Below are 67699 nucleotides of genomic sequence, written 5' to 3'. Positions count from 1 at the left end.
CCAAATTTACCGAGTGCACCTGCACAAGGCGCTAATATGCAGGAGGAGAGCCAAGTGTACAGGCTCAAAAAATCGATGATATTGAACAATATCTGCGAAATGATATAAAGGAGCGGGATAAGCTTGGAAAGAAATTTAAGATGCACGGCACGTAGGTATGCTTTTGTAACCACGGTCTGCTTGGTGTAAGCGTGATTACGTCGTGGTTTGGCATTGCAGCTACAGCCTCGGACCTAGGGGTTCCCCTGGCTATTGCCATGAGAGGGCTCACGATTGCAGCCGGGATAGGACAAACAGGGCTTATAAATGCCTCAAAAAGGCTCGGGGTTAAGAGTAAAAAGCATGAAGGCATAAGGCTGCTTGCGGAGGCTAAATAAAACTCTATTATTGATCTTATTTCAAAAGCTATGGAGAATGGTGTGATTAGTGACTACGAGTACAGTCTAATCGGTAGGGAGAAGGAGAGGTATATGCTGTTCAAGGAGCAAATGCGGCAACATTTTAACCGTGTCGTGAACATCATCAACGAACAGGAGAGAGCCCAGTTGGTTGCAAAGGGTAGGGAGAAAGGGAAACAGGACGTCTTAAAAAATTGCAATCTGTACAGTATGCAATCACTATGTAGAGTCTCCACCTGAGTATAGGCCTTAATTTTGTAATATATTTTATAATCCCAAAAGGCTCCTGAACAGCCTCATTACACATGTCCTGCATCTTGATCCGACCCGGTATATACATGAGCACGAAGGGCTCCTCCTCAACAGCCTTATTGCACAGCCTTATGTCCTGCGTTTTGAATTGATCCGGTACATGCTCTAACATATGAGGATTACTTTCAACGGACTTGATCCAATTTTATGGCTTGCAATATTGTGCTCCAATGAGGCAATTAATTCAGCTTTACGTAGTTTATAATACGCTGTTAATCCACAACCATTTGCAATATCACGTAATTGTTTAACCGTATGTGATTCCATTTTCTTTATTGTATAGAATTTTACATTGTCAGAGGATTTCATTTTGCTCAAAAGCAACGCAGTTAATTCCCTGATGGAAAATTCCCTCTTTATTGCGCATGCGTTGATTTTTGATGAATATTTAGTATCATTAGGGAAATTCCCCTGTATGCGCGTTGATTTTTAGGGAATTGCGCTAGAATCTTGATGATGTCATTGTGGTGAATAATAGGAACTAGGTCTTGGATGGTGATGATTAATAAGGTCTAGGTCTTTGATGGTGCGGTGACTATTAGACTGCGCTAGAACATACATTTCTCTATCTCTCCCTGGATGAAATAAATTGAAGTGTTTACATGCATTTTTTTCTTGATCTCATCATACCGGGATAAAATGAAATACCAGACACCTAATCAGATACTCAATATTTGTCATTCAACGAAAAGTGATTACGTCATGTCAAACAGAGTTCGCACAATGTGCTACCGTTTTTAAAATTGCTTAACCACCCTGTCTATAAACTGTTACTTATATCAATAGTAGCTGCAACTGAAAAGGTAATAAAATCTAGTAAAATTAGCTTCTTGAAAATGAAACAAAAAGAAAGAAAGATGTTTATTATCCACACACCCGGGTAACAAAATATGCGATTTACAATCCTGGAATTGACTTAATAGAAAAGTGCGCGGAATTTCAAGACCATACACGTTTTTATCTTCCACTTTAAAAAAATTTTAAAAAATTTTCAAAACCAAAGAAAATAAATTCTGCGAATAGACTCTTAAATTTTTTTGTCAGGAATAACTTCTTTCAATAACCATTTCATATTTTCTTTGCGTGCATTAACTTTTGCGATAGACATAGGTCTTGATTAATATATGTTCAAAGAGGTCTTGCGGTAGCGAATAAAGATAGGGACATTGTTACAGGAAACCTTAAACAACAAAATTTTATGTAAATTATCTTATTATCTAAACGAAATTTCCCGAAATAAATTTTGGTGCGATTTAACATTTTGGCTCAAATCACGAAAATTTCATTTACCGGCATTTGCCAGTGAAGCCAAGTTTAATTTTCTCAGATTGATTAGCATTTTTGAATTAACTTGTTAAATAAACTAAAATGACATAAAAGTAGTTATCGGCAATGGTTGTTAGAAGAACAAAGGGTCAGAAATGTGTCTATTTGCGAATAAATAAAAATCTCAAAGATGTTACAGCAATGAACTAAAGTATAGTGTACACTCTTATACAACACATTTTAATAGCTACTTTTAATAGCTTTAATAGCTATCTTTTGCATATCAACTAACTGATTAAAAAGACTGCAGATTCATATCGAAAATTAAATTATTTAATGACACTGACAATTATTAAAAAAAACTATTTAATATTTCACCACAATTTGTTAGGAAAGTCAGTCCGTCCATGAGAAGGAGTAATAACAGTTTCTTTGGGTGTTAAGGCTTCACAATACATGATTGAAGAAAGAATTAAACCTCTTATCAGTTAACAGAATAATCTCGGCACTGTCTTTCAACAGATCACTACTCACTTTAAAGAGATACAAACGTCTAACCTTCATTCTAATTGGTGTTGCGCACGATATAAACAACTACCAGGTATTTTTCGAAGGTGTCATTTAACGCTATCCCGCTGCTCTTTTTTGGGTTCCTCAATGTTGAGGGAGGGGGGGGGGAGAGGATGATTCACTCCACCTCTGTAATATGTTGTGCAATAGAAATGAAACTTCTTATTAGTGTTGCCCAGAACTTGACTCTATTTCGTAGAACATATTACCACCAAAAGAGGGAGATTCAGAAATATTATGAAATAGTATAAAATAAATATTAAAAAAGCATGTCAAAATTTTTCTGCTAACTTGTAAAATTCGTACGTTCGTACAAAGCATTTTTTGAAAATTATAGCTAAATGAACGTCAGACAGAGTAACAAACTAATAAAGTGTAACAATAAGAATTTAAAAAGTGACGGAAAGAAGTTGAACCACGAATTGGATCAACACTTATGTTAGGGAACCTACGAAAAATGATTGACGATGAATATCAACAAGACAAAGGATACATAACTTAAAGGACACTTAGGAAATACTAGTGCGCGGTATGTTTTCCGCAGCTCATGAATAGCTTTTTGCGATATTATTTTTTAACTTATTCTTATAAGTCTTAACACGCATGCCTCCGTATAGGGGTTTATTTACATTGTTAAAGATGGTAAACCTAAAAAAAATGGATAAAATACTGTCACAGCATAATGCTAAACTGTCTGCAATGTTAGATACCTAGACATTTGAGAAGTAGGTGATGCGTGTACAATTCATTTCATGAAAATTACTTCAAAATAAAACTTTTATTGCATATTTTGTACTGTTAGAGAAGACATTTGGATCACTGGGAAATGCAATGTGTGTGCAATAAAAATAAAGAGAGTCATTCTAATGAGTAATAGAATGTAAGAAGCAGTCACAAAGAAAGAGTTTCAGATAAGTGTTTTTACTAATTGCTCCGTTACTGATCGATCTCTTAGAAAATTTAACATTATAAAAAAATAGATAGCTAAACACTGTCTCTTAAAAGTTTCTTTTTATCCGCCCAACTCACAACAGTTTCCAATGCAGTAACCATGGTTGAAGAAACACCATAAACAACCGTCTGTTATAATTCCATGTGTGCTAGGATCATATACGAAGTTTGCAAGGCATGTACAACATGTCTCACATGGTACAGTACTCGCACAACCAGATGATCTGTGGTTTTGGATGATAGGAGAATCGAGTTTCCAATCTCCCAACAGTGCAGTTTCTGGACGATTAGTCGCATGTATCCCGTTACCGGAATCTGTTTGAAGCCGGTCCATTTTCTTCTTGTTGCTTTTTGGAAGAAAATTTTCTTGTTCTAAATCTGCAATATAGTGTCGCAATTTTCTCGCTTTGGTCGAAATATTAAGAGAATATTTTATTAGAGGTATGACGACTTCTTCACGAGATCTGACACCGAGGAGTTTCAATACTTGGTCCATTGTCTGATCTGCTGTCACATTGTTTGGGACATTGGGGGGTCCATCGTTGGACAAGCCGTGCACAGTTACAACAAATAGAAGGATGACCTAAAATATTAAAAATACATTGTTAAATACTTACAAATTTTATTGCAGTAGGACAATGTCGTTTACCTTAAGCATTAGTTGAGCGGAAGTAAAAAAACACGGTGCAGTGCTGTAAAAAGCAATTTTTTGATTCTATTTGTCAGGGAAGGGGGAGTGAATTAAGTGTCTCCGCGAGAGCAAACCATGTTTTTGCCTGAGTGAAGGTTATGATTATTAAGCACCTCTATGCCAAGTTAAAAATAGCTGAATAGTTGCGTCGGAATTCGCATCTTGAGGATTGCATTTATTCTGCTTGTAAGATGTTCCAAACATCACAAACTTCTCTTTCCTGTCATTACTTTTCCTTTAAAAATACCACCAATGTAAATCATACCTAAATAATTTGTAGTTAGGACACTCTTTTTACTGCTGTCATTTAGTTAAAAGATCCAAAGATTTGCAGGAAACCGAACTTAAAAGTGAATTCCTTTAAGGACAGTTTGTATCTGGAGGTATTGGGTTCAAACTCTAAAACAAACTTTAAATGCACTAGGACCTCCTTCGCAGGAACCACACTGATAGCAGTACCAATAGGAATTGAAGAAGCTGTCCTAGTTAAATAACTCCGATAATAATAATATAACAGTTTTAGATAATTAATAGATCGCTAGTATAAAAATAAAAAATTAAGTTACTGCATCTTACCTGTATCTAGTAGTGTAACATGCAGAGGAATTGAAAGAGCGAAGAGAAAAGTAATGTTTAGTTAACGAAAGTATTGCTAACTTACCGCATTGAAACTAGCAAAAAATTTCATCTTGCTTGATTCAAATCAACAAATGATTGACTACACTACAAGCTGGAATCCCTTTTTATACCTTTTAGGCGTACCAAGCTATCAATAGGAGTGTTGTTAGTCAGCATAAAATATTTAATACGTGATTTCAAATACACCTCTAAAATGACCCATGATGATTTATTTTGACAAATGTTGCTTTCAGAACAAAAGATTCATAATTCTGGAACGCTAAAGAAATTTTAAACTTTTCAGGATCATTGACATTAACACAAACAGCAGCCAAATCGGTAACAGCTAGCATTATTTGACGTATTATTTAAGCGAAAGGTCAGATAATACGAAATTTATTTTGCATAACACTTTACTTCCTCTGATATGCTAAATTGATCGTTATTTTGATGCGCTGATTAAAGCGAGACTGCAAATTGTAAGTTTTACTTGCAATAAATGAAAATATTAAAAGTCCATTTGTTCATACAATAATAATATTCTTTATTATTATTAAAAATTTTCTATTAGTTTTGGTCTATTGTTGATAGGACTCGTTGCTCACTGTTTGTTGCGTTAACTGAAGGAAAGGTTTTGATCATTCGTTCTATTAATAAACTCATAAGGTAACTTGAATTACGTTGTACACAAAGATTGGATAATGAATGGGTTTTAATGTATAATTTATAAAATATATAACACGCATGCTTGAAATGCAGAAGTTTCTGCCATATAATCAATGTTTTTTTTCATGTTAAGTCATCAGATCAGGTAAAGCAATTTCTAGCAACAGCTAAAAAATGATATTAAGTATCCCCTAACAAGAACTAATAAACTAAAGTTATCTATCGTAAAATATGTTGATATAATTTCCACAAAACATGCTTTATATGAATGCTTGTCTGATCTGGAACTACTGCCTTTACCTTTAACAATTAGGATAATAATATAAGCGTGCCTGCCTTACTTTTTGATTTTAATTATTCTCATCACTACCTATTATTCCGTTACAGCCATCTGCAAAAATAGATTTAATCCGGTCAGATTTATATGCCTTAGTTTGAGTTTTTCACCTCAATTCAGCTTGAGTTTAACGAGTTAATATTTCGTAGTTTATAGCCAGTAATTCTGTGCATTAAGACATTGTCCTATCGAGCTGGAGAGGTTTACAAGTTATTTCGTCTGAGCTGGTTTTTTTTACGTTCCAGAATCATTCAAGAAACTCGATTTTTTGCTGTATACCTACCCTAAAGTTAAATTTTAATCTTTGTCATTTATAGCATTTAAGCCATAATTATGTGCACATTACCCATGACTCACTGAAAGTTGTTTGATAAGTAACACAAAGGTTTATGAAAAAATATTTCAGTAAAATTTTAAAGAAATTAAATTTGTACTGTTCGACTTTGTGACTTGAATTTTCTGCAAGGCAACGTTTAATGAAAAACACATGTAATGAAAAACCTGTTCCGTCAGTTGTCAAGGCAAAGGAGTGGTAGGATGTGGTTAGCAAGGAAGAAAAAAAATAACGTGACACATAATTGGAAGCCAACAAAATGATTGTAAAAATCAACCACAATGACTTTTGTTAACCTACAGTGATGTATGTGTTTTTTGAACAAATAACAAATAACGTCGCAGGTAAGAAAATATTGAGGTCAGTCAAAAAAACTATTTTTATACCATATACATAATTTTTTATCAAGTTTTATTAGCACACTTTGACATTTTGAAAATGACTTGATGTGGTTCTTAACAGCCCGCTTCGTCTTCAAATATTTCATATCAAAAATTTAGCATGATCTAGGCAATAACTTTATTTTATATTGAAGAACAACTACTTTGTTCATCACTAACATACTGCCTGGCAGTGAACCGCAGTCCCCAGAACTGGGAGCTGCAGACTAACCCACTACACTACGTGCAGCAATTTGTTAGTGATGAACTCAGATAGTTTTCAACTTTTGATATTTTTTTCTTTTTTCATTAAAAGGATTTGGTTCAAAATTAGTCAATAGCCCGTGGAAAAATTGACGCAAATCTGCATGCCGTTATTAACGTGGCATCTTTGGCTCACAAAAGAACAGTGGCATAATACAATACAGACCATTTGCTAGCCCCATTGATTTGCCCGTCTATGAAATTCCTCTAAAATTCTCCTGTCGAACCAAAGTGGACTAAACATATTGCATTTGCTATCTCGCGTGCCTGTAGCACGACTTTTTACTCGAGCACAAAGTGGAAATGGCTGCATTGTGCATGGAAAGGTTATGTAATAATAGTGGCTAAAACTCAATATGAAAGGTATATTTTTTTTGGTAACCCTTACTATACTGTTCTTAAAAGAAAAAGAAGATTTTTGCTTGGAACTTATGACTAAATCCTGCTGAAAATAGTTTCATGACAGGTTGTTTATTTATTGAAATATTTGTCGTTATTCTGAATACCATAATTTAGCCAGCAATGTAAATTGTTAAAATGAACTTAGTGTAGTCGAACACAGAAATAAATTAATAAAAAAGGTCATGTCCTTTGTTACCGAATAATTAAAAAATGTGAAATATATATAGGCAATTCATTGGGTTTTATAAAATGGATTTTCCAATGTTTATATTTCCTAGAAAGTTGGACTATTAGGAACGTGGGATTGAAAACAACACACTATGTATATAAGTTATGCGATAACTTTAGCATGTTTAAATTTAGAAAGACACTTGTTCTAGAAACACAATTATGAACTTAGTAGTGCAGTCATTTTAAATGATTCGTCAAAAAATCTAGCATTGTTGACGACCTGCCCAAACCTAGCTAAGAAATTTATCTCTCAAGATTTTCTTATTGTCGTTTAGAATCGGATTTTTTGATAATGCATGATAATGCATGATGTAATTTTCGGGCTACTTTGACTAAATCAACGAAGGCTGGTTAAGTCAAGTTTCTTATTAGATGGAAACTCAATTCTGGATTATCGTTTGATCGATTTGAACATCCAACATCTGCACAGCTTACCATTTTAATTCTCAAGAGTAATGCTATTTCGTAGACGATCGCTTGAGAAATGAACTTTCTGAACATTGTGACGTCATATATTTTACCACCCGGGGCTTTAGATAAAAAACTTGGCCGTCTTGTATTAGAGAATGTTCTTCGAGTATTGGAGAGAACGTTTTATAGATATCTGACACAGAAGAAGATTAAATATTGATTTTTTTCTTGTATAGTTAACTTTGTAGTATCTAAAGAACTAATTTTTACAGTTTTCATTTTCAACTTAAGTTCAATATTTCCAAATGTTCTCAGTAGGATTAAGTTGATTAATAACTTAAAAAAAGTGAAAACACTTTTAAGTTTTATAATGAATTTTATCGACTAGTTTCGACATATTACAAATGTCATAATCATGATGCAGTAAAATTTCCTATGTGAACATGTACTATATAAAATAATACAAAAATACCCAAAAATACACGATAATTACAACTTTTATATTAGTAAAAATGCGTGAAAATCTAATATGTTTAAAATTAGCTAAATAGTCATACGATACAGTAGAAACTACCAGGATTGCGGAGGCTTTTTAGGTCTGCTGTAGCAAGGGAGGGGTGGGTTAAAGTTTCGCGGACACATTTCTAATAATTATAAAAAAAAGTCTAATTATTAGATATATCCTAGGAGAAATTTTTTTTTTTTTTTCAAAAGTAGGTATATTTCCCCAAATTAAGAATTAACCACAATCATTACCATCTGTAGTGACGTCATCAAAGACAAAGAGTAATTTAATTTTTTTGGTATTATTTTGGTCCGTAAATTATATGTTCTGGTCTGTAAATTACACATCTGGTCATCAAATTATCTTATACGTGTGATTACTTTCAAATGTTTAGAAACTAAAAAAATTTTGACTAAAGATTTAGCATAGAAAGAGATAACAAAAAAATATTTACTTTATATTTTATATTCTAAATATTTTACCCCTTGTTTTCAAATGGCTTACCCCTGAAAATGTACAAAAAAAATACAAAATTTTTTCATAAGAATCAAAAAGACAATAAAAGTTACAAAAAGTCACAAAATTTCAAGGTCTAATAATGAGTACAAAAAAGATAAAAAAAACCCCAGGGGCAATATCAAAACGAGACGTCAGTCAAAATGTTTATGAATTTTAGATTAATATCATATATGTCGTTAGATTGCTAATCATTGGAGATTACAATTACAATTATAACATTTATTAAAAATCGAAATTACTTAATGCAAAAATTGTAGGCAAATAAAGGAATAAAGAATTAGCAAGTCTCAAGGCCAATTTGGGTTAAAAGTAACAAGGGAAAAAGGCATAGAAGGTACCCAAGAAAACCTACAACAAATACGGTTTAACTGTTATCATTTATAGCATTATAAAAAAGACAGTGTAACGATGGCAACTAGATAACCAGCAATCATTATTGATATTGGTGCAGAAATTCGTTGACTCGCCGACGGTACACCTACACAAAACTTACCTTTGCATTTCAATGGTAATTTCTGCTCTAACACAGTCGTTGAGATTGACTCAAACACCCATTTCACAGCAAGCTTTATCTAAAAACAGTGGACAAGTGGAATTGAAATCATCGAAAGTTTAAGGAACAGGTTTTGTCACAACTATCCCTTTCATTAGAAATTCGAGCCCTAAACATTTTTGCACCATAGAAAACGCATAATTGATTTACCGATGTGGCATTTAAGTCTTTGCGTAGTTTTTGTGTTAAAATCCTATGTGCGTTACGTTCAGCTTACTCACACACATTTATCTAAACAAGTCCAGGCGATTGGAATCAAAAACATACTCGCTATTTCAACTTAATTTAAAAAAGGACCAAATAATGTACTGGCAAAGTCACGGGCAATTAAACACTGTTATTGTTGTTGTCTATTTCGTTTCATTTGTTGTACTTGTAGTGTTTTAATAAAATCCACAACAAACTGTTTTCTGGTAGGTAGCACAGTAAATTTTGTAGTTTTTTTTTTAAGTGGATGCTTTCACGGGTGTAAACAACTGGTCAATAACGTGAAATTGTTTCAAATTTTTGTTTTGTGAAACTCAAAGTTTTATCAGCTCCCAGAGTACCATTGAAAAAGAAAGATGGTAGATTAAATTCAGTTAGTGCAAATTACATGTCACGCAACATTTCTTTGCTTTTGTACGCTTTAGAAATAATTATAAAAAAATTTGTATCTGTATCCAACTGCAGTTTTAAGGCAGACAACAGCCGAAGTCTATCCGACGTTTTTTTAGGTTATCCTTAATTTTTCACCCATTTTTAACTCATTCTTGATATAACTGTATTTTTATAAAAGAAAAGGGTGTAATAGATGGAAGGTGCATTCATAATAGAGGGTTTAATATATAGAAGGGAAATCATCTTGAACTATTTAAAAGCCTTTTTGCAAAGCGAAATTGTGGAGCACGTTTGCCACGCGAAGTATACCAAGAGAATTATTGAGATTCTTAAAATTTCAATAAAAAATATCATATAAAATCAGCGTAAGGAAATATGACTGATATTTTTCCACGAAAAGGTAGATTATTTTTTTGTCTAATAGAACAAATAAATTTGGACCGAGCAGCTGTTATAAATGTTAGCTGAAAATGCCAATAAATAGGCTTTGTACCCCCTTACCCCCGTCTTTCCTACCTCCCCCCACCGTTATTTCCCGATTTCCGGTTTACCAAAAGCGAAAGACTGGCAAGTACACTCAAGCAATCAGCAAACGGCTATCTAAATTTGAATTATCGTGTATTTTACAGACCTAACACAAATACACGTATACACCTTTTCTTTGAAGGCACGTTATATTAATTTGAACGTTTATAATGCGCAAAAACGTGTTATATTAATGACTTCATTAAGAATAAGATTTAAAGTACCAAATTATCAGCTTGAATTGGTTTCTGGTATCCTTTTCATACAGCAGAAGAAAAGTGAGTTGCGAAGGTATGGATGATTTGAAAGTTATATTAACATTTTTTTCTTGGTTTGATGTAGCTAGCTAACTAAATTACTTTTTGGTGCCTGTGCCCACCATGGGAAATATTTTTTGCTGTCATCCTTCAATCGAATCATTAGCTACATCTAGCTACAGTCAAAGAAGAAAATTCAATCCATAAAGTATTAACAAAACTCTTTCTTTTCAAACTTCATTACACAAGTTTTAAATATTTCCTACAACTCAAGTTGTTTCTTTTTTTTGTTGCATCATCAATCCAAAACTAACGGGACAATATACCTTTTCATTCTTTAAGGTATTAGCTCATTTGTGGTTAAAAACATTTGTACTGTTGCTACTAGGGTCTTTTTGCTGATATATGTTCTAAATCTGAACTATTTCATCAAATGGCGCCTTTACCTGAAAGTTCTCCTTTGTTTACCTACTTTCGCATGTTGTTAAACTCTTCAACACTCGAACCTCGCAATACATTTTTCAAGAAGTGAGCTTATGTACGACGTGTGAAGTCACGAATGACCAATTGGACTTTTGTTCGATAATGTTGGCGACCGTTAATGTGATTATTGTTTTGGGAGATAAGTTTGGACATATACAAAAATATTTAAAAAAGATAAAAAAATTTTAAGCCTTCATCATTTTCTTTACAACCTTATGTTTTTGCATTGTGCTTCATGAGCTTACAATAATGTGGTTTAGCTAAGTTATGATACGTAAAAACTACTCCTGAATGAACCTTTAAGACTGTGAAACCACATAATACACCTTAATCAAATTTCGTGTTTTTCGTAACTTTTGTGTTCATTATGGTAGATTAGTATGCGTGTCAACTTGCCAAAAGAAGCCATAAATATGCGGGCAAGCTTGGGCAAATTTTTAAAACAATTTGTGATTTCCAAATGAAAAATAGTGCTTTCAAGTCTGTTGTCTTGGCCACAACAAGTAGTGATCTATATTTTATGTGGTTAGCCTCATTAATTCCAATAAATTTACCCTGTCAATTTTTTTCCAGGAGGGACAACATAGACGGTTCTAGAGTGTTAAAAAGTTTCCATTTGAGCTACAGAAACCTTTTAAATTTCTGTACAATAAGGAACGACTGTTATGTGGGATTGAACCCTGTGTGAAGCTCTACCGACTGAACTACCAATCCCAAAAAAAGAAGACAGCCCTCAAATTAAACAGAGTTGCATGACTTTATTTAATTATATTAAGCATATTGTATCTAATAAACACTTTTTGAGCACTCTGTCCCAACAAATGATATGTATTTGTAGTTTGGAAATTAGGGTCTAAATATCGTCCCTCGAAGGCACTGGATTTTAATGTAATTAGAGACTTTACTACATATATAATATAATATACTATATAAATTTTTTTTCTTATTTTTTTTAGATTGCGTACAATGAGGGCGAGAGATGCTATCTTTCAATAAAGCGAAACCTCATACTGCGTTGTTATTGTTTGTCTGTCAAAAATTTAAAGCTGTTTTTTATAAATCTTGATAAGGTTAATAAATTGTTTTGGTTTCTGTAGATTGTTGGTTTTTGTTTATTGTTTCCTGTGAATTTTCAAAATTCATTGCAGCAGATTCATTGGCTTCAAGAAATCGGTTTTCATAACTAGTGCCATTATTTTTATGTGAAAAAAAACCCAAGGCTGCTTCGTTTGCCTTCTCATCTCCGAAAATGTTAACTCAAAAGTCTCTATTATTGTCTGCATTCCGAGTATTATTTTTAATACAGAAATACAATTCCGGGTATGTTAACACTAATTTTTCATATTGCGCCCGAGGAAGTACAAAGCGCCAGCATGTTTTCCGCTCTTCTATGAAACTCTTTTAATTTAGTAATGTTAAGCTCTCGGGGTGTATATTTACACTTTAGGCCGTACATTTATGCTTTAGGGCGTACATTTATACTTTAGGGCGTACACTTATACTTTGGGGCGTATATATACATTATTATTCTTTATTTGATTTTGATTTAACAGCAGAGGCATCCCAAAATGTGAGAAAATAGAGTTATTTACGTATCAATAAATGAAAAAAACAACTGAGATAAAGAAGACAAAGCAAAACAAAGTATGTTATGAGGTTTAAAAATATCATTAAAATTTGCTGGTTAAGGGAATCCGATTAACAATGGAAAATTTTTACTAGGTAATAGCGAACGCATCACGCTCCTTGGTTGTGTAAGAACTAACTTTTTATTGTTTTTTTATGTCTGAAAAAGTATGAATTAATATAGGTATATAGCTATGTGATTTAGCTAAAAAAATCGGCAAGAACATGATAGTTTAATAGGCGACGCTTCGGAAGATTCTTCTTCCATCGTCGAATGTGAAAGTTGTTATTCACCCTTTTTTCTCTCAAATTAAATACCTAATTTATTTACCGACCAAGTAAACGCGTATAGGGCATTCTCAGAACACTTTGAACAAGCTTTGTTCTCAGTCACAAAAGAATATAATACCTTAAGTACAAGATAACCATCGTCATCTGAGAAGTCAATGACAAGAAATACACCAGCTAGACCACGATAGGTGAAACCAGGGATAGGAAGAGATATGGATGAGTGTAAGTCTTTGTCGAATTTTATATGAAGTGCATCAATTTCAACTGCCACGCCAATGTCTGTACATGATCTTACTTGTAGTTTCAAGCTTATATCCTCACCGATAAATTTATCGTGACATTCAAAGGATAATTTACTCTGAACTGTTGAACACGATGCTGAAATATCTAAAAATTTAACAAGAGCAATGTAAGTAAAAGTATATCTTTATAGATGTCTTTCCAATGTTTACGAAAGTTAAAAAAGTTAGAGTTTTTTTGCACATGCACAGGCATTTAGGTAGGTGGGAAATATAAACAACCGACCAAAAAAGGAATATTTACTTAAAATAAGTAAAATATTTTAAGAAGAATTAAAATAATATAGTTAAAATTTAGTTTTAGTTCCTCTTTGATCTTAAGCTACCCCAAAAATCCTTAATCTTCATTAACAGCCATTTTACCCTATGCGAGTCCTGCGTTTTTACCTGAAAAAACGTGCGCGCATGCCCATTGTTCTTAAAGTAAAATAAAAACAACTACATCACGCAAAAAATGGTCTATAGTATTCGTTGCTAGCATGAAGCTCAACTAAAGGTTTTGATCGTGTCTTCTACTTGGTCCTAACATTAACATTTGATGTATATTCACAGAAATATTTAGTATATCAATCTTACCAAGAAGTGACTCAGCTAAGTTGCAAAAATTGTTCTGCGTGCTGCATTTTATTTACTATATATTTCTGAAAAATTAGTGCTATTAATGCTGACCCATACCTTTTTATAACTACAAATGCAGAAGAAATATGAATTACGTTAACAATAAAAGTTTAGATATCTTTACTTTTATAACTAATTTGTTTTCATTACGTAGCCAGGACAATGTTTCGTCTAGGAGAAGTCCAAAAACTGCAATATTTTAACAACAATACCATTGAATTTAGGACATGACCTAACAGACACCCACAGTGTCTATATTATATATATACATATATGTTTTATATCTAAATGTTACGTAAATTATGTTGTCTATGGAAACTTTTGTAACTATACGTTACAAATACAAAAAATACGTAAGGGTTTTAAGACTATGTAAAGAATGACAAAATACGATACCTGTCACATGAATTGTCAGAATCAGTAACAAGAGAATGTTTAATTTCCAAGAATTTACAATTCTGTACTGTGAACCTCTGTATACAACAACAACAAAACACTGAAATGAGAAAGTAAACAACGTGAAATAAAATGTAAACAAATATGGCTACTAACAAAATTGCAAAACAAAAAAAAAACAAAGAGAACAAAGAAACTATCAACGAGTAGTTAAATGCACAAAGTTTAGAAGGAAACTTATTTTTGCTTTTCTGCGTCCTTCTAAGTAGCATTTCTATATGACATATTTATTTCGCAAAACTATTGGACTTTCTACTCACACCCTCAAATTGGTTATTGTTAAATGGAAGGGAGAAAGGCAGCTTTGATTTGAGGGGTTAACTTTGATTGCTACATACGCATTAAAAAAATAATAATAATTTATCCGTTGAGTATGACGACGTCCTTTTTTAGGCATATTTGATATTATTTAACACTAGATGAAGTCCTCGCAATATACAGTACTAAGCAAAAATAGCAAAATTTTTATAGGACCGGGCGAAAAGTGTGTTACCGATCGACCGTTAATTTTAATTTTAACGGAATATTCACATTTTTGTTGTCAGTTTTAGTGTCAAAAGCCCTTAAATTTTCTCTAGAAAAGAATTAGAAAAATAAAAAATAAAACAGAAACATATATAAAAAAAATATACCTTAAGAATGTTTCCTCAAAATATTCCTCTAACGTTAACAAAGAGTTTGCAAATACTTTCCAATGTTTATATATGTCCGCGTCATTGTCAATGCATCGTAACTTAAGCTACATCACCCTCCTTCGCATTGCTAATATACACATGCTCTATCTTAGCAATTCGGAGGTTAAATCTCTTCAATTTCTTTAAAGGATAAGAATTTATTATGTCTATTTTGACGTGAGTTGGCTGGAGTTTACAATTTTGTCGCAACTATAACTTTGTCAGATTTTGTAGACAACGTCAACTTAAGCTCCCCCCTACTTTCAAGGGACAAACCAAATATTGCTCAATTCGCGCGAAATTTCTAAGAATTAAAGTATATTAATAAAGGTTATTTTAATTGGTTATTGTCTTAAATTTTCAATATCCTTCCAATTAGCTCCAAAAAAATATTTGTTTTTGCAACTTTGTTATGGTAATTACAACTAGTCGATAAGGCCCGTGGAAAGATTCATTTAGGCAAAAAAGAAATAAAAAGGATACGTCATTTTAATTTCGATGCAACAGACTATCTTCAAAATCTTCTTTCACTGTTACCTGTGTTGTTGTGCAGAACTTGAAACGGTGATCACGAAATGTATAAGATCGTGTACTTTTGACACACAGTTACAGAGGATAAAAACACTTCAACTATTAAAAGCTGTTATCAATGTGTGTCCAGCCTAAAAAGAACAAAAATAAATTCAGTTTGGTTAAAAATCTATATTAAAATATCAACATTCAAATGGACAGTTGTGAAGGCAAAAGAAAAAAGACGCTATAAAATTTATGACACAAAGTCAGGGCAAAAGTCTTAAGATGATGACCTATAGAAAGGCACTTACAAATGTAGGTCCAAGATGTATATCCCAAAATATCACGAAAATCCACTTTAAAAATGCTTAGTTATAAAACTTTTAAAATCATCTTCATTATAACTGCGATCTTCTAACGGAAGTGCGTTAAAAAGTGTTGCACCTAAGTGGTAAAAACCTTTTCTAGCGTATCCAGTGTTAATCCTAGGAACGTAAAACTTCGTTTTGTTGTTTCCAGTGTTGAATTCTCCATCGAGATACAACTTCACGAGCAGGCATGCACGTTTCTTGTTAACGTCCATAATCAACTGGACAGGTACCTTATGTTGTTTGTTTCTATTGCCAATGTGTTCGGCTCTATGATGAAGTGCGTCCATTTTTATCGACTGTGTATTGGTTAGGGCCGATAGGTGGAAACCACAATGTGTAAAGGTTGGTATTACCATACATTGGTATATCGATTTAGCTGCTTTAACATCAAGTCCATAACGCAGTTGACCAAGAAGGTAAGGATGCCTTCTTGTAACATTTTTTCAGAATGTTTTTATATCGCGCTATTTACGAGAACACTCAAGTACTTGTATTCTTCCATTAACGTCATTTAGTTATCTTTCTTTAGATTCATTATCAGTTTACTTTCTTTAAAACATGTTGAGAGAGAATTTAGATCATCGTTTAGGTTGTTGGAGATAATTTTGGTGTTTTGGGCGCTGAAATACAGTACAGTGTCGTCAGCATACTTGATTAATTTCGAGTGCCTGATGACATCCGTAAGATCAATGAATATTATAAGAAACAGTAGCGGTCCAAATATTGACCTTTGTGGGACACCTGAGAATAAACCAAAGTTATCGGATATTTTTTGACGAAATTGAATGTAAGCTATGCGTTGGAATAGATAGTCAATAAACCAATCCAGCTTACGGTCATGAATACAGTGTTTTCGAAGTTTTGCCAGCAATTTTGAATAACTAATATTATCGACCGCTTTAGATAAGTCAATAAAACAAGCATTAAAACATCACCTTTATCGACACGAGATCTTATATCATCTAGACAAAATGTGATAGCTTGTTCAGTTGACATACCGTTATAGAATCCAAACTGATAAGGATTGACAAGTTTACTTTTTTCCAGGAAGTCTAGCAATTGTGTGTGAACAATCTTTTTAATAATTTTTGATACAATCGGCAAGATGTGATCAAGTGTCGGATTTATAGACAAGCACTATGCGAGCTGCTTTCCACGCTAATGGTACAATTTCTCTGGCTATCCAAAGGTTTATTGACGAAACACGAGGGACCTTTGATTGAAAATTTCGCATCCTTTAACAAGAATGAAGGAAGGTCGTCACTTCCAGTTGCTTTCTTTCTTTTCCGTTTTCTCAGGTATCCACACACTTCATCTGGTGTCACCTTTACCAGTTGGAATGTTTTATACGTTTTAAAAATTATATCACGTGGTTTACTCAATACAAAGTCATTTAGTATAAAAGCGTTCGATTTAATCGATTTAACCACAGTAGAAAAAAAGTTTTAAAACCATTTGCAATTTCTTTTTCATCAACAGTTTTCTCTCCCCTGATAACAAAATGTTAGCAATGCGTTTTTTCATTGACTTTGCGGGATATATAGATTTCAATGTTCTCTCCAAAAACTATCGTTCTCCTGGAGTAAGTCCCTACTGTAACAGCTTTTTATTTTCCTGAGTAAAATGTTGACATAATTTCTTTCATTTTGATAAAGCCTTTTATCAAAGTCTGAGTTACTCTTGCGATATTTTCCAAATTGTCGTGATCATGGCTGCTTTCAGTCATGGCGCAGGTTAAGACTTCACACGTTTTGTGATGAAAGGAGCGTGATGGTTAAAGATCGTAGAGGAAATGTCGTAGAAAGCATTCCATGCAGTATTGACGTTGGTAGAACTATAAAAATTTTGCCAGTTCGCATTACGTAGGTCTTCGTTCATAGCATCATGGTTATATCGACTATAATCACGGCAACGAATTTCCTTCAGTTTTTCGGTTTCAGATGATTTAATTTACGCACACAACCGACCAAGTCGTGATCACTGAAAGATGACGGAAAACACTTTTGTACATCGAATATTTTCTGGTGATTTAGATGCAATTATGTCTAAAAACTTCAAAAATATCGGTTCGAGCAAATAACTTGATGGTAAATAATATAACCAGAAGCTTAAACATTATTAAAAAAGAAACAGAGTCGAAAAAGTTTCTTTTAAAAATTGATATTTCGACCTTACATTCCAAAGGCCATCATCAGAATTACATTCCAAAGGCCATCATTCTGATGATGGCCTTTGGAATGTAAGTTCGAAATATTAATTTTTAAAAGAAACCTTCTCGACTTTGTTTCTTTTTTAATAATGTTAAGCTTCTGGTTATATTATTTACCATGTCTAATAACGTTTTAGTGGTATCACATATTCTTGTCGACTCTTTCACTAACTATATAAAACCCAATAGAGTTAACACTTCCTCAAATTCAATATTATCATAAGATATAAAACTCCAACTTTTAACTCCAATAGAAACACAAAAAGTGAAAGCAATCAAAAACACGTCTGCATTCCGTGCCGCCATTATGGTCGACGTCATCAACTCGATCATTCCGAAACGAGATTTAAGATTTGGTGACGCCAGTTTTGACGTGGAAAAATCCACTTGCACTCTTAACGAAGCATGAGGCTGAGATGATTATTTTTTTCCACAGCTAACTCACAAAGTATTGAAAAAAAAATTGAATAAGTGAAGTGAACCGACAGCATTCTTACTGAAAAAGGTACAAAATCAGGGCTAAGGACCAATAATGTTTTTAAAAATTTCCTTTACAATTTAAAAAATCCAGGTCAAACATAAAAAGTAATTTTATTGATGACAGACAGCAACAAAAAACGAGTACAAAGTAAACTGTAAAGGCAAATTATAATAACTACAACCTGACTTTTAATCATACTTCAACTTTATTATAATAGCTTCTGCCAAAACAAGAAGAAAAGAACTCTTTAACCCTATTTTACCTCGGGTGTGTTTATAATGCAGACCAGAAATTTTTTATTATCAGGACCAGAAAATTACATTAGGAACGAAAATTTTCGGACAGAAAAACTTTCGAATTTTTTTCTCCGAAAATTTTGTTTTTTCTAATTTTGCTAAAAAATGACAAGTACATAGAAATTATATATAGGGTAATCAGAAAACCAATAAAAATTTTCGTTATTTTTGCATATGGCTGAGGCTCTATCTATAAAATTTGATCCTGAAAACCCTTTTCTAGATCTTGATTGAACATATGTAAACTATTCATGCTTCTATCCTTCCTTTTGTATCGTTTCCCGTAATCCTTACTTTTGAAATTTGGTTAAAATTCGTTCAAAAGACTTTCCATACATTTTTTGACTAATAAAAAAATGCTTCCGAAAATTTTTCCGGCGAAACATTATTCACCGAAAATTTTAGTTCTTAATGTAATCATGTATATGACGTCATTTTTGATCCCTATGATGTCATCATTTCTTATTTTTCACCTGAAGTGAGTTTCTACTAAGACATTCTACAACTATGGCAACTTTCATCACTAAAACATAACTTCATTAGTGCCATTAGATCAAAACTCATTGCTTTTATATGCGCATGCCCCGTATATTTTGGCCTATTACTTAAAAACGTCAGGGCAATCGTTGCCAACTATTTGCAAACATTGAAAACTAAAATGTGAATGAAGTGAATGATACATAAAAAGCGTAATAAAAAAAAACTTACTGCTCAATATATTCAAATGATTTTCCACTCTCTGTCGTTTCTTCTTTGTTGAGTAAAGTAGAATAACCAATACTGTCGTCGCAGTCAATAAAAATACATCGCATTTGGTATTTGTAGGTTGATGATTTTGTGCACAGTTTGGCGTGACCCCGTTCTGGCCGACAAGCAAACAAAATACGGCTGTCGTTACAAGGACTTCATGGAGAACAGATTTAAGCGCGAAAGAAATTAACACAAATTTAACGTTATTTCAACAAATAAATTTCAAAATGTACGATAATTAATTTTTTTGTGCAACTTTAACCTTCTTTAGTAAAGAGAAAAAAACGTTGCTTTTTTTGTGTTTTTAAAAAACCTTTAAGAAAAATTATTTATTGAAAGAGTTATCGAATCTCATGTGTGGAAGTGTAAATCAGACGTGCAAAAACTTAACATCGGTTCCACATCGGTAAATAGCTGCAATACAACGTTAGAAATCACGTCTTATAGGACTAGAAATTATTAAGGACCGTTTTTGCTCTAAGAGATATTTAGTTTGATGTTTTAAAGTGTGTAAAATATTAAAATATTTCGAAAAATATGATCTATTATTGCATTTAGTCTGATGAATCCCAATGTTTATTATTTATCATTACTACGACGATTGAAATAGACATATCTTGAATCGTCTATTGCAAATTAAAACAGAATCATTTCGGAAAATACGTACTGTAGAAAAATCGACACAATACAAAAAAATTAATATGGAAATCTCCTGTGTGTGGTACAATTTATAACTTTGACTTCGCTGTTTATTTTTTGTATGGTGTAAAGTTGTTCAATATATATCAATTCTTTAGGCAAATTCGATACAATTTGTATATGTATAAACTTTATATGAAATTTAGGAAGACTAAAGCACATTTTAAACTGGTGTTTAATTGATGGGTTGGTTTTAACCAAGGACTACTTGAGAATATTTGATTCTTCAAGATGAAAAAGAAAATAAAGTACAAGCTGCACGATGGTTGGTGTATTTAATGATCTACTGTATACTTAAACTCCGTGTAATTTGTCTCGAGAAAAGACAAATTATACGGACACTCAAACTCTGTGTAATTTGTCTTGAGGAAAGCATCTCCGGAATTCTCAGGCTCGACATTTTAACAAAAAATCGGTTTTAAACCTCAATAAAAAGTATTATTTAATTCAAAGTCATCAATTATTATATGTAATGTAAATTGACAAACTTGCTAAACTAAGAGAATTATCACAACAAAATACATTTGGTGAAGCTTTAGGTCTAAGTACAATTTTAAATCATTTTTTAGGATTTAGTAATCTCGAGCCTTATCATTTTCTCCACCACATGAAAGCATGTATGTTTAATATTAGTTCACTGTTTTTCTAAAGAAAATAGGTGTGTCAGTTGCCATAAAAAAACTCGTTATTTACAGTTGTCGTCAATATTGTCGAATATGTTTCGCAAGGATAATTTACTTTTCACGATTTTCATGAATTTCATTAATATTGTCTTTTTCGCACAAAATTTCCAGCAAGATCAATCCGCGAAAATAAATCTCCGCCAAATTTTGATTAACTAGTCGGTGGCCCATTGCGTGCCTCTCGCTACTTGAGGTACCATTTTGTGAGACAGACAGACAGACAGACAGACAGACAGACAGACAGACAGACAGACAGACAGACAGACAGACAGACAGACAGACAGACAGACAGACAGACAGACAGACAGACAGACAGACAGACAGACAGACAGACAGACAGACAGACAGACAGACAGACAGACAGACAGACAGACAGACAGACAGACAGACAGACAGACAGACAGACAGACAGACAGACAGACAGACAGACAGACAGACAGACAGACAGACAGACAGACAGACAGACAGACAGACAGACAGACAGACAGACAGACAGACAGACAGACAGACAGACAGACAGACAGACAGACAGACAGACAGACAGACAGACAGACAGACAGACAGACAGACAGACAGACAGACAGACAGACAGACAGACAGACAGACAGACAGACAGACAGACAGACAGACAGACAGACAGACAGACAGACAGACAGACAGACAGACAGACAGACAGACAGACAGACAGACAGACAGACAGACAGACAGACAGACAGACAGACAGACAGACAGACAGACAGACAGACAGACAGACAGACAGACAGACAGACAGACAGACAGACAGACAGACAGACAGACAGACAGACAGACAGACAGACAGACAGACAGACAGACAGACAGACAGACAGACAGACAGACAGACAGACAGACAGACAGACAGACAGACAGACAGACAGACAGACAGACAGACAGACAGACAGACAGACAGACAGACAGACAGACAGACAGACAGATAGACAGACAGACAGACAGACAGACAGACAGACAGACAGACAGACAGACAGACAGACAGACAGACAGACAGACAGACAGACAGACAGACAGACATTTTTGGACAATTTTTGGTAATTCTTAATAAGAAGTGTATGAAACCTGCAGTTTATGTTAATTAATTCTATCTGGCTATTGAGAATCTTTAAACAGAACTAAACTATTTATATTTTAAGCGACAGTAGCATTTTAGACATATTTTAAACTTTTTATGACGTCAGAAACCATTCTATTCTGTTTATAACTTAATAGGACTTTGGCAAATGTGAGTCCATTTGAAAATTCTATCCTCCATATATGATATGTTTCAAAAAACCTGGACCGAATCTGGTTAAGGTATTTAGGGTTCTGCAATTCATGCGATATAGTGAACGAAAACAGATGCCATCAAGACATTGCATTTAAGTAAATTGAGAAACATAATTTTAATATGAATTAATTTCCCTCGTACGGCATGTTAGCAATGGCGAAAGAATGTTACTTCTTTAAGCCAGGCTTAATTTCTAATGATATAACTGTTATTGGGTGTGTATAAGGGCGTAAAATGCTAACGGCGTGGAGGCAACTCCCGGTACTGTCTATTGAGTTATTTAATGCGATTGATTTACATCCAACATAGATAACTTATTTATGCGTCATATTATATGCAATAATCTATATTATAATACCCGTATACGTCTGTCTGTCTGTCACGCAAAATGATACCGAAGTAGCGAGACGCACGCTATGCGGTTTAAAAAGAATGGGCAATTCCGTGGATTTTCCACGGGCCACTGATTAGTTTGCTATAAAGATGGTGGGAATGTTACAATAACATTGAAACATGAGAGGATTCCTGACTAGACAATGTTCAAAAAATGACCAAAAAGTATTTACAACTGAAAGGAAATTATCCAAAAGACTTATTTTATTGAAGATCCTTCTGAAAAAGTATGAACCACGGAGAATATGTGTCAATAATATATGACACTAGAACAAACACATTAGATTAATATCTAAAATCTTGGGTCAGGCATTAGGTTGCTTTTTTTGCTCACAAGTTTCTCAGCTACACTCTTTTATAAACACAGTCTGGTGATGTAAGGCAGACATTGACCCTTCGGATCGTATTCATCTGTGGAGGTGAATTCAAATACAAAGTCGCACATCACACTGCTGTTTAAACGCAGTATAAGTTGCTTTCAGGAACGAATTCTGCCATAGTTCAAGTTGAAAGGTTGCTAGGCTAAGTGAAGGAAGGAAAGATATGTAAGCCTGAAGCCTACTCAGCATACTCAATTTTTGGCCCACTTCGAAAGTTAGTCTTAACAAGTGGGTTGGTTATAAAAAAATTATCTAGTTAACATTTGTAAGGCGTTTTGAAAAATTCTATTTTATATATAGCTCCATATCCCGCTGACTATTAGTAAAGTTATGGAATGTTTTTATCTATTTATTATCAGTATATCCTACCATTATAAAAATAGATTTACTATGGAAAAATAATTACTTGATTTGACATAAAACTTTGTAGAATCAAGCGCTGAAGAACATAAACCACAATGGTTTCATCGTCCTCGTAATGTGCAAGTGAAAAACGAGGACTCGATCAAGTTGCTTTTGCTAGCAGCAGTAACTGTAACAGCAAGGGAACCTCATTAATTATTCATAGAACCAATATTGGTTGTGAGAAACAGCCTGTACCAAGGTCTTGTGAGCCGTAAAGTAAGTGTGATCGCCTTCGACATCAGGCAGCAAACCCTGGGGACGAGGATGAAGTTGCAAAAAGTTTACTTTTTTATATTTAACGAAACAAAAGATGATACCAGGTGTTTCTCACAAAGATGTTTAACGAAATAGAAAAGCAGTCATACAGAAATAAAACGAAGAAAAGGATATTTAAAACTGCCCAACTGTCTTGTATTAATAAAACATTATTGTACAATAAAAGTCAGATTATTCCTGCTATGCTACAAGCCTATACAAATCATATTATTTTAGGCTCTTTTAGATATAAAAACAATTTTTATGTGTTGTTATTCAAATATGAACGTGTTTCTGGAATTATCATTTCAGAACACAAGGTTAAAGAAATTATAAAAAGATGATATTCTTTCCTTTTTATAATGGGCGGGCTTTGAAATAACAAAGCAACTCAAATTAAATTATTTTCTGACAAAAAAACGCAATAGAAACCGAAAAATAAATTTAACTATTCAAGCAAATGTTTATGTGAATCTATTTGTCTACTTTCAATTTTATTTGGCTGTCTAGCTGGATCACTCAGGCGTTTAATGATTTTATGATTTTGATTGTAATGTGGTGCTAAGATTATGGGTATCTTATATGTATTCTATTTGTATGTGAATATAATTACGACATTAGAATAATTCTGCTTAGAATATTTCTGCTTCCTATTTCTAAGTTCACACAGAGGAAAGAAACAAGTTATGTCGACAGATAAAATTCGCTTGATCCTCTTTTTCATTGTATTATTATAACCTATATAATAGTTCCATCAGTAATTTGGAGTGTTTTTCATTTTTTTAAAGTAATACTGATAACATGGTTTAACCTCGAAACAGTAGTCTACATTATTAAATAAAACTAGTCGTTAGCCTGTCAAAAAGTCACTGAGAATTCACCCAGTGAAAAGATTTAAAGAAATTCTCCATGGAAATAAATGCATGGGTTCCATCGTTCTTTATCCCCATACCCCCCTTTCCTCCTAGCTATGCCCATGTTTCGGCTGTCATACGTATTAAGTAATAAGTACCGCTATTATTGAAGGAGATAGTTTCTATATCTTTAGCGTGCTAACGCTAGCGCATGTTTTTGTTCTAAGAAAATTCGTGAGTATTAGCAAATTTTACTAACGCTTGCCAATTCTGCAATTTTGTGAACATCGTCAATGTGTTGTTTTTATCTGCTATTGGAAAGTAGAATATTTATATATGTTTATTTAAAGTATTCTTTGATTATGTTTGTGTCAGGCTTCGCTCAGTTCACCGCTTCTATATAGATATTTTAGTAACAAAAAAGATAGCACTAGCACGCAACAAATAATGTATCAAAACTACTGGTTGTGTATGATCATGCAACTTCATCTAGTTGTTACTTGCCAATCAAGTATTTTATCAGGAGCAGCTACAATTAATGAAGCAATACCAACATGTGACATGCACAACAAGTCCTTGTATGAAGTTAGACACTATATAAAGGGTTTGCATATAAATAATGCAACACATATGTTCCGTATAAATGGGTGTTATTCTGTAAAGCTCATTGGAAATGTCATAACATATTATTTAAAGTCGTTGGATTTTAATGTCCTAAGCAAGGTGAGAAGTTTATGCCTACGGACCAAAAAATCATTCGACAAAAGTTAAAAGTCTTTAGCATCGTTTAATGCTTGGGAAAATATTTCCATTGATTTAAAACTACCCCTCCTGTTATTTTGAAAAGTAATAAAGAATACATTGTTTTATTCCAAAACCAGGCACAAATTGGCAAGTATCGTTGAAATAACAGGAAAAGCTAAGTCAAACAATATTACCATAAACAATTGCTTAAAAAAAACAAAAAGCTGATTTTTTTCATTCATTTAAAGAAAATTGTTCTATTCTTGTCCAGACCACCTGTTCACCGTCGAGTTACCTTGGAAACAGGTGTGACGTCAATCGAAAATGTTTTAAAGGTCGCAAGGCTATGATAAGAATGATTAAATGTTTTTAAATTTCAATACATAAAACGGCTTAAAATGTTTTAACCACCATCCTTCATTTTAGCTTGATTATTCCAGAAGAAGAACATACCTTTGTTTAATCAGTTGGTTTTATGAATATTTTAACGTTCCAGTTCTAATCATTACAGACAGCAGTACCGAAGACCACGTCAATAAATTTATCCAGCAACAAAATAAACCAACGCAATTCTTTTCATATCAGTACACAAACAATACCGTGTTTCGAGATGTCTTATACTGGAAGGTGAAAGGATACAAATTATTTGTTTTTCTTTGTTCGTTAAAATGTTACGCAGATATTATGACACTAGCTTCTAATGCCAATCTCCATGAAGAAAAATACATGTGGGTCACTGAAAAAAAGGAAGTGATGTTAAACATTAATCCGCTTGGAAATATGTTGATTGTTGATGCAAATTCATTAGAAGAACCTAATCCTAAGTTAGTGGAATGCAGTTACGGCAAATTTAAAGGGACGTTAAGGTGAGTACCATATTCTCTATTTTAAATCCCTATCATTAGCACAAAAAATACTATCAATGTGATTGGCTAAGAAAAGATCGATAAACGCATTATTAGTTCACATGGAAAATATGACTGCGCAAAATTTGCAGGAGTCTGGGAATGTTGTGTGTTAAACAGAAAATATTCGGATTTCGAAAATAATTTAGAATATTATGAAAACAAAACTTCTTAAAACAAAATTGTCGTAAGTGGGAACAAACAACTTTTCATTAATTCTGTCTGTTTGTCTGTGACATACAAATGCAGATTTATTGGTCACAATCTTCTACGCAGTGGCTGTTAAAAATTTCTATCAAAATTTTCCGTATTTTATAAAACGGTATTTCCGACAGGAACAAACCCACACCAACTAAATTTTATTCAGGGTAAATTAAATTTATTGTTCGTTTTCATTGTCTTTTTTATTCATTTGTGGATAATGCGTAATTAAATGCTTAAATTTATCGTCATTGGGAAATAAAAGAGATAATTCATTGTTTTTGTCTGTTTTGTTAAAAACATTTATTGTATTTCGTTTCAGGAATCATCTTTTCAGTCTTTCGCACTGTTGATAAACTAGTTATCGCACTGAAGCCTCGGAAAATAAGACATATACATTTTTACTCTGTACCGTGCGATAAGTAGGACTTATAACATGAAATCTTTAGTACGATAATCATCTTCTCCTAATTTTTTAAAAAATTTTTTGTGTTTGTTTTTAAACCCTTATATTAATTCTCAGCTTAGTTCCAGAAAAATAACATTGTCGTGTTTAAGAATACGTGATTAAAGTTATACTAGATATAATTTCAACGTGTTTAAGTAATTGGCAACAGCTGCCATTTGAATATATGCCACACTACAAGCTAACCCTATTAATACTGGAGTGGAACACATATGTACTGCACCCAAAACCTGGGTTTTATTTGTTTCTAATAAGCAACTCTTTATTAAGAAATTTTTAAAATTACTTGTGGAGAGTTACTATAGCAATCTAGATCAATGAACCATAATGAATTTTAAACTTTATAGGACGTTAATTAATTAAAGCAAAGTAAATTCAGATAGATGTCTATAATCTCCATTATCACTTGAATTTGGGATTACAGCGGCTAAATCTTGAGTTTAATGAATCAACTATGCTCACTGCATAATATAAATTAAAAAAGGCAAATAAGGAACTAACTCATATTCAAACTTTTCTAAACATTAGACTAGCATAATGCATCAGGGGGGGGGGTCCAAAATGGTGCTTATTATATGTTTTTGTGTCTTTAGTGTCAAATCTTTCGGGTTAACAATACGTAATACACACAGCAAAGAAAAATTTCCAAACATATATCACGTGAACGAGAAAAAGAGTTGGCAATCGCTAACAAGTGATAACTTAAAGTCTATACATCTTGGCGAAATGAACTTTCCTCATCGAAAGCATAAAACAGTTGTTAATGTCGTGACAATAATTGAACCACCATTCACATCATTGTCAACAGTAAAACCAACTTTATCTGGAAAGATATGCGATATAGGAAATTTATGCTGGGTATATGAAATGCTAAATACAACATTAAAAGTTAAAGTACCTTACTGTTGTATTGGATTTTGTATGGATTTATTGAATGAACTAAAAAAAGATTTAGGCATAGATGTTAATATGTATTTGGTGGAAGATTCTGTATATGGCGGGGAAAACAATGGTACCTATAATGGGTTAATAGGAGATTTGTTTTACGGGAAGGCAGATATCGTTTTGGCAGCTGTTACAATGTATGAATGGCGATTCAAAATTATTGATTTTACTGAACCTTATATGATCAGTGGAATCAGTATTGGTACTGTTGTGCAAAAAAAGGGACCCATGTTTTTTAATTTTGATTTATTTTCTCCCATTTCCATTCGTTTATGGTTAAGTACATTTGCTATTGCTATGGTTTTGGGTTTTCTGTTATGGTATATGGAATATCTTGTAGCGAAAAGAAACATTTATCCATGGAAAGAGAGTATCTTGTATCAAATTGGATTAGTGTTTCAACGCGATATGGGAGGTCAGAATCCATTTTTTGTCAGCACCAGAGTCATTGCATTGTGTGGTGCATTATTTATGATGATTTTGATGTCATCATACACTGCAATGTTAACCACAATTAAAGTGACGTACTCTTCCCATTCCACAATCACTGGCTTCAAAGACGACAAGGTTAATTTTTATATTCTAATATTATAATTTAAATCTCGGTGCTCCAGTTTAAATTAGAATCCTTGATCAACTTTAAAAAGGACAGATGCCTTAGTCGTGGTAAAGTTTATTTGAAAGAAAAAAACGAAACAAAAGTGAAACAGTTACCTTATTTCTGTATGATTTCTCTGATAAGAGACTTCTACATGACATTGAGGAAATAGCGCATTCTAAAAATAGATTATCCACTTATTGTATGCATGAGAAGGGTACTTTGGTAGAGCCTGTCTTTTGTTTTAAAAAAAATTCATATTTAAAAAGGGGTGATTAAACACCGTTGAAATTCTTTCTACTAATATTTATTTTGTGTCTGCTGCATGACATTAAATCTTATCTCTATTTCTGTTTATTATACCAAATCATTTTTGATCTTTGCTTAACTTAGTTATAAAAGCAGTACCTAATCCTGCGCATTTCCCACTGGACTTTTGCTATGACTTTGGGTATACTGTAGTAGCTTATTCAATTTCATTATTACTGCAGTTACTCTGTTTTTATCTTTGCATAATGTAGGGTGATATAAATTCTATAACCAATCAATTTATGACTATCTACTTTTTTAGATCACCAATCCTACAAACAGTTTTATCTATGCAACCTTAGCACATTCTGGTATGGCGCAGTTGTTTCGGGACAGCAGTAAATCAGTGTACAGGACCATGTATAGGTTTATGGAAAAGCACAATTATTTAGATACAGGCAAAGCAATAGAAGACTTAAAATCAGGGTATATATGTATTTTCCTTTATTTCTTTTATCGGTTTTGTTACTAGACACAGATCGATGCCAAAATTCTTTTATGTCCTATGATAAAGTAAGATCTAATTTTCATCCAAATTTATCAATATTTCCTGCTTGATTTCTTCGTCACATTCTTTCATCTGAGAAATTAGTATACTTATGTGGCAAAAAGGGATAAGGATAATAAATGAAATTATATTGATTGATTGATCTATATGTTATGAAGCTAGATTTTTCAGGTATCTTAAGTAAACAAGACGCATAGTCGAGTGACGTGGTATCGAATTAAAGCAACACGTGTTTAGAAAATAACATTTCTACGTCATTGTTTTTGTTGTGAAAATGCACAGTCTTGACGAATGAATCCCATTGTTTTCTGAACTAAAAATAAATTTTACCCTCAACAAATGTCCTTCCGTTATCTTTAAACCGCATAAAATGAGATTATTCTGTCAGAAATTAATCGTCTGTATAGCTAAATTGCATTTCCATTTTCAACTAGAAAACTGAATGCAATGATACACGACATGACAGTCCTAGCGCAGCACGTAAGCGCCGATCACGACTGCAGCATTCAAGTTGTTGGTGATCCAATACCAGGTTCTGGCTATTCTTTAGCAACATCTAAAGGTTCCCCATGGAAATCGAAAATTAGCGATCTTCTTCAAAAATATAAAGAGAGCGGTTTTATTACAAGATTAGAAAAAAAATGGTTGTCGAATAACTGCTTAATTAAATCACAAGAACATACAATTGATCAGGCAGAAATGAACTCATTCGGTGGGCTGTTTATAGCATTAACTGCTGCTTCTATCGTCGCAATTGTGATCTTTTTTGCTGAACATATGGTATGGGGATGGAAGTACAAAGCATGCAAAACTTTGTGACATTATTTGTGTTGGAAATAAAAGAAATGGGTTTTAAGAGGCGCTGATGCGTATGAATGCATTTTTGTTGACCACTGCATTAGTACGCATAAAGACAGAATCTTGTATGAAGTATCATGCCAAATATAGCACGGAGAACTTTCACATATTTATGGGCTGTGCTCTTTTTATAAATATTCTTTGCATAGCTGTAAATACCTTTAACTTCTTGGGAAATTGAGACTAAAACAGTGAAATTTCTTATCATTTATAATTTTAGTAGTTTTCTTAAGTAAGAAGCAGTATATGTGATGAGGGAAGCATTCACTTACAATTAAGGGGTAAATATGTTAGAAGGAAACTCTAGAACAAGAAAGAACTTAACTCATAATATACATATTCTATGTTTTTAATATTCTTAATGTACAGCCTCTATGAAACTTTTAAAGAACTTATATAGATTAACATATGAGTAATATTTACATTAAACTTTACATTATAACTTTAACCCTATTTAGTCCTATTTAATACTATGTTGCATGACTACATTACTTACTGAGTTTCAATATTTATCTATTAGACACATGCATGAAAAATTTTTAGGTCTAATACCTTTCAGAGGCTTTGATATTGGTTGTTACTCGAAACTACCCCTAAAAATCTCTATGAAACCCTTATAATAGGGAAAATATAATTACTTTTGTTAGGATTATGTTAAGAACTTGAAACTTACAACACAATTTTGTTTCATCAGGAAGAATCATTTTGCATGTTTTGGTCACGTGATTATTTCGATTTACTGATTTTTTTAAATTGTACCCGAAAATCTGGAAAAACTGGACTTTCGGACAATATTTGGCAATTTTTCATACGATCTATGTAAAAACCGGAATATATTTTACATAACTTTTATTTACCTTTCAGAAATTTCAAACAGAATGTAAAAATTCGCTCTAGAATTTTAGTAATTGAATTTAATGACGTCACAGAATACTACAAACTCATCCATGTAGTGTGCGCTCTATAGGCATAATAGCCTTTTCAAAAGGAGTTTATTGCAACGTCAGTTTAAGTAGAATAAAGCTAAAATAATCACTGACCAATTTTATTTGACGGAATAAGTTTTTATGAAAGTAGCCTGTGGTTACAAAATTAATTGTAGGTAAAAAATGAACATGTAGTCTCCTTGAATCAATAAACTTTAGACTTTTCCCAAAGTTTTTACAACAGTAAAATTAGAAATTTTGTCATGCTAGCTCTCTGGCTTTAGGATAATCCCCTTAAAATCTGAGTTTGTAGCTAAAATAAATTAACAAATAAAACTTTCCTGATTATATGTATTAGTATTTTTATTAACTTTAAAGATGGTTGCGAATGCATGGTCGTTAAATAAGTTTTTTGTGGTAAGAAAATTTGAATATTTTAATGTTTCTTTCGGGGTTGGAAACAATACTGAAATACAGCAACGCCTCGCATATCTCTTTAATAATAGCCGTATTCCGTCTGTCTGTGTGTCCGCGAAAGCCGCGTCCTGTGGCGGAAACACGTAATTTTTAAAATGCGCACCAATACCAAATGCGATATGTTTTTACCGACTTTGTATCGACCGCTCGCGCGTAGTATACTAACCACGACGCCTGATTCTTTAAAAAAACAAAGATTTTCGTGACCAAAAAAAGTCCAAGAGTTTCGCTTAAAAAACAATTTCGTATATTTTCGCGGCTTATTGACAATAAGTTACTATTTAATGACCATATTCAAAATATATGCTCTACGGCTAACTATAAACTCCATGCTCTCCGTAGATTAAGACAATATTAAACACTGAATAAGGCTAAAGTCTTAGCCTCTACAATCATCAAAAGTCCATTCAGTTATGCTGCGATAATCTTGATGTTTTGTAGAAAAAAGCCTTATAAAGAAATTGAAAAAATTCATCGCAGGACACTAAAAGTAGTTTACAACATTGACTTATCATATGGTGATTTACTTGCCACATTAAACGAAATATCTATCCACCAGCTACATTTACGAACACTAGCGATTGAAATTTTCAAGTCGATAATGCACCTGAACCCTGAGTTCATGTGGTCATACTTTAATCTTGACTCGAAACACTTAAACTGCGAACTTAGAACGGGACGAACGTTAGCTCTCCCTCCTGCCAAATCGACCTATTTTGGTACAAACTCTGTTTTATATAGAGTTTGTTGGCTATGGAATAAATTGCCGCAAAATGTAAAATTATGCCAAACGGTCGAAGAATTTAAGAAGCAACTTGTGTCACAAGGAGTTATCCATTGTAGTTGTTTAATTTGTTTATAAATAAAATAAAATTGTAAATAAATATTTATTACAACCTCGTTCACAGGTTCTCTGGCCTTTCTTTACAAGAAAGCATAAAGCTGGATCGCCTAGGTTAGTTGGTTTTTATTAGTCTAGGCTACCCATTGTAACCAACTTAAAATAAAGAATACATACATACATACATGAATGTTTTGATTCTTAAAAATACAATCCAAGATTTTTGATTTTGTAAAAAGTTATGTGCAATGTGTGGGAGGTTTGTAGGCCTGTTTGCTTTTGTTTATCTTCTGAAAGCTTATATTTTTGTTATATTTGTTTTCTGTTTGTTTTTAACGTTAAGATAAATATATTGTCACGTTTTTTTAGCTACGTACAGATCTTAAACCCACCAGTTTTAGGATTTTTGGCTAGGAACGAAGATTTTGAAGGCTAGCTAGCTAGCTAGCTAGAGCCTTACTTTTTACTATTCTGTTTGATGTAAGAGCTTTTTATCCTACCCAACATTTATTTTTATGTTGAGGATGTAGCCATTTAGCTAGCTCCTATATTTGCCTAAAAAGTGAGAGTGTAAAAATGCAGTTTGGCTACAACAATATTCTTAAGCAATAATTCTTATGCTAAATGCAGTTTGTTAGGTAGCTGCATCTGTTATTATTTTCCTGAAAACTCTTTTTGCAAATAAAATGGCTGAGCAATTGCCTTTAGCTGGAGTGGTAACAACAGGCTGTTCCCTGTGTTTTCATTTAAACCGAAGTTGCGATGATGTTTTTTTGAAAAAGAGTATTACGCCTGTTCAAATCTGTTTAACTGTACAGTGTTAACAACAGACTGTTTTTTGTAAAAGGGGTTAGCCCACTGGCAATTAATTTTCTAACTTTCTCGGGAATCACACCTGTACGGATGTGCAACACTGTTTACCTGGACTAACCGCTCAACCTTGTTTTAGCAATGGACTTTTTCTTGTGTTTTTATTTAAACTGAGTCAGCGAGAAAGTTTTTTCAAAAGGGTATTATCACTATACGCCTGTACAACACTGTTTAACTGTACTATACGATCATCCCGGTGTCACGATTAATTTTTTAACTTTCACAAAATCTTATTCCGCAAAATAAAATAATATTGACCGATTGTTTTTGCTATGATGGAGTATCAACGGTTTTTAAACTCTGTTTTTATTTCAGCTATCGTTGCGGGAAAGATATTTTTTTAAAAATATGTTACAGTCGCAACACTATAATGGTGTATGCGCACAGTCGCAACACTATAATGGTGTATGCGCTTCACTTGATTTACAACATACTGCATACCTGTTCAAAAGCGCTCCACCTGATCGTGTGGTACAGTTTACAGCTGTTATTTAGCGCAAAGTGTTTAACGACGGGTCACTTCTTAACTTGAGGCTTAACCCGGCTAGTACCTCTATAATAATAGCCGTCGTCTCTGTGGTAAGCAAAGGACGGGCGAACCCTCATATTTATCCACGGGCCACGGACTAGTTTATAATAAGAACTATGGAAGTACAAAAACAAGTTGTGAAGTGCAACTAAAATATTGCCTTTTTTTCTTCAAATGGAAGTTTTATGGCATGCCAAACACCACAATATTCCCCATCCTTCCTCTCTGACTTTTTACTTCGTAATGTGAGCCTAAGTTAAATGTAAAAAACTAATAACTTCTCTTCAATCTCCAGTTCTTACAGATTGTAATTACTTTAGTTCGAACGCTTATTATTCTGAAATGTTTACTTTTTCTGAAGAATATTACATCATGGATGGTTTGGTTATTCAAGTTAATAGAAAATTTGATTTGTGAAAATTCATCCTCAAATTTATTTTCATGAAGATAACTTTCCAATTTATCATCATTGTTGCTGCCAGTATTCATGGAAAATTTTTGCAGATAGTGTATTCCTATATACTTCCGTCATTACAAAGACCAAAAAGCAGCTTATGTCTTTATAAACATTTCGTTTTTAATTCTCCACATCTGCGTTCTATCTTTCTGTTTATGTAACAGTTTACAAGAGTCATCGTGAACTAAACAATTTGGCAAATTAAAGCCTAAAGATTTGGTATCATTTACTAGACTAGTCTCAAGATTTTAAAACGACATGCAAAGGTATTGTGGCACTCCACATTACCAGCTACTCTAAATTTCACGTGGTTTCGGATTAACATATCCAATCCAACACCTAATTTAATTTTCACATCACAAATTCTACAATTTTTTTTCCGTAAACGTAGGTTCGACCATTCATGCTACTATAATTAGCGAATTAATTGAAAGAAGATTATAAATAACACAGACTTACAGCAATTCTCGCTAATATACTCCTTTTAAACATGAAATCAAAACAAAATGACGACGAATAAGTGTATAGAAAAAAAAAAATATATTTTCTCTCGATGCCATGTATTTAATTTATGGAAATTATGGCAACACCTCTACATTCATTTAGTCAATTTATGCAAACAATTAATAATAACCAACAAGAAATCAATCCTATTAAATCATAGAAACTTGAACGGAACTATGCAAATTTAACATAATATTTAGATAAAACCACCACAATGTTATGTCACAGACTTTTTGAAGACATGTGTAGTTATTCTATATTATGATGTTTAGTTAGTACATGTGCATTTCTGAAATGTCACATTCCATGTGTTTCTCGTGTGCGGCTTCAAAAATTTGGAAGTTTTGTTTACACTTCCACATTAAAGGAAAAGTTAACCTAAAAATTATTTCTTGACTTCATAGGAGCAATGAAAATATAACTTGGATAAGTTTTGTTTACATGTTTACCGCCTGGTATTACATGTGTGCAAAAAAACCAACGTACAAATTTTGTAACAAAATGTTATGACGATAACGCAGTCCTAAAGAAAAACCGTTGTGACTTGCGTAACAGTACCTATTGCTTATGTTTCTATCAAAAATACACAATTTGAAGCAAAATCACCAACTTTGTTAGCTCAGATAGACAAACTCAGAAGGGCGTTAAACGGCGTAGCAAAAAATTAACAAATCATAAAAAATTAACAGGTTTTGTATATCCTTTCAATGAAGTAGATATAATTTCTTGTAACTTGATCTCTTTGGTAGTTTGTTTATAACACTGATATTCAGTATATGCGAAGATGGAGTGTACCATCAATGACGGAGATCTTACTTTAGCTTCCTTAATGTTCAATTTGTGGGTTTGTTCGTGCATTGCCTGGGTGATTAAATAATTCGACAACCTTTTCTCTTAATGCGGGGGTTCTCATCGTGCAAATGACGGGATCGGTGATACAGTTGATTCCTATCATTATGTAAGCCCAAGGTAACACGTAACTTTCCAAAACGCCTTTGTGAGACGAGAACTTGGAATATATCCCAAGGATTGAAACTGGCACAAAACTTAAAACATATGTTAATGTCAACATAAACGTCGTGATAACAGCGTATCTGTCGCGACTACGTAACATACTGCTTCGTTTGACGCATAAATAGATTTTTGTTTGTACAAAGATGATGAAACAAAGCAACAGAATCATAAATATCCATAACGTAATTGAGTAGATGTTCCACAACTGACCCAACCATAACTTCAATGTTGTGACTAAAAAGATAGATGCAATCCAAGCAACGGTAAGTATTTTTGCAACAGTTTTGTTATCTCTTCGATTAGCATGTGTAAACGGTTTTACAACTGCTAAATATGTTTCTAGAATGATTGCTCCAATCGACAATACACCTAACGTTGTGAACAGGAAACCACAAGATATGAACAGATCCATGATATGACATTGTTTATCTAATTTATTGCTCGTTAATATGCACGCCAATGAGAACGCAAACAAACCGTAAACAAAATCAGAAAGGCATAACATTAGATAGAGTATTTTAACTTTACATCGTAAGATTGGTCTTGCTATGTAAACGAAGAGAAACATACCGTTCGTAACAATCATTATGAACGAGAAAATTGCAGCCATTGCGTTGAATGCCAATAGGTTTGTTTCCACTCCTTTTCCAGAAAGAATCTTTTGACCTTTGCATATAATAGAATTCCTTGACAGATTATTTTCCATATCAGTGAACGCTTTATTTAAAAATCTTTGTTTTAGCAATGGTAGGATTATATACTTCTAATTTTACCAAGCTGATGAAGTTTTATATACCACAACGTCAGTCAAATAACATCACTGAACAAGAAATATCAACAAGATTAAATCTTTGGAAAAAGCACAAGAAATGTACAGAAACTTTCCAGCTGTTGAATTACTATAGTAAATTTAAAGGAAAAGTTTTTATTGTTTTATATTGTTTCGTAAAAGTTTTATTAAACGTATTAATTTTTTTTCTTTTGTAAAAAGGAATTTAATATTAACATAATGTGATAATTAATTTGTGTAAATGTGTGCTTTGTTATGCATTTTTAAATGAAAATCTTTTTTGTTTGAAAAATTCAATATCTTGCGTAACACATCTTTGAAGAAGAGCATGGTTATATAAAGGAAACACAGCAAGGTTTCTATAGGGTTGTTCATGTTTTTTTTCTGCTTTGGTGATATTATTGATGCGAAATTTATGTGTTAGCTAGTTAGCATCATAAAACTAGCCACCAACAACAAAACAAGCAGCTAGGAAGTAGAATTTTAATCTAACTTATATATGTAGCCATGTTCTTTATACCTAGCTAAGTTTCCAGTTTATACTTAGCTGGTGAGCTATGACCTGCTATAGCTAGCTAACATCATCTTTGAACTAAAGCTCCCCAGTACCTAGCTTGCCTGTAAGTTATGTTACTATCTGTAGCTAGCTAGCTTCTTAGTGGTTTTTGTTAGGAATATGGATGTAACTTATTTGACTAGACCTTTTGAGTTTAAATCATGGAAGATGTAACAAGCCACAAAACCTTTTAATTTAAGACAGTATATATGCACCTGATATTTCAAAATTTTTGTTTTACTGTTTAATTTTTACATTGTATATAAAACTTCTTTGCGACAGGATGGTATGTAATAGACTTAAATACACGATTTTAGTTGAATTTTAATTTACGGGTTGTGGCTTGTGAAACTTTCAGGTAAAAATTGTGGAAGACAATGAAATGAAATACATATACTGAAAAAACTGACTTTTGTTGTTTTTAGATGTTATAACAGAAACTTTGTTTACATTTCATGTTAATTTTGTGAGAAAAGATCATAAGCAAAAGAAGAATTAGAGTTTACACTTTTCAAACTGTGTTTTTCTATATTTTGTATAAACTCTTACCGGATAGGACTGGGTGCCTCGAAATTTGATCAGTACCAAATCGTGTTTTTTTGAAATTTAGTGCAAGATTTTATGGGTAAGGAGAACATGCAAAATGACAAAAGAACTGGTTTTTCTTGAATCAGATTTTATTGAATTAGAAAACAACCATTATTTTTTTTACTTTTTGTGTAAGATTTTGTGGGGACTGTTAGATTAATGAAATAACTGATTTTTGCTGCACACTATTTTTCTTTGGCATTTTAGATTTAAATATTGTTTTATAGGAACTATGCAATAAGCTAACCGATATTTTGTGTTTGACATTAATCAGCTTTTTTTTTGTATGACACATAATGAAATATGTTACAATATAAATTTTAAGTGATTTCAATTTCAATGGTGCTATGCATTAAATGCTTTACTGAACTTCTTTTCTTAATAATTTTCGTATTGTCAGAGCCAGTCGTTTCAGTATATTTAGCTTTTAAATGTCATATATATATATATATATATATATATATATATATATATATATATATATATATATATATATATATATATATATATATATATATATATATATATATATATATATATATATATATATATATATATATATATATATATATACTGCCGTTTTTGGAGTCCTTTAACTTTAAATATAAACCCCGCGCCACGTTTCAAAATGCATAGAATTAAGGCGATTACAAAACCAACTATAATAAGTCACGACAGCGGTATTATTCTGATCAAATTGATGCCATGAAACATATACTCACCGTCACCTAGTCTTGGTGCAACTAAAGGTTATGCAGAAAAAATGAACCGCAGAGACGTTTCACCTTCCTCTTGGCGTACGACACAAAACACCCGTATTTAAATCACACGTACGGGGTAATGTGATATGATGATTGACCCTTCTATCGCGGTACTGCTTTAGGACGTGTTTGGAACACTGGATTCGAGTTGCTTTAATTTGCGTATTTCATTTGATTTAAAATTCTCTACTTTTTCTTAGAGCTGGCATACCGTAAACAGAAATTATTTTAGCGCAAGAATTTGTCAGTATACTTTTCTTATTCGGTCATTGTGTTTCAAATTCCAAGTTTGAAGATAAAAGTTTGTAATATTTATGTTTTTATAAACATATGTCATGTTGTTTTATGCATCGTTTTATTAACAAAAACGCTTTTATTAAAGCACGACTCGTTCAGACAATTTTGTTCTTGTGCTTCATAATGATCTCACCCGTAGATGACAAACCGATCATGTACAAAAGCGATGCGTTTTCTGTGTGTTTTTTTAATCAAAAGCCAGTCCAGAGTGTTTAAGAATAGTGAATGTGACTTTAACCCTATTCGATCAGGGAGGGGGCGATTCCACCCTCCCCCCACTAACTTTTTTTTAATAACTCCTTAAGGCTACGTTGGCTACGATACTTACTGAGTTTCACTATTTATCTATTAGACACCTTTTTAGGTCCCATACCTTTCAGAGGCTTTGATATTGGCTATTACTCGAAACTAAACCAAAAAAACTCTATGAATCTCCTATAATGGAGAAAATATAATAACTCTTGTTAGGATTATCGCCAGAACTTACCGACAACACAACTTTGTTTCATCAAGAAGAATCATTTTGCATGTTTTGGACAATTAATTAATCCGATTTCCTGATTTTTCCGGGCAATTTTTGAGAGTTTTTTATGCAATCTGTGTAAAAACCGGAAAATATGTTAAATAACTTTCATTTAGCTTTCAGAAATTTCAAACAGAATGTTAAAAGACGCTCTTGAACTAAATTAATTGAATTTTAAGCAGATAGTGGCATTTTGGACAAAATTTAAAAAATATGCTTACGCAAGCAAAATTTATTGCTGCTATTTTGATCCTTTTGTGACGTACTATAAGTGTGCGGAGTTAAATTCAATTTGTTCGAAAAAACTCAGAAGTTAGGTCGAATGTTAATACACTTTCCGGCTTTAAAAGGTGCCATTTTAAAATTACAGTGAATTTTGCCATGTTGATTTTTATATACTTATTTTCTTAACCAATTGGGAACACATCTAAACTTGATTTGTAGCTTAGACATTTTTTCAATTATTTCGAGAATTTTTTGACAACCTTTTGCATATGTACCTATAAAATATTGGCTGGTTTATTATTCCAATAATCTCTCCGGGTACAAAAAAACGAGAGATTAAAGAATAACTTTTAAAATTATTCCCTCAGCTGAAGAGTTTCAACGTGCTAACATCCGTAAACGTTTACATATTAGTGTTTACAACCTACATTGGAATTAGAAACCCACCATTGACCCAAATCTGTTTGTTACTATCATTGTATTGTCTCAATAGAAATGTGTTAATGCACAGCAGTATGAATATACATTTACATATCGTTTGCAATAAGACATTGCAACTTCTAATGCATCCGTTGTTTATATATTTTATCTGAATATATTAATATTTTATTACGCATTAGTTTACGTTGAAGTCGAATTAGGACGAATTTCTACATAGTTTGTAGTTTATTCGGATATAAAAGTTGAGTAAAGGCTGATCTCCACTTGTTAAAACTACCCAAATAGGCATTCGCATTAAAATAAGTTTTCAGCATCATGGATTCTAAAAAACATTTAAAACTTTCAACTTTTTCCTGCCAATAAAGTTGCAAGAAAATACATCACGCGTAAAGCATTGCAATCAAGATGGCACTAATAAAAATTAAAATTTTCCTGGGAACTATTTAAACAAGTTCCGATCTGCCTTAAGCATTGTAGAACAATTTTTTGCACGCTAGGAAAAATAATTTAATGCTATTTGTACTTCAGGGTCCATCATCGACATTAACACGGTGGTGAGTTTAAAACAAAGAAAAGCATTTGCATAATAGCTATTATTTATATAGCTACAGCATTATTCCAAATAATTATGTTACCATGGGTTATGACGTAGGAGAAGTGTAGAACAATAATAAATATTGCACACATTAAACCCACTGAGTCATAATGATCCTCTATAAAAACAAATGTTCGCAGAGAAATATTCACGACCTACTAAAATGCAGATTTCCCCTTTCCGTTATATTTCATTATAAGACATAACCCATTTATAAATTATTTGAGGTGGTTAAATACACTCTTCGGCATATTTTATACCAAGAAAATTACATGACATAATCACTTAAAAATAAATGCATACATACCTAACGACAAAACTAGCCAAAAGATATACCTCCATTAATCGATTTCAGATGTCGAAAAATTAGAGATTGGTATAGATGTATCATCAGATCATATTTTTGTTCGTAAGTTTCATCAGAATTTCCTACATATACTGCTCATCGAGTAGATAGAACTTTCTTCTTCACTTTAGCCAACATAAAGCAATCAATTAATTTTAAAAGAGCATTGTAATGTTTCTGAGGTTTGATGCAATAGCTATGGTAATACCATAACAGGAAGTTGTTATGAGTAACATAAAGGATCTTGGTTTCCAATAAAACTTCTTGAATTGCGTTACAATATTTATTTTGCTGTGATTTCCTCTTAGGTACGTGTCTAATAAACTTTGATTTGACAATTACAAAGAAGTAGTTTGCTATTAATAGATGACGATGCGTATGCAAAAAAATATTAATTACAGTTATTTCATTAACACATAATTAAAAAAACTAGGGTAAAAACCGCGAATGAAAGTCAATGGTAGACGAAAATAATGACTTATATGTATTAGGAATACCAGTTACAAGACGAAAAAAGCATTAAGTGAAACATTATGACAAGAATGTCGAACCGCAGTGTTGTACTTTGTCTTGTGGAACATTACAAAAACATTCCGACTATTTTAAAGAACGAATTAACAAACTTTCATTATTGGATCATTGTTGTCTCTGTGATAATATCCATTTCGGTAACAAAGGTAAACGGCTGCTTTCTGTTCTTAGTTACTGCTAAGAAGGAATTCAGAAATGTTGTCAATTACCTCTACGTGCTGTTATCCATATCAGATTTGCTACATGGTCTATCCAATTCATCATTGATTTTTGTTTTAATACGGAAAAGATGGTATACAAGATGTCAAATTCTGACTGCGACAGTAGTTATAGGATACGTTTTGAGTTTGATATCTGTCACTATGCTATTTGCTATAACAATTCAAGTTTACTTAGCAGTGCATAAGCCGTTTGTTTACAGGTCAGCAACACACAGATCACGTATGCACGTCATATTATTGTTTGTATGTATTATTCTAATCACCGTGCCTGTTATTATAAGGTATCTTATTCATGATGGTTGGTTATTTTACAAACTGTTCGTTTGTATATTTGGATCAATAATATTTTGCAGCACAATCATATGCCAATATCGGATATATCGTTATTTATATAGTAACCGTACTAGCGACGAAAGCAATAATCATAAGCGTGCATTGATAACTGCCATCTTAGTGTCTACATCTTTGGCCATATGCTTTCTACCTAACATACTCATACAAATTGTAACACCCCTTTTGAAAGATCAAGATGTTGTCTACAAGTATGTTAATCCATGCTCTTGGATAATGGCTTTACTAAATGGTGTGTTTAACCCACTCATATACTGTTCAAGATCAAAGAAAGTAAAGAAACAAGTGATAAAAATATTTTGCAGTTGTAAAATGTAAACAAACTTAAGACTGTGCAAAAATGTTGCATAGTAATTCTGCATTTAATTTCAACATTAATCTTTAAATATCTCATTTCAGATGTTTCATTATATTTAACATTATTCATAAATAATAATATTTTAAAGGGGCTAGGAAACGGCTGTTGGTTTTTTCAATTTAGTAACTTACACGAAAGTTGAGCTATTGACTGTGAAAACGTTTATGATTACTGAGGAAGAAAACAACGACTTATATCACCTTAAGTATCATCATGGAAGTAGAAATAAATCTACCTCCATGGCATCATATTGGGCATCCAAATATAACTAAAAATGACAGAAAAGTTCCCTGCATATATGGATATCCATGATTTATTCGATATAAGTACTTACCCTGCCTTTAACTTAAATATTCAGACAAAATAAACTTTAAACCTTTTGAACTAGCTAGCTGCCTATATCCTTCGAAATTTTGTATAGAACAACAATGACAATTTAAAATCTTTTTGGAGGTATTAATCAAATTCTTGCAGCTAGTACGTAGCATTTTTTAACAAATACAGTTTCTCGTGTTGTTTCTGTTCGCTCGTCAAACAAACTTTTAATTTAGTGATAATTGATATATTTCACAGAATTAGCTTATTTTACCGACAAAATGATACTGAAGGAAAATTTTGCTTTTTTTAGAGAATAAAAATAAAAAATTATCAAAAGCATCATAAAAAATAATTATGCATAAGCAGGTTGTCTAGACGTCTCTGTGGCTCTAAAGTGTGTAAAATTTCTTGTTCCGTTTATTACACGCGATTTTTCAAAATTGCGGGAATTGAGCTTGTTAAATCCTTTCGTGACCTTTTTAAGGTTACTACAAGTTTTCTTCCATAATTCAGAACGAATTCGAAAACCACGTGGTTCTAAAAACCCGTTATTGAAGTGCTTCAATATCTAGACCTTTCTTGTTCTGATTATTTCAAATTGACTTTTTGAGCGAAAAGTGTAATAACATTGTGTTACTTATGAAGAAATAAAGAAAAATTTCTGTTTTAAAATACTATGGGAGAAATTACTAACTTCTTTCTTTTTCCGTCTGGATGAACTGGTGTTCGTACTACAATCCTCCATTTTGAATATAGAAGCAGCTCAAAACATAATGGTATGCGACGCCGCGGGTTGCCGTTTGCTTAATGATAATCATAAAAGAAACGGCAATTTTACGTTTTATAATTATCATTAAATCTTTGGTACCCACATGTTGCAGACAAACATGCATGATATTGGTTGTTTTTAATTTACAGGCTGAGCCTTATGAAACTTTAAGGTTAACATTTTGTCAGACAATGGCATAATATATACTGATAGAACTGAATTTTGTTGTTGTAGACGTTATAAATTAAACTTTTTTCACATAATACAGAAGACATAATGAAGGGGAATTAGATTGTGCACATTGCAAGGTGTTTTTTATATTTTGTATAAATTCTTACCGGGTGGGACTCTGTACAACATACCGAAATGACTGATCCCTCTCTATTTATAAATTTGATGCATTCCAAATCGCAGTTTTTTGAAATTTTGGGTAATACTTAATGAGTAAAAGATGCAAAATAGCGAAAATACTGATTTTTGTTGAATTAGAAGTATTTTCTACAACCATTCTCTTTTTACATTTTTGTGGAGAAAAAGTGCATGCAATATCATCAGAATAACTGTTTGGGTTGCAAACTGTTTTTCATTTTCACACTTTGGGTTGAAATATTGTTTTAGAGGGCATATATCATTAGATATATATACCAAAATAATTAACTTCTGCAAACTTTGATTTTGTCGTTCACCTCTCATCTTTTATATTTTGATTAAACCTTTTGAGAAAAACCATTTGTATTTTGTGTTGCAAATTTAGTGAAAAATTGACATGAAATGAACTGTTAAATTGATTGCGGTTGTTTTAACATGAATTATGACTCTAACTCTGTTTTTGCATTTCTAATTGTGCTAATTAGCCTAAAAAATATGCCAATTGATCTTATACTCCGTTATTTATATATATATTTTATTTAAAAATTTTTGTGACAGAATACTATGTGAGAAGTTAAACTTTGTGTAAGGCTTATTGATAGTAAGCATGCAAGTTGCTAAAAGGACTGATTTTTATTAGATTTGGGTTTAAACACTGTTCTTTTTCTTTAACTTCTTTTAACAATTTTTCTAAAATTTAATAAAGATATATATTTCATATATTCAATATATAACAAAAAGTTTTATTGCATTATAATTTATCCTTGCAATCCATTTTTTTTAAACCTAAATAAAATTTTCTTCCAGAGGCACAATTTATTGTTTATTTTTTGTTTATTTTCTGTCAACCTTTGGCAGGGTTTGTAATAACTTAACTGATCTTAACATATACACTGACAAAGTTTTTTTTTTACATTTATCAGCTTCTTTTTGTATGTGACATTTTGAGTGATTTATATTTTATGAACGAAATGTACTATAAAGTGCTTCGATTAACTTCTTTCCAGATAATTTTTGCATTGTCAGAGGGTCAGTACAATTATTTTAATAGAATTACTTTCTAAATATCACATTATACTGCAGTTGTTGGATACCTTCAATTTTACGTCATTTATATAATAAGGCAATTTGTAAGGTTCGCATCTGCTGTATTGTTTTTTATAGACGTTAAATCTGTTACATGAACTAAATGAGAAATTAGTGAAACAGCTGGTCGATATAATCATACGCCAGTTCCGTGTGCTTGTAACAGGCAAAGTGGATGTATTGTTTTTTCTAAAGAAACAGCTGGGGTAACATGACAATTTTGCTAAACTTTTTTTTTTATTCTGTCTTTTGTGTGCTTTTTCAAATTGATTTAAAAACGTCACGGTTAATTTATTTTATTGTTCTCATTTGTGTAACCTTAGTGTAATAATGTAAACTTTAAAACACAAAAGTCACGGTTAATTTATTATTTTATTTTTCCCTTAAGCACTTGTTTATTGTCCACTGTTATATAAAAAGCATATTGGTTTTATTTATTCCCGCTTGAATGGAAACAACAAAACGTTTGACCAAAAGAACAAACTTTATGGTTAATTTCACTTACTATTTCGCTGTTTTTTTATTCGGTATCTATCGTGGATTTTTCCACCGCACTAATACAATTTTGTGTATACATAGTCAACAGTAATGCAACGTAGAATTATTGTTTGGAAAATTACAGCACATTTTCATTCGTTTGCAGTCTGTAACAGAAGTTTCTTTAACATGTAATTCTTGTTGCAATCTGTATTGTTTTAAGTTAAAGTCATTTCTATCACAGGGGCGGCACCACTAGGGGAACTTTTTTGCTAAATAATAATTTTTTTTCTGCAAATAATTGTCTCTATCACTGCATGAAAATTGATGTTATTCAACCAGAGAATCTGTAGGCAATCTCACTAAATAATGCAATTTTTTATACAGTGATGCATACAAACGAAATCATTACGCAACAAGCACGCCGAGAAAGAGTTTATTCAAAACACAGCTTCATTTAAACAAAAAAGCAACGTTTTACAACAAAAGAAAAAGCAGAGAAGACGAAAGTTGTAAGAAGGGCTTGAGACGGGTTTTTGTAAGAGGCAAGAAAATATTAACAGCATTTAACTAGACCTGGTACATTTTTTAAAGTTCTTCTTTTTTCATCAATTATTTGTGCTTCAAAGTTTTGCGGCTTTAATTTTGTGTGAATTGAACGATGTTTTTATTTTTCAACGTGACTTCAAAGTTTTCTTGGTGTATAATAAATTTAAATTTTCAAATCTTAGGTGTCCAACCATGTCAGAAAGGAAGCCTTATCACCCCGTTAGCAATTTTGTCTTCCTAGAAACTGTCTTTGGAAGGCAACAACGATGATGTAAACACGATTGGTCCAAGCGATTTCTTGGCTAGATTATGACGATTTTAACAATTCTGTGACATGCATTGCGTGCAAACGTCAAAATAATCAAGATAATTTGAAAACTGAGTGATGTAAAGAAAATGCATTTCTGGTTTTAAAAATTAAAAGGAGGCGATTAAGAAACTTGAAAAACATCAGTCAGGCCAGTGGCACGGAGCAGCACCTACCTACGAAATACTCATTCCTCAATGTCCTGACGTGGCTCAATTGATTGATGATGAAGAAAAGGAAACACGAGAATTCAACCGTAGGCGTTTCATGGCTATCTTAGATCCATACAGTATCTTTCTCGTCAAGAGATACTGTTACGAGGCTATGACAGTGATCAAAACTATCCGAACAAGATCGTCTGTTCGCGAAAATTCTTGACAATTATTAAGAAGTAATGACATTTTGTCTTGAAACTGATAAAATGGTAACAGAAGTAAAATCAAGAATTATAGACGTAAAGAAACAAATGGAAAAGTTTGATTTCCTTTTCGGGGTGACCATTGGACATCGTCTTTACTCTCACGCCGACAATTTATTAAAAACACTCCAAGCCGAAAAAATGTCCGCCTGCACTAGCAAAAAGACTGCTGAAATGTTAGTAACTATTCTAGAAGGTTTGAGAACCGCTTAAGATAATCACTGAAAATGCCCGTGAGTTAAAATTTATTCACCAACCCGTGTTGCCGAGAAAAAGAAAGGCACCAAACTATTCAATAATGCATCACGTGGATGGTTAAGAAAGTACGACAGAACCTTACAGCCCACTAAAGGCATAAGATCGATACCGTGAAATTTATTTTGAAGCTGTAGATAACATGATTTCTGCAATCCGCGAAAGGTTCAATCAACCGAGTTTTAAGGCCTACGAAAACAAAACACGGCAAATATGGCACATAAGTTATTATTAATTAATTTTCAACTGTAGAAGCAGACATACTTTGAACCATACTGAGAGAGTGGAAACCCGACTGTTTCTAGGACATACTTGATGAAGTACAATCTCTCTCTAAAGGTCAACTGTGCCTTCTACCTAATGCTGTTAAGATCCTGGAATTGTTACTTGTTAATGCTGCAACAACTGCAACACCAGAGAGATCTTTTTCTCTGACAAGGAGAAACAAAACGTGGCTTCGCTCAACCACAACCGCTGCTCGATTTAACCCACTGTCAATCCTTTATGCCCATAAGTCCGTCACTGATTCAATTGACTTGGTCGAGGTCCCAAATGAATTCATATCAAAATGCATGCGATTCCAGAAAACGTATTTTCGGGAAGTTTTAAGATGACTTGAGGCATTGTTTGTGCTCAGATTCCCTCGTTGTATTCGAAGTTTTAAAACACAACTTTATGAGACATGAATTACAAATTGATTTGATTTCTCCCTAATAAAGAGATATTTTCTTGCAAAATATTTAATAAATAAATTAAGAAGTATTCAAAAAACGTTGCTATTTCCGATGATCTTTCAAATTTAATTTATTTTCTGGCCTACTTCATTTCTTCTGAAAACAGGGATAACCTTTACAAGTTCTTTGAAATCCAAGGTATAGCCGTTTTATGTGTTTTAGGCTCTAAAATGCGTTGGCTTCAAAGGCCTCAACTCCACCAGAGGGGTTAAAAACGCCCCCTGGACCCCAATTGCTTGGTAAACTTGCTTCGCTCGTTGATTGTCACTAAGATATCAAAATCTCCCATTATGCCTAAGCCCCTCCCCCGCTTTGGAATTGTGGCGCCGCCCCTTGATCAGTCGAAGTTATTTTGATACATCAATCTTTAATTGATGGTGATTTTCATTGTCAAAAAAATACTAATCATAGATACTAGGCTGACATCATTATATCTTATCCTAAAACAAAATTATATATGTTATATTGCGCAACAAAAAAAGAAAAAACAAAAAACTTGGAGTATTCTTAGACAAGGTATTGTTTCGTTCTTTCTTTTTTAGCATTCTTATCGCAATTTAAAAGCAGCATGGGAGTGTTAAGGATCTCTTCGTGTTCTTAAACGTTTTAAAATGAGCAGTGGGATGTTGTATATAAAATATACTGTTTAAAGATTCCAACAAGGTCAAAGTTCTTAGGGACACTCATATTCGAAAAAAACTTGATGTTGCAATAAGGTAGAATCCTTTGACGTTTAATTATACTTTATACTGTAAACATCGACTTCTTAGAGAATAGAAAGTTTTGAACTTGCTGTCGTCTGCCGGCTTAACAGGGGAGCATATCCGAGTGCGTATGGTTTTAGGGACTGACAACATTTGAATATTACCTAACTGTAAATACCCAGGGAAAGGGGATCTACAGACTACATTTAGCTTACATTTTTGTGTTTATGAAAAAATTGTCCCTTATCTTACAAGAATTATTCCTCTTCCGTACAGACACAAAGATATACATTTGCATAAACGGCTACACAATGTTTGTGACCTTGAAACAATAAACAAAAAACTAACAAAATTTCAACTAATATACATGCAGTTAGCTGGCAAAACTCTATATACCAAACTTAACATACACCTCCAAGAATCCCACTTTCAAAGTTATCCAAATAAGTCATAATTGTGTCAGATGTCACATCATTATATAAAAAGGTACCACAAGTCATATTCCCAGACTTATAATATTGCAAAAAAGGGGAAATTATTACAGCTCGTGACCAAAAGCAATCGAGAAAACCGTTTTTTGTCAAAGTTCATTTGTCAATGTTCGCAGCCGACTTAGGACATTGAATCTTAAGTTATTTGGTTAGAACCAAAATCTTAAATTGTGCTAACAGTGGAAGTGTGGAGGATTTTTCCATAATGCACACTTTGTAGAAAGTGGTTCTAGGTCATTTTAGATGTCGGTTGCGCAGCCTACACGCTTGTTGTTTGTCTATTTCAACAACTACATAAAAACCACTGCCTTTTGCCAAAATATTATGTGTGGAGATGAATGAAACTATCAAAAATAAGAAAAAGAATTGCCAAACTATACACTAAACGATCAAATGATACGCACATTGTTCTCTTTTACCCTTGAAAACAACTACTTTTAATACCTCGACTTAAAATATCTATAAAGTTAATGGCACTGCCATGGACACTAAGGTAGTCTACCCTATGTATCAACGTTTCTGGGGCTCTATGGCAACCTAAATACTGTTTTACCAGGCATTTTTGGATAAATTAGAATGTTCGGTAATTGTGTTAGCAGTTTGATTATATGGAGCAGCAAAGATAACAGTTATTCTTTACTTTGAGCACTTTTTTGTAGAAACGGAAGGAAAATAACGTAATACCAGAATGCTAGATATATATCGTCGCATTTCAAACCTGCATTTTTTTACTGAATAGGAATAATTGAAGTAAGTAAGATGATAATTGACAACGCCACCAGAAGCAGAGAAAACAACATTACGGTAACTTTGCCGTTTCTTCGACATGACATGACTAAACAGAAGGTAAGAACACAATTTTATTTAAATACTAGTAGATAAGGCCCTTTGAAAAATCCACTTGACACAAAAAAAATGAATCTGTAAATGTCAAAAAAATCCGTTTAGTGTAATTCCTAATTTAACAAAAATGTTCTTAAAATCTTACACAAAATGTCAAATCTCAAACTGCATTAAATTCTTCACAAATAGTTACAACAACGACAGTCACAACACAGATAATGACCATATCAGAAATAACGCATTTCAAATATGTACAATTTATAAGCGACTGTGTTGAAAACCCTCGGTATTTTAACCTGAAATGTCAAAAAGAGGCCTGCAAGAGTAAGCACAAATGAACAAAAATAAGTTTTTTACGCATTTTAAAAATATTGTCTTTCCCCTTAAAGCTTATACAAAAATATCAAAAAGCCATAGTTTGGAAAATATCAAAACTAAATCTAGAAAAATCAGTTATTTTGGTTGCAAACCATTCTCTCCAACAAAATTTACACAAAATGTAAAAATTAACCAGCTAACAACACAAACTTAATTGTATTTTGGTATGATGATCCATACTGCCCTTTAACAAACACTGTAAACTGAAATGTCAAAAACGCGGTGAGCAAGGAGTGAGTTTCAAATCAACAAATATCTTCAATTTCCTTAAAAAATTTTACACAAAATGTAAAACAGAACGGGTTCTGAAGAGCAAATCTAAATCAACAAAAATCAGTTCATTTGGCATGTTGTATATTGTCTTTGCTGATAAAAACTTACACAAAAGTCAGTCATTTCAGTTTACATACAGTCTCGGCCATTAGATTTTTTTTTTACTATTATATATTTGCACATGGTCCTCCCTTATAAAATTTAAAAAAACAAAAAACAGTTCCAATCATAACATATAGTAATTTTGACCATCACCAAAAATATTTATTCCGGAAAATCAATTGAACTTTGTCAAACGCATTATTTTACGCCCATAAAAATTGTGACAATAAAGTACAGAAATGTCTGATTTTTTCCGCTATATATAAATTTTAATGTGAAGTGGACTTAAAATTGAGACTTACCAGATCTGCTTAATTTGAAGATAATTAAAAATCGTTTATTTCATGGAATACGTAGTACAGAATGTCCGTAATTTATGTTGGAAAGGCAAAACGTCGCCTTCAAATTCAAAGAACGTTTAAGTATCCAAAAAACATTCGCTGTTATCAAACGATTACTAAACAGAAACTATCCGTTCTTAAAAAGTTATGATCATCGCAACGGGAAGAGTAATAATAAACCTTTCGTTAAACCCGTTAAGAAGTTCAAACGAGATCTCAACATTAACGTTGCATCAAATCCTCTTGACACGTTCTAATTAGCTATTTTTTTTAACATTATAATAACAAGTACTGTGTATACTCTAAAAATTTTTACTCACTGTTATTCTAGTAATCATGATGTGCGAAATGCACAAAAACGTTTAATGGTGCGCATTTAATTTTCTATTTTTACCTTTTGAATTAAATTAACCGCCTGATTGACCACTAATTTTGCAACCTTCGCCGGTACTATATCTCTGACAGGGTAACAAGTCGGTATACCTGGAAAAACTTAATCATAATGTCATAACTTTTAAAGTGTTTGCTTGAATTTTTTTAAAAAAAGGGAAATGTAGTGAAGCGTTTTAAGTGTTTTTAATTTTTCACATGCTAATCTATAACTTGATGATTTTTTGAGTATATAAGATATTTTTGCGCCCCCAAATCGTTCGCAACATGGCTAAATATAAAATGAGCTAAAACGTGTCTTGTGGAAATAAGTAATTTTGTTTTTGTTTTCAGCAATTTCCAGTCTGGTTGCTTTTATATAAAACAGAAATTGTGATAGATGACGAGGAACGTATAAAATAACTCTGGACAAGTTTTAAGGCTGACATAACAAAACTCTAAGTAGAACTACGGGGGGTTCAAAATTGTGATTTATTTTAAGTAAAATTCTTACAGGCACTTTAATTTAATATTCTCTGCTCTTTCCAACGAAAATTTTACATTTGGTCTTGCAGCGTTGTAGAATAGAAGACTATCTCTAATTTTTTGAATATGGAAAACTTTCGCAATAGAAGTCCCAATTTACCCTTTTTGTCGGGACGTTTTAATCCTAGCTGTATCTGTGGCACAAAAATGATATTGTTGCGAATTTATGCGATTGCAAATACACTTTTTATTTTTTTTTATTTTTTTGCGTCATGAAATTTGTGCTCTTGCATTTGCGTGTGCATTTGCTTCCTTTTTTGCGAAAGTTGTAGCGAGTTGGGTCTAAACATTGTGATATATATACAATACAGAGTGTTTTCCTCACATACTCTAATTTTACTTTGGGAAGATTTTATTTTGGTTGGGCAAATTGAAAAAGCTACTGCCTGGATATTCCCGTGTAAGTATAATTGTAGCCTTTACATGTCATTGATGTTTGTAACTATGTTCTATGCATGTATTGAAGAAAATGATGGTTAGATTAAACGATTTCTAAAAAAAAGACAAATAAAAACGTGTTTTAGAATTTCTTAAAGCTTGTCTACAAAGTCTTTATTTTTGAAAAGATTGTTCATTCTCTTTCTAATGATATAAATAAAACATCAGATACACAGGGGGCGAACTTAAGAGCTGCTATAAGTTGCAATAAGTTGAAATCAGACAAACAGACAGATACAACAAAAACAATTATAAGTATGAGCAGATGTAATTCAATTTTCAAATGTAAAGTTTTTCCTCTTCCTCTTTCACAAATACTTTATCTATCCTTTGAATCCATTGAATTGTAGAACAAATTAGTTAATATAAAAACTGTAAGTTATATAATAAATGCGAGCAAGACATAACAAAAGCAAATTTCATGATAACATTATTATAAATTTTTTTAAGTTTAAAGATAGAAGATGTTTTTTTTTTTACACGATATGGTTGTTGCCGATATTTTTACATTGTGCTGGATTCATACTGTTACTGAAGCGAAGCACAAAGTCTGGTGGTAGTCAAAAGGTGTTTTTGCTGCACCTTAGTGCATTTGAAATATATACATCTCTTCTGTTTCTGATAGTAGATTATCTGTCTACATCCACCGAAAATGGATTTATACAAAATCCTATGAATTCCACAGAACAAACTTCAAACACAACCATTGTAGAAATTCCTGAATCTCCATCAGCAACTCAGTCACCAAATGTTTTTCAAGATATTGTTCTGGTGTTATTATTCACTTCACCTTTGGGATTATTTTTTATCATGAGCTGTTTAACACTGGATAGATTTTTTGAAGTATATTTGAATATAAAATATCCATTGTATTGGTGTGCCAAGCGTTCAAGATATCTCATGAACTCAGTTTGGGTGGTAATAATTGTAATTTCCTGCGTATCTTTCGTTTACCATAAAAAAAACAATTCCTTTTCTTATATATTCATCTGGTACGTGTTAATAATGAAAAATCTAGCATACTTCATCATTGCTGGAGTTACCTATAGCTACATTGTTGTAAAGATTTTACGTGGGGGAATAAACACTCAAACTGGAAACAAAACGAAAAAAACAGTTAATTCAGGGCGAATATTTTGAGAAGGCAACATCACATTCGCAAGACAATTACTATGCCTACTTTAATTATAGTCACCTATATTATATTCAATTCTGCTCCAGACAGCATAATGATCTTTACCGACGATGAAGGTACCTTAGCAATAAGTCATGCGGTGTTATGCGTTGGATTTTCTTTGGATGCATTGATCTACACCTTTCTTGCTACAACAGTGGGTCAAAAATATTTAATTTTCGTGTGCTCTTGTAAAGAAAAAGGAAGAGAGAAAAGCATAGCCGAAGATAAAACTGTCAGCGTCATCTCATGCAACGATGTAAGACCGATGTAATATTATGGTATTATTTAGATAAATTGTTAAACTTGGACTTGAAAAAAAGAATAAATTGTCAGAAAAAAAGAGATGCTACAAAGAACAATACGGCGCAACCATGATTAAAATATTAATTTATACGAGTACTCGCATCTCTGGGATTATTGTTTTTCTGCATGCCGGTTGTTTTAAACATCCTAAATTTGTCTTTCCTTTCATTAGTATTTCCTACAACAATGTTACCGATGGAAATCATGTTCAAGTAATTTTTCGTTCTAACGCTCTTAAAAAAGAGAAAATATGATGCAAGTAACTGTTTTTTTTTTCTTTTTTTTAAAGTAAACAATATTCTTAATTTATAATTTTATTGATTAAACAAATAATATTTAAAAAAATATTTGTTGGGAAGAATGTATTCTCCCTTTTTGCCTCACCTCACCAACTCTCGCTTCTTTCAACACTGCGCTAGGTGTTTCCTCTCTTCAACATCAGAACCTCCTTTCTAAGCTGACCTTCGAATTATAATTGGGCAGTGAAAATTTAAGTAGGAATAAAAAGCGAAAATGTTCTTCTATTTTGGAGTTACGAACCTAACCGGCCAAGGAAATGCAAAACAGTTAGACTCATAAGATTGGCTTAAGTCGTGTTAGCATTGCAAGCCCCTGGCGCATGGATGGTACGCAATTTTGCGTATCATTTAGCATTGCGTTTGTAATTTCTAATATCTGTGTGAGCCGTTGGATATTGTAGGGAGTCTGGAAAAGCGCAGAACCTAATTGGATCTGCGTAGCTCTAAATGAGCATTAAATACTATGGGACTCCCCATCGATGCCATGGCTTGTCCTAGAAGTAATAGATGTTAATTGTAAGTATTTTCCATATCTGTTAACATTTATATGTCTCTCGCGAAATTTACTCTTACATTTATTTATCACCTGTGTTTAGTCACACCTTCATCAATATCAATGATAAAGCATGCGCATAATGATAGTTGTGCTCAACTTTTTTGGCATGGTCATGATACTGGAGAATGCGTCGTAACTTACCATGTACAAGCAGACGATGAAGGAGATATTTACAACAGTTCCAACATATATTTTATGATTTGTAATTCAGCAGAAGTCTTTTATGTTAGCATTTGGATCTCATACAAAGGAGTTGTTCGAGATAAGTCAAAAGTAGCAGTGGCTAAGATCTATACAACAAAAAGTACAACAAACAATAACGGAGAACTACAATGTAATTAAATTATGTTACTTGATGTTCATATTTGTACAGTCTTCGGAAGAACAGATTTACATCTATGTTTGTATAGCGAATACCCTATGAAAGCAAACGTGCGGGACAGTGTGAAAGAAAGAGATTGTACGATTGTTAAAAATTAAACTTAATTCTATTTTTTTTGCTAAAAAATGCTTTATTTTATAAGAATGATGAAATTTATCTTTGCACTGAGATGTTATTTTTTATTACATGCTCATCCAAAAACGGCGTCTTTTACATTACCAGACTTTGTCTGAAGAGTTTTCTCATTAATTATTTATATCACATTCTTACGTTTACGTTTGTGTCAGATGTCGCAAATATGTTTTTTATTACCTTTGCTTTCTCACCCCTGGTTTTGTACAGCGGAGTTTTTACGTTCCATATACCTTTTTCCCCTTTCAAAAGTTCAATAAAACTTCCGTTTGTAACTTTTTGATTTTCTTCTCGTACTTTCAAAATCATAAGAATTTTCAAATCAATAATATTTAATAAAGCAATCTGTTACTTCATTGGTCAGTTCTTTTTAGACAAAATCTAAAAAGTTAAAACTTTTTAATTCTTCAGATTGTGTCTGTCGATAAATGTGACAACAACAAAAGATTTTTGTCGAATCAGATAAATCTGTCAGACACAATCTGATACTGTAAACGATGCTTAAAATTTTTTTGTTCTGTAATTTGCCATTTTTTGCGCTAAGTACCCAAAACCAAACTTCAGCCTTTCCTTTTGTTCTTATTTTTCGGCCACTTCCATTTGCACATTACATTGCACGTTCCTTAGTAAAAGGTAGAACAAATTACCTAATTTCGTAAATATTTCTGTTCGTTAAGTGCCTCAATTCCGAGCTGAAAGTTACGGTCAAACCCTTTATATAGTCGAGCTTTCCAAAAATAGCCTCGTTTTCAAAATAATTATTTTCTTCAAATCTAAATAAAATCCAACCAAAATATTATATTGCTCTAAAAACTTAATTTTTGTCATGATAATTTAATATTCTATCTAAATATCCATATTTCAAAAGCACAGAACCATTATAAAATTTCGGATGACGTCATAATTATTATAATTTATGAAATTCTGGAAAGGCGTATTGTATTTTAAATTATTTTAAAAATTTTGTTAAAATATTTTACTCTGCTCGAAAACCAATTATTCCTTCCTATTTTTTATCATTTAAATATTTTAATCATTTTTATGTCTTAAAATGACAAACTTAAAATAAAATACAAAGTTATACTTCTTTTTAATTTATTAAATAAACTTAATAACTTACTTCGTAATCTTTTATTTTTCGTCTTATTATTTCCCGCTTTTGTTCATTCTTCCATCCAGCAACATCACAAGCTGTTCTTCCATTCACATCTTCGATCGTCACATCAATATTTTCATTACGCAACAAAACATCAACACATGAGAAGCCAGGGGCGGATCTAGGGTTAGGCAGCCTAGGCATTTTTCTGAGCCTAATTTTGTAAACTAGAGAAAAAATCTATAGGTAGAATAATCTATAAAAAAACTAAATAATACTTTTATCATCCGCCGATTTCGACTTCATCACAACGCGGCAGTTTATCGATTTTTGATATTTTACTCAAATAAGCAAACCCGGGGCGATCTTAGGCAAAATGTCGATTCGCCTAAAACGTTCGCGGGTTTTCAAGTTCCAATGCATGAAATTCTGAAATGGGAATAAAAAACGCCTAAAACGTCCGTGGGTTTTAAGTTAAAACGCCTAAAACGTCCGTGGGTTTTTAAGTTTAAACGCCTAAGTGGATGTTTCTTTTTCAACATGGTTTACTTGGGTCAGTTCCAATTGCAGGGAGCACTTCCAATGGCTAGAATATCAAAGCAATTGTATGCTACCTAAGTTAAATGAAGAAGTTTTGAATTTGGAAACCCTTTCAGATATTGAAAGAATTGGAAATGCTGGGAAGAGGTATTTTGGCCACGTGTGCCATGTTAGTTCAAACTAAACCTTCATCCTGCCTCTGCAAGAGACAATAAATTCATTGCTTAAAAGTAAGTAATACTTGAAATATTTTAATTTTTGCTGTTCCTAGATTTTAGGCACTTTTGTGTCAAGAACTATTCTTAAAAGTGGTAAACCACCAGATGTTTTTACAAAACGTGTAATTTAAATGTTTTTCTTATCAAAACAAAAGGTTTTAACTTGACCTTGCATTGTTTGTTTATAAAAGCCCAATGCTAAACAAGATAACTGAGGCAATTGATGTAAACACTGTCTTGGCGGTCAGAAGATGTTTTGATGTGTATGTGAAATTTGGTATACAGTTTTACTAGCTACCTGTATGTGCATTACTTGGAATTTTGTTAGTTTTTTGTTTACTGTCTTAAGGTCACAGGCTTCGTGTAGCTGTTGATTTAAATGTGTATCTTTGTTTCTGTTTGGGAGAGGAAACATTCTTGTAAGATAGCTAAGGGACAGCTCTTTCACAAATGCAAAAGTCTAAGCTAAATTTTAATAGATCTGTAGATCCCCTTTCCCTCCCTAAACATGTTTGAATGTTGTCAGTCCTTGAAATCATAAGCACTCAGCCATGTGTCCCTATTAAGCAGGTAGTACTTTGAACTTGTAGTGACAAATTCAAAATACTTTCTGTTTTCTAAGAAATCGATGTTTACAGTATAAGATATACCTAAATGTCAAAGGATTCTACCTCGTTCCACTGACAAATTTATACGTTTAGCATATATTTTTGATTGTGATTGTCTCTAAGAACTTTGACTTTGTTGGATCTTTTAAACAGTGCATTTTATATACAACATCCCACTGCTCATTTTAGAACTTTTAAGAACAGGAGGAGATCTTTAACTTTTCCATGCTACTTTTAATTGTAATAAAATTGCAAAAAACAAAAGAATGAAGCAGTAACTAATCTAGGAATAGTCCAAGTTTGTTTTATAATATTTCTTAGTCTCTTGTTGAACAATACAACGTATAATAAATGTAACGTTTAATGTATAATGAACGTAGAACTAACAAAAATCGAAAGTACTTATCGACAAAAACGAAACGAAAAGCAAGACTACAGAGACGACAGCAGCAACAAGATTTAAGGATAGTATCATTGCCCTGGGTACCAGGATTGAGTCCAAAATTACGTAAGTCATTTCGCAAACCTGGCTATAAAACTGTCTTTAAAAGCTCTGCTAATCTTCAGACAATATTGACATCGAAAAACAAATGCCAACTACCACCACTAAGTCAACCCGGCGTATACATTATCCCATGCAAATGCGGCAAAAAATATGTCGGGGAGAAGAACTTGAGAATCGCTACCCGCTTCGAACAACACAAAGACACCATCATTAAAGAAAAGTGGAGCGCATCAGGAGTTTCATTTTACTCTAGTTCTTGTAATGCTGGTTATGATTGGGACAATGCGAAAATGCTTAAACAAGAATATAATAAATTTGATCGTAAGGTACGCAAAGCATTGGAAATACAGTTCCAGGACACGTCACCGCGTAGTGAACATGGCCTTAATCTTGACGATGGTCAGTATGTGACGACGAAATTCTGGAAGCCAATGTTCGCGTACCTTAAACGGAAGTCGTTACAGTGACGTCGATTTGATGTCAATGTAATGACAACCGTTAAATAATTTTATATAGTCTGATGAAGACCTCCAATACGGAGGTCGAAATATTACCATAAAAGAAAAAAACAATACAACGTATAAAATTTTGTTTTAGGATAAGATATTTTGATGTCACCATGGTACCTATGTTGAATATTCTTCTGACATCGGAAATCACCATCAATACACAGAAGATTCGTTATGAGTCCTTATAATATTAGAAAACTGTAAACAATGGATATATATCTGGTTTATTCCTTCATAAGAGGAACTAAAAAGGTGAAAAAAATCAATGAAAATAACTTGTATTGATAGAAATGATTTTCACAAAAAACAATACAGATCGAAACAAGAATGGCATGTTAAAGAACGTTCTGTTACAGACTGTAAACTAATGAAAATGTCATGTTTACTTGTGATTATGAGTAGGATTTGTATATATGTTGCTTTTTATATGAGAATTGGCCTATAGTTACTAAAACTTTCTTAAATATTTTAAAGTGTTAAAATATTTTTCAAACATAGTTGACAGTGACATGTGAGGGTAAATAATATACAGACATGTTAAATGTTTTGATGATATTATTTTGATTTTTAACTCTTTTCTGGCTTAATAAACTGCCTCACTTTTGTGGGAATGTTATAACATTAAAATTAATGCTTAAAAGAATTAGTGCAAAACTACACCAGTTCCCCCTAATACTAAATTGTCTTGTAATGTACTTTTTTGTTGTATTGTTAGTTATTAGACTTGTTACATATTATGAAATAAAGCAACTCCTCTACTCATTACTTGTACTCGTATTATGTGCGTAAAACGTAAAAGGATGCTTGATGATTATACTTAATGCCAGTATGTCATTCAAAGAAACTATGGAAATGCTAACCCTGTTTCAAAATTTGCTAAAAGGACGCGTTTTCCATCCGCAACTACGGACTAATTAGGCTATAAAGACACTTTCGTTCCTAATCTAGGAAAACTTACATTTGGGAAAATTTTTGCTCATTTTACAGCAAAAACACAAAACGGCCGATTTACCTCGCACAACACCACAACCCTTGACATTACTTTGCCAAAACATCTATCAAATTTTGCCTAACCAGAAAATATTCCTAGATCCTGGAAGTTACCACGTATTGTAGCAGAATGTAATGGTGTATAGTTGATAACATTTCCACGGTTGATGTTTGTTACATCATTTCCACGTAAAATATCTAATATTGTGTGACGATCATTTATTGCAGCCCAATGATAACTGTTATTTTCCCATCCATTTTCCACCCAAACATCACTTCCATGTGAGATGAGAATCTCCCCCATTGATGTATTGTTGGTGTTCCGTACTGTCCACATCAATGGTGTGTTTTCAAGTCCACCTCTCATGTGGACGATGTTTGAATGAATGGATAGTAATTGTTTCAGTTTGCCAATGTCGTCAGATTTAATAATTTCCACGATATCTAAAAATAAAAAAATAAATGAACAAAAATTATAAATATATAAATGGATGAAATATGATAACGAAAAATTTATGACATCGATTTAAGATGTTTCTTCTTATTGTAACAGATTAAACATTTTATAAACATAAAAAAGTGAAAAGAGATTCTCCATAATAATAGCCGTATTCCATTTGTCTGTTCGTGCGTCAAAAGGGACACGCACGCAATACAAAATACGCAGGGACGAGAAACCCGTCGGGCCCCCACCGGCACAGGGAGAATTGCCGCTAAAAAAGGTCCAATCAGGAGCGGAGTTTTAATATAAATGACCAATCAGAAACTAAAGCTCTTTGTATTTCATAGCAATGATTTTTACGTTATCGTTCCGAAATTTGGCAAGCAGATTGAACCAACTCATTGCTGGAGAAAGAAAAGTTTTCTTAACTGTTTGCTTTAATTTTTCTTTCTGACACTTCTATTTGTATTCTAACAAGTTTGTAGTTTCTTTTACTTTCGGGTATTTTTTTTATTTGTTTACATGTTTATTCACCTATACTTTATAGTTAGTTTTATTTGCCTCTTACTGTCACGTTCTCTAGCCATATATTAATCTTAAACAAAACCAATTTTAAGATTCTGGCTACCAACGTAGTTGTTAGCTAACATTGCTGATTTTTGTGTTAACTTTGCCAATCTGATTTTTACTTGGTTGCGACTGGAGTTAGCTACCTCTAGCTAAAATGTCAAAGTAACCAAATATAGTTGGCTGCAACAGAATTTTTAAGTAATCTTTTTTCATACTAAATGCAATTAAGTAGTTAGCTACCACTTTACTGTAATATAAAATACCTGTGCTATGTGCCTATTCCGTGTTGTTAAACGACGGTCTGTTTCTTGCGTTTTTATTTAAACTGAAGTATTTTGGAAAAGGCTATTAAGCTTACAGGCATGTGCGACACATTTTACCTGTACTAAGTGCTAAGCTCAGTGTTAACAATGGACTGTTTTTTTAAAAAAGGCTTTTACGCCTAAAGCATGTGCGATGTGGTTTACCTATGCTAAGGGATCAGCCCATTGTGACAATTACTTTTTAAACTTTCTCGGGAATCACGTCTGTACGGGTGTGCAACACTGTTTACCTGGACTAACCGCTCAACCCCGTGTTGGTAATGGACTGTTTCTTGTATTTTTATTTAAACAGAGTCTGCCAGAAAGTTTTTTCAAAAGGGTATTGTCCCTACACGCCTCTTCAACTCTGTTTAACTGTACTAAACGCTTAGCCAAATGTGACGATTAATTTTTTAACGTTTAATGAAAGTTATTCCTCAAAATAAAATAATATTGACTAATTCTTTTTGCTATGACGGAGTAACAACGGCTTGTAAACTCTGTTTTTATTTCAGCTTTTGTTGCGGGAAAGTTACTTTTTGAAAAATATGTGACAGTTGCAACACTCTAATGGTGTATGCGCTTTACTTGATTTACGGCATACTACATACCTGTACTAAAGCACCCACCTGGCCGTGTGGCACAGTTTACGACTCTTATTAAGCACTCCTCAGGGCGTTCAACGTATGGTCACACCTTGACTTGTGGCTTATCCCGGCGTTTCGACGCCGGGTTTCCCGGCTAGTGTTAATATATCAAGCATTCGCAAATAATTATAAAAATTCAAACGCAAATATAAGAAAATACAAATTTCGAGTATTTTATTTTGATGTCATCGGATTAATCGGAGACAAATTAGAAACACAAAATTAATTGTCTAAATCATGATGACATCAGCATTTTTGTTTAAATAATACATTCTTTATCACAAAAGTGCTTCATAAAAAGAATAAGTTTAGTGAGAGAAGATAATTTAAATCTTCGGTACAAAATTTTATGTCGAAAAAATAATTTACTGCATAATAACAAAAAATACGAGCGATATTCTTTCTCACACCGTTGTAAGTAATTTAGCTACCATTCAAAAGCATTTAAAAATTTGTACGATAGAAATCATAAAATTTTCTTAGGTTTCTTAAAAAAGTATTGTCTCGTTAAATTAATTTTTCTGCACAAAACATTTGTAAGTTGGAAACTTTCGAGAGTTTTTTAACGATTAGCGAAAATCCTTTCTCACTTTACTCCACGTCCTGTTGTTATCAGAACTCCTTTTGGAATGAAACATATTTTTTTTGGTTGAGTATGATATGGTGATAAAAATAGAACAAACTGTACTGAACATATCCGTTTTCGTCTGCACGAATACTTTCACAGATGTTTCTCTGACACGCGATTGGTTATTTAAAAACATGGGGTATCCCAACCTCGTCCTCAAGACCCCTTCCTCTTTGCGCCGTCCCCAATTTAAGAAAGGGCATAGAGATCCTGAGAATGAGGTTGGGGTAGTGTTTAGGGTAGTGTTTGTGGTGGTAGTTTCATTCTACAGAGCAGATAGATCATCATAGGCTCTCCTTTAGCACTGATAAGTTTTGCAGATGGAAACCGTCCCATGAGATTAGCACTGAATTGTTTCTATTTGCGATAACTTTTACGAAACTATCAGCAACGACGTTGACAATAACTTTTCATGAAATCCCTTTGTACGCAAAACGCGCCAAAAATTGCTTAAGAAAAGTCAAGCGAAAGTTACAGTATGAAATAAAAACCATGGCAACTATCACAAATTGCAAAAAAAGTGACACACAATTCAGGGGAAAACTTATATACGCTGTTTCTGTATCAATAATATTTCCATATCACATTTTTACTTTCTTAAATACTTAACGCTGTATGTACAAGCTCAAAATGGTTCTTTTCAAAATGAACGATAAATGTCAACTTTGTTTGGGGGTGTCCTGATTTGTACATGCTCGTTGAAAAGATAACAGTATTTCCTTCGTCGCAAATGCTCCCGTTCTTGTTTCGTAAGGTTGCTAATACCTTGAAAAGAAGGCTCTTACAGCAAATCTTTTGGCTATGATGTTCTCGTGTCAAAATATAAATAAATTGGAAATGCGGATTTTCCCCGGTCCTGATGACAAATTTTCTCCGTATGAAATTCTCTTTACAATATTTAAATAGCATGGAAACAAGGCTATAGCTTCACAAGAATTTCACTACTTCACAACCCGTATACTCAAACCTTTATAACTATGTATAATGGCTTGTATTATACTAGACAGTCCAACTATAAAAAGCCTAACAGTTCCTGAGGACGAGTTTGGCAACCATCCTATAGGAACCGAACTGTTCAACATTGCCCCCTTTTTCAAATGTGATCAATTTGACACAGTGATCCAATTTTGCGAAGGCCTAACATCTGCATTATTCTGCAACATATAAATATTGCGGAGCTACGCGTTGTAAACCAAATGTACAGGTAAACATTTGTTAAACAACTTTGCACCTAATTCAAAGAGTATTACAGTAAAATTGAATCTACAATGTATATTTACAAAATATACGCTTCGATTATAAGATTTAACTACCCCAGCCGATATCCTAATTACTACCCCAATAATTTTAATTAATACCACGCAAAAAAATAATTTTCATTCCTACCTCCTTGAAAATGCAATTTGAAAAATTATTATTTTTTTCTGGATCAATTCATTTTTTTACTGTTTTTTTAATTTGCCACACTATATGTGAAAGAGAAAAAAAGGAGCCTATCAACCAAACAGGATTGGAAAAATACCTAAAAATACCTAAAAAACTATTTTTCGTTTGCTTTTGTTAAAGTATAGGGCGGCAACTTTATAGTGAAGGTCAGCAATAGTAATTGTAATAAAAAACCCGCTTGATTCAGGAGTACCGTTTTAGTTCAACTCTCTAAAGTTTGCTTAAAATAAATATAATTGTTGAGAAAATGGAAAGTTCTTATTCACCAGAAAAATGACCTTGAGAATAAAATATGGATCTCTAGTGCATCCTTGATTTCGTAATGCTGAATTTTTTGAATTTTATGTTTTCAAAGCATTTCAAAGAAAAGAGATTTGATTAAATTAAAAAAAAAGATTTTTTAATACAATTACATTTCGATAACATGTAAATCTTCTTTAGCTTCTGTTTACCAGGAGAAACCTGCACTAGATATACAAAATATCCTATCAACTCAACAGGAAAAACAATAGTAGTAACGTTAACATTCCATGATTTTAGACGTAGATCGCATGAAAAGTTCCCAAAAATTGCCCTAAAAAAATTTTTTTTTCGATTTTTTTGTAAAACCCGACAAAATCGGATCGGTCACGTGTCAAAATTCAGCAAATTGATTCTCCTTGTTAAAACAAAGTTGTGTTGTAAGTTTAATCCCAACAAGAGTCATAACATTTTCCCAATTATAAGGATTTCACGGAGATTTTTAGGTGTAGTTTCGAGTAATAGCCAATACCAAAGCCTCTGAAAGGTATGGGATCTAAACATTTGGTATACAGATGTCTAATAGATAAATATTGAAACTCGGTAAGTGCCATGGCCATGCAACATAGCAATAAGGAGTAATTAAAAACCGTCAGGGAAGGACGGAATCCGCAAAAACTTAACGTGATGACCTAAGAATGTTAAGAAAGATTTTAAGATATACACAGGCGGTCATACAGCTAGTAAATGACTTTGTTTTATTTTTCTGAGGATAACTCAAACAACACAACCTTACACGTTTGCCACTTTCATTATCTAAATACTTAAAAAAGCACTAATTTTGTTCTGTGAAGTTAATTATAAAGAGAATGAGTTTTGAAGCACCTTGAATCGATTTTCCTGGCGAAGAGTGCTACGCTATACCTACTAAGTGTATTTATTCATGTAAATGTGTGATCTGTAACAAAAACATTTTTTTAAGAGCAGTAGCATGTTTAGAGGTGGCGTCATCTTTTGAAATAATTTGATTTATGTTGGAACCAATACCAATACCAACAAACAATTTGTGCTAAGTATTGAAGGTTTATCATTTCTTGAACATGTTCAAGAAATGATAAACCTTCAATACTAATGTGAATATAAACAAAAAAATTGAAACAATTTGTGATTACTGAGTTCACTGGGTTGAGCCAACAAATATGTACTAAATGGAAATATAAAAGCATATTAGCAGGGGAGTGTGACGATAGAAACGATATATAGCTGGACTGCACATCATTCCTGTATGGATAGCTAGCTATAACATCTTACCTATAATACGGCTTTGAGAAACAGCTGGTTGACCTGTTTTATAAATATAATTACAAGCTCGTGAGCTTGTATTAAAACGCAAATGTGTCCTACAAGAATGGAAATTTTTGCCTCTCTGAGCACCGACACGGGAGTCGTCGTGTGTTCGAATCTCATCTTGGTAACTATTTTTACTTTTTTTTTCTTTTTTCTTTTTTAAAAAGATAAGACAAGTGTTCAAAACACTTGTTTAACTAACTAGTAAATAAAGGTGTTTCCACCAAACTTTTTAAAAGTGAATGTAGGCAGAATTAACTGAATTAATGAATTTCGCAAATTTTGGGGTTTGTGGGTTTGTGGTCTTTCTTCATCCTGTCAGTCGGTTCACCCAAGACGGACCCATCGAAAATTAAAAGTTCGAGGGATTTTCCGTTCAGGAAGGTCTCACAAATCAATTTTGAAAAATAAGTGTGTAACAAATATTATCGCGTATCTGAATAGTAAAATATGTCGTGTCTAACTTCGTAACAAAAATCCCAATTTGATAGACAGCTTTTTGTAGACTTTATTCGCGAGGTTGTTTGCGTATATCATACGTCTTGTTATAATTTAAGTTAGAGGAGGTTTCTAAAAACTAGGTAAACCTTGGTATATAAAGTTGTTAAAATTTTTAAAGAGTTAGAAGCACAATGTTTGTTGGCTATAGCCAGTTAGCTAGCCAACACTAAAGTTGCTAAAAATACACACTTGATATCAATAAGTATTCATAATTTTTGTCACACTATCACTACTAATACCCTCTATATACAATTATCCACTACGGTTATTTCAATGCGTCAGTTGAAAACCATAAAAGCAACATTTGGCAATTACTAACGTCAGAACAGCAAGTAAACATCGTTGTCTCCTGAACTTTAATCTTAACTAAGCTCGTTTTTATGCAATGTTTTTATTTCTTGCCACCATAGCTAATTATGGAAGGCGATTTTAAAAAAGGATTATTTCTAGAAAAAACTTAGTATATTTCAATGTTACCATCTCCTGCCGTGATGCAAAAACAAGTCGATTTTTGTTTAATCCAAAGATATTAATGTGCAGAATGTGAACGACGGACACAAAGGATATCACGAATTTTTAAATGCGTTGTTAAACATATATTTCTAACGGCTAGAACCCAAAATAAGAAGAGATTTACAAAATGATTAACGTAAAATAAATTAACCATAATCAGCAAAATACAAACGCGTCTCGAGCTAAGAAAGAAAGTAACCATATAAATCGAAAGCCTGCACCCAATAGGCAACACAACATACAATATAAAACACAATCAAGCGCATGTGGCGAATAGGAAACATACAATCATAAAAAACACTTACTAAAAATTACTACAGTCAAACATCACAAGTCATACACGCACACAGAGATTAGACACAAACCTCATTGAACGCAACAAAATATATATCTAATATATCTATCTAATTCTAAGAAAATTCTAAGAAAATTAATGACACAGAACAGAGAGTAACTTAAAACAAAACAAAAACTAATGCACCACTAAACGAATAACAGATAATATTCTGAGAATATGTTAATAATTACGATTTAAAATACCAATAAAATTACGCCATCTCAAGAAATAACCATAGCATCCATAGGAAGAAAGCTGTTGTCTAAATAATCGGCACTAACAGTTACCATCTTTGGACGCGCTATTGTATTGTATTGTATAGAGTAAAGCAATTTTCAGTTTATTTTGTGGCAAATTTAACTATATGTTCTTCAAGCAAATTGAATATTAACTATCTTCCTTGACATTACCTAAGTTCAACATTCAATATTACAATCCTTTTCCTGCCTTTCACCATATACAAATAAATTATATAAGGAACAGAAGTATGCAGCAATGTATATTCCTTTACATTGGGAAAACATTTTATTTACTCAAACAAACTTCTTGTATTGTTTTAGTTATTTTTCTTATAGAAACTAGAAGGGTACAAATGATAGAAGTGATATGTATTTTCTTTTGAAGCACTCGCGAAGATGCCACACGACACGTCTATATCAATTGTGTGTAAATCATGAACAACACAAAGTTAATAAACTAGTTGTGCAAAACATTCAAATCTGAACAACAGGGTGTATTAAGTTATGTCTATAAAAGCAAAGAAGAAATAGTAAAATTACATTTACTACTAAAAATGTATATATACTTGCACTTTTTAGGAGAACGAGAGATAACAATGCACCTAAAATACTTCCGACTTGTTTAAGTATCGCTCGCCAGCTTTCCAAATAACTTTGATGTTGTGAAGATACTAATTTTGAAAACACCGTCACCAGAAACAACTGTTCACCCATTTCAAATAAACAAGCTGTAGCGAGGTAGAGTACAAGCATCGCAATCTTTATGTTGTAAGTGAGGTACAGATGGACGAATATGCACTGGCAAATTAGCATTGTGATAACAGAAACCTGTCCTAAAATTCCG

At 32.7% G+C, this 67699-nt stretch overlaps 3 protein-coding genes and 1 long non-coding RNA gene across 4 annotated transcripts; 2 read left to right on the top strand and 2 right to left on the bottom strand.

Annotated features, from left to right (window-relative positions):
* Positions 1-8200: 8200 nt before the first annotated feature.
* On the bottom strand, positions 8201-15480 carry LOC130635906 (uncharacterized). The gene is made up of 4 exons (XR_008982196.1): positions 15196-15480; positions 14504-14603; positions 13309-13577; positions 8201-9427 (listed from the first exon to the last, which is right to left on the bottom strand). It is a non-coding gene; the product is annotated as an uncharacterized LOC130635906 (long non-coding RNA).
* A 9525-nt stretch (positions 15481-25005) lies between these two features.
* LOC130635905 (glutamate receptor ionotropic, NMDA 1-like) lies at positions 25006-31917 on the top strand. Its single transcript, XM_057445430.1, has 5 exons — positions 25006-25549; positions 25997-26436; positions 27736-28654; positions 29257-29420; positions 29937-31917. Exons 1-5 carry the CDS (start codon positions 25274-25276, stop codon positions 30319-30321), a joined length of 2184 nt encoding a protein of 727 aa, XP_057301413.1. The 5' UTR covers positions 25006-25273; the 3' UTR covers positions 30322-31917.
* Positions 31918-33865: 1948 nt separating this feature from the next.
* LOC130635902 (uncharacterized) lies at positions 33866-54949 on the bottom strand. The gene is made up of 2 exons (XM_057445428.1): positions 54805-54949; positions 33866-36798 (listed from the first exon to the last, which is right to left on the bottom strand). Exon 2 carries the CDS (start codon positions 36682-36684, stop codon positions 35791-35793), a length of 894 nt encoding a protein of 297 aa, XP_057301411.1. The 5' UTR covers positions 36685-36798; positions 54805-54949; the 3' UTR covers positions 33866-35790.
* Positions 41342-42529, top strand: LOC130635903 (sphingosine 1-phosphate receptor 1-like). The gene has a single exon (XM_057445429.1). It carries the CDS (start codon positions 41634-41636, stop codon positions 42519-42521), a length of 888 nt encoding a protein of 295 aa, XP_057301412.1. The 5' UTR covers positions 41342-41633; the 3' UTR covers positions 42522-42529.
* Positions 54950-67699: the final 12750 nt, after the last annotated feature.

Source organism: Hydractinia symbiolongicarpus, chromosome 3 (genome assembly GCF_029227915.1).
Source record: "Hydractinia symbiolongicarpus strain clone_291-10 chromosome 3, HSymV2.1, whole genome shotgun sequence".
Lineage (NCBI taxonomy): Eukaryota > Metazoa > Cnidaria > Hydrozoa > Anthoathecata > Hydractiniidae > Hydractinia > Hydractinia symbiolongicarpus.
This window is presented reverse-complemented; position numbering and strand designations above follow the sequence as displayed.

What these genes read in the sequence shown, in the direction of transcription:
- LOC130635903 (XM_057445429.1), top strand. Translation starts at nt 41,634, where the DNA reads ATGACAAGAATGTCGAACCGCAGTGTTGTACTTTGTCTTGTGGAACAT.
- LOC130635902 (XM_057445428.1), bottom strand. Translation starts at nt 36,684, where the DNA reads ATGGAAAATAATCTGTCAAGGAATTCTATTATATGCAAAGGTCAAAAG.
- LOC130635905 (XM_057445430.1), top strand. Translation starts at nt 25,274, where the DNA reads ATGTATCAAAACTACTGGTTGTGTATGATCATGCAACTTCATCTAGTT. An exon ending in AAATTTAAAGGGACGTTAAG is followed by an intron (nt 26,437 to 27,735) that starts GTGAGTACCATA and finishes TTGTGTCTTTAG; the next exon opens with TGTCAAATCTTTCGGGTTAA. An exon ending in ATAGAAGACTTAAAATCAGG is followed by an intron (nt 29,421 to 29,936) that starts GTATATATGTAT and finishes ATTTTCAACTAG; the next exon opens with AAAACTGAATGCAATGATAC.